This window comes from Sciurus vulgaris, assembly GCF_902686455.1.
Source record: "Sciurus vulgaris genome assembly, chromosome: 7".
Lineage (NCBI taxonomy): Eukaryota > Metazoa > Chordata > Mammalia > Rodentia > Sciuridae > Sciurus > Sciurus vulgaris.
The window spans coordinates 30,528,341-30,600,429 of record NC_136467.1 but is presented as its reverse complement, the minus strand read 5'-3'; the positions used below and the strand labels follow the sequence as shown (position 1 = coordinate 30,600,429).

The window sequence follows — 72,089 nt, the reverse complement described above, 5'->3', positions numbered from 1 at the left end:
AGGGGTTCTGTAGATGTTTCTACGTCATAAATAAGTCTACTATTCTCAGGGAGTAGTGCCTGCCCCCTTTCCCACCTCTTAGGAGAGTCATGGGCTGCTTTGTTACATCCCCCATCCTAGACTACTGGACTCATTATACCAGAAGGGATCAGACCCAAGCAGTTATCCAGGCTTCGTTAGCAGTATCATTAACCACTTACCAAAATTCAGTTCTGTGCTGAGCACTATTTAGGCACTAAGCCTTCCAGGGGATCAGAGATGGCCATGATAGTTACTCTTGAGAATTAGGGAAGCAGCAAATACAGGAAGGGAGTAGGATGCATTTGTCTTGGGTATAAAATTTAAGGGGGTGCCCTGAAACTCAGTAATCCAGGGAAATAATATTGGACACAGTACTTTTAAAATTTTAAGTTAATGTAAAAACATCATGATAAACAAAATATAAAAATTTTAAAATATAGATAATATCAGTACCAGCGCCCTATAAGCCACATTAGAGTCTGAGGGACAAAGAATGACCTATAATGGGCTGGAGTTATAGCTCAAAAATATCATGCTTGCATGTGTAAAGCCCTAGGTAATACTTATCTTCTTCCTCATCCTGCCCTATTAGAAAGAATAAATATTTCCAAGGTATATATGTCCATTTCCTTGACCTTTAGGGCCAGAATAAAATCAAGACTCTTTTAACAACATCTGTAAATAGACCTATCGAGCAAAGCATCTGGATGCTTTAAAGTGGGTTAATGTGAACAACTGCAATCCACTCCCAGCCTGTACTTCCCCATAACCATCCTAGAGACATAAAACACTATTATTCAGAATTAAAATTATCTTTAATTATCCTGGTTTTGAAAATTTAACACTATTTTATTAATGATTTTTTTAAAAATTTAGAGTCAAAAAAGAAGTATAATTACAGGTGACTAAAAATGTCAATATTTGGTAATATTCAGCACATGAGAAAATGGAAAACAGAATACCACAGGCACTAGTTTATCATCTTTACATTTTTATTCTATTCTATTTAAATGAAGTGTAACATGAGTTAATAATATGCAGTAATTTAAACCTTAAGATTACAAATTAAAATTTGTCAAACTATAGATTTTTTAAAACATTTTGTTTAGTTGTCAATGAACCTTTATTTTATTTATTTATATTTAGTGCTAAGGATCAAACCCAAGGCCATACACAGGCCAGACAAGTGCTCTACCACTAAGCCACAACCCCAAACTATAGATTTTTGATTTAAAAAACTGGACTAGGGATATAACTGAGTGGTAGAGGCGCTGGGTTCCCTAGCACCACAAAAATTAATAAATACATTAAATTAAATTACAAACGTAATTGCCTTTATAGAAACAAACTTTGAGATAATCAGATGAGAAAATACTCTTTTGTACCTATGAAGAAATACCTCCTGAGTTGAGGAAGAAGCTTCTTTGAATGATAAAGTTCTGCCTGAATTGTTGCACTGTTCTCAAATATATCACAACCCTTCTGTTTAGGCAGGGATTCTGCCAAAGCAGGCAGAGCAGAGCAAAGGCTGATAAGCAGGCTGCTGCTCAGAGCTGGGGTGAGGGTGAGCAAGGAGTAAGGCAGGGAAATTCCCACCTCTGGAGGCGGGAGAGGGAATATCCACAAAAATCAGTGAAAAGTTGGCATGGGTCTAACTTCCTCTTCCTAACTTGCTGAATCGCTTCTTAAAACTCAAAATAAAATAGAGCAACAACAACAAAACCCTTCTTTCTTTACAGCTGAACAACAATGATAATTGTGAGACTGCTGAACTGTACTTTCCCAGCAGGTCAGGCTGTAACTTGATTTAACAGGGACAAAATGAGAGAAGGCGACTCTCCTTCCCCAGACCATTTGCATTCTTCTGTTATATGCCAATTTTTTTTTTAATATAAATATGCCACATTGTTGGTACTTTCTTATTATTCCTGTAGCCTACAGTCATTTTGGAAGTTCTTTGGGTTTTCTTAACCCCTTTATTTATATGGCATGTAGTTGATAGGAGCCTTGGGTGTACCAAAAAGATAAACTCTTTTCTCATATTTCATAACGGTTAGAAAGAATGTACTCTTTAATGAATATTTAAAATTAACTGAGCAGCACAACTTCTGTTATTGGGCTCCTCTGTGCAATTATAAAGCTTTTCTACTTAAAAAAATGGAGCAAAAAAAATAAATAAAAGCAAATAAGTGTCTTTAATTATTTTACCTTTGATTAGGAGTTTGATCAGTGTAACTATTTCCTTAGGTCATAACCAGTGTGCTCACACCTAAATGCATGCACACACACCCACACACATTTTTCAGGGGTAAAGAAAACCTCTAAATTTCAATTCAGAGTAACATTCTGAAATTCTACCTAACATTCTTTGTCTAGAAAAAGAGACTGGAAATTTCACAATCATTAATTTATCTGTGAATTTTCTGATTTTTCTCCCATTCCTATCACATGCATATCCTCCTAGAAAACACTTCAGAGGAAAACATTTAATGTGTTCCTATACTTTCCATGTCCTGGAACACAACATTGTAAAACACATCATAAATAATCTTCACACTTTCATGAGGATGTATTTACAAGCCTACTGTAGACATATAGTAAAATCTCTCTTTGTTCATGCCTCTGGTTTAGATACAGAAGTCAAACTTCCACTTACGGTGATATGTGTTCAATTCACATGTTTAAGCTCCATGAAGATTCTGCTCTATTAAAATGTCTCAAATGTATAATTTTACAAACCCTAAAAACTCGAATACCTATATAGTAAGTAATCTTCTAAATATTTCAAGCCAGAGAGTCTAAACAAACATCTGTCTTTGAATATTTACCACCACTTTGTTCCTAATTTGCCAAAACTTGGAAGCCACCAAATTGTCCTTTAGTAGGTGAGTGGATAAGCAAACTGTAGTAAATCCAGATAATGGAGAGTTATTCAGTGAGAGACAGAAAGAGAGAGAGAGAGAGAAAGGAAGAAGAAGGAGGAGGAAGAGGAGGAATCAAACCTTGAAAATATAGAGAGGAAAATTCAATGCACATTATTAGTAAAAGAAGCTAGTCTTGAAGGGCTATGTACTGTATGATTCCAAATATATGACATTCTGGAAGAGGCAAAACTATAGAGACAGTAAAAACCTCAATGGTGGCCAGGGGTTAGAGGAGGGAGGAAGGGTGGATATGCAGGGCTGAGAAGTTTCAGGACAGGAAAGTGAAAATACTATAGATGGTTTTGTAATGATTGGAACATGTTATACCTTTGTCCAAATCCATAGCATGTACAGCATCGTGGGATGTGAACTAAAGATTCTATCATCTACCTGAAAGAAATACAATGGTTTGGCTTTGAACACTGTCATTAGCCTTTTTCTCACCAAGAGAAATAGATTTTTGTAGTCTTTTTTTTCTTTCTTTCATGTTCTAAGAACAACAATTGTTTTAATTGGTGTCATTTCATAATCTTTAAATTTCATATATCCAGATGTAGGACTGAAGGTGTAACAGAAGCAATGGATGAGAAGGAAAAGGAAAAAAAAATAGGGCAGTCCCCTACACACACATAAAAACGGATGATATACAAGACATTGGAACACAGACATCTTAGCTATAAGTAGGGACATTGTTTGGACTCCTAAATTAAATAATCTCTGAAAATTTTTGTATATGTGGTCAATAAACATTTCTCTCTTTTATTTCCATTCTCATTTGTTTGGAGAGATAAGAGGACCTACTATAAACTGGAGGACCACACACTCACTAAATAAAGTAAATTAAGTTCAGGGGTTCAGATGATTCATAGAAAATATTGTGTAAAATGCTAACTCTACAGTTATATTTGTATTTATTAACTTTGGCTTATTTTATTTCTTATTTTATTTTATTTTATTTTATGCTTGACAGTTATATCTCTATGGGAGAAGGGAGAACGACATCTTTGTACAATCCAGAATTCAGATGATGTCTCAATCTAGATTGGTCGCCATCACAAATCGTTTCTCTGAAAATCTCGGGTACTTCCTGGGAGAAAATTCTTCGTTTAAAAAAAATAAAAATAAAAACTGATTTGGACAGGCGTAACATAGTGATTATCCTGATTTTTGTTTGTTTTAGATAATGTTTGTGGTCAGAGAAGAGGGATTTCTGGGAACACCACAGTGCATGCCCTTCAGGATTCTCCCGGGATCCCGTCCCTCAGGGCTGTGCTGGTCTTGGGGCTGTAGTACTCAACGCTTTATGGCGTCGGGACCCAGGAAGAAGAGCCATGGGGAAGGTATGACCCGTGGGAGGGAAGGGAGTGCCCACGTCACGTGGCTGTTGTTCTGCAAACACTCCCAGAGAACTCGGACTCCATGGCTCCACAGGGAACCTCAGAGGCGCCACAGTGGTGACCGTGCCTCTTGACAGCAACTCTGCCTGGAGGGAATGACTTATGGGTGTCACCAGCAGGGAAGAGCTGGAAATGAAGAAGTGACAAGGCCATATAGTGGCTAGTAGGATTTGCTAAGGAGCACAGGTCAGATTTCTGCTAGGGCCTCCCAGGAATTACGACTGTACCTGTGTGAGTCACATAATGATGGGTGAAAGCAAGAACGAAAGACATGGGGGACTTGGGCATCTATTCACTGTGCTGCAGTCATATCAGTTCTACAGTAAATACAATCATGGGCACATTTTGAAATGAATGTAGATAACAAGGAAGACTTGGTGACCCCCTTCCACACTTGTATTTGGGAAGTTCAACAAAATGGTCATGGACTTCACCCTCTGGGACAGTAATGTGTTGTCAAGACTTTCATCAGGTGCCTTCACTTGAACATTCTTTATTTCATCTAATTTAGCAGTCCTGAGTGGCACACACTTCTAACGTAGGTCTGTTTTAAAGAAGAACCAAGGACTTATCCAATATCACACAGTTAGTAAGCAGCAGGAGGGGGCAAATTCAGATACCACCCCCAAAGAATGTTATGCTCCTCCCATAGCCCTGCCTGACCTGCTAGCCACCACGTGCTCCTTGGTAATTCTGAGAACAGCATACAAAATCTTCGGGCTAACCATTGAGAGGCCCCACAAGGAATTCTCCTGGCTTTTGTTCAGCTTCTCTTTGACCTTGGGAAAGTCACTTAACTTTCTATTTTATTTCCCCATCTGTGAAATGGGTTGGGTAATAATAACATCAGCCCCACCCAACCTTACATGAATGTTACAAGGAAGAATTAGATAATGTCTGCACTAGATTTTTCTCTCCTTAGAAGAAAGCCTCTATAAAACACAAGACAGAAATTCAGCTGACTTTATGAGCACCGATGAGATCAAAGCCTGCGGCCACAGACTGGGGCAACTTTCCACCGCACAGAGCATTTACTGCTCCATGCCCTAATAACATTCCTCCCTCTAGATTCTAAAATGATTTTCAGACAGTCATTAAGTAAATCTTGCTGCCCTTAAGCAAGGTGCAATTTGCACCATAACAGCCTAGAGCTTTGTGAAAATGAAATTGTAGGAAGGGCACAGGCAGTACCTAAACAAAATAATCCAGGAACTATGATTCTTAGTCCTATTTTCTAATCATCTACTCTTATATACACAAATTATAATTTATATTTAATTCCTTAGTTTTCCATTCATAGCAACTGAATAACACCATTATAAGCAGATCTCCTACAGGGAGACCCTATTACATAAAAGAATGCAAACAGTTACTAAATATCAGTAACTTTAGAAAGATTTGGACAACTCTAAAACCCTAGTTGCCTCCGTAGTTGAAATTTTGCAGGTCCTTTCTTTCAGAAAGTGGATAGGTCATTAAACCAAAAGGGAACCCCCTACTCATCTTTAAGCAACTCATCTTCCCCAAGTGCAAGGATCTATTAACCAGGTCTTGAGACGTTTGCATAATATTGCCCAACCTCATTTTCTGCTGTCTCAACTTGACTGCACTTCATTTTAATTTATTAAACTATACTGGCAACGTCTCAGAGTAAAATGCTATGCTATCTTATTTTTGAATCTACATTTTAATCATGTCTAATTGGCTTTCATTTCCATCTGCATGGATTGCTAGCCCTCATTTCTGGGATTAGCAGATCAAATTTCCAAATCTAGTCCCAGTCATGACCTCATGATGTTCATTTGACTTGGTCTTGATATTCTATCAGAGCCTTAAAATTTAAATTAATACTGTGAGCAAGGACCAGGTGATAAAATGACATGTTTCAACTTTTATAATATTTCTTGTTTGAATTAGATCTATTGAAAGGCAAGGGTTAAAAGCTCTGGAAACCCCTTATTCCTTTATTCTCAGGAAAGATAGATGTAAGCTATAAGCAGGATTTGGGTGTTTCCCCCCCCCACACACACACACACTTTTTAGACTCGCTCTAGGGTTTATTGAGATGAACATTAGGGACATTGGTGATGAGTGATACACATTGTATAAGAGATCGTCTAGAAGCCACTAACTCCTTTCTAGTCAACTTCTCCAATAGGTTCTGCCTTCTCCATCTAAAAAGGGAGGACTGACTCTTTAAAAAAAATTTTTTTTGTATATTTAGAGAATACAATGTATCATTATTAACGACAGTCACCATGTGAGGACTGACATTATATATCAGTGCTAGATTAATTATGACAGGGACCTCTCCATTCAGAAGAAATAAGCTTTCTCTTTCTGCTTAGATTTAGTCTCCAGAAAGAACCCTTCAAGTGGGGGAAATAATTCTCAAGATGTCAGGAAAGTGCCTTTTTGCAAAATAATTTTCTCCATGGGTTAACAGTGTGTTTCCCTTAGCTAAGTTCTTTTCCCCTTCCAAAATGCAAATCCAGAAGCAATAATCTATGAAGTCATCAGTCATTTATACCTTAGTGTGAAAGAACTGAAGAGATTCTGTGCCAGTGGGGAATGGACTAGAAAGCAAAGCCTATGGAAGTCTGAGGCACTAAGGAAAACTTCTGCTAACTTTGACCTGACCAGATATTTACTCAATTACAGTTCGGTCTTCATTCTATTCCGCTGAGCAACTTCTTTGTAAAGGCTGAAATTGCACGTAGGACCTTTTCTCCAACATCTGCTCAGGAATTCTGTGTTAGGATAGGAACATGAAGAGGTGGAGGCAGGCTCTGAGACTCAGTCTTCCTGTGCCCAGGAGCACATGCTGTTAACAGTGCAGTCAGCTATGCTGGCCAGGGAACCTGCCACTGCATGCCGGCGTCCAGGCTTCCAGACCAGGGAGGGGAGGAGTGCCGAGCATTTCCTTCTAATTATGCCAAGGAGTCTGAACTGAAAAAATGAAATAAAATCTCAACACCACATACGTTGAAGTTCAAAATGAAAGGGAACATATGGTGTTTCCAACTCTCGGGCTGTAACAAACTTGTGGTTGTGAAAGGAAATTATGTTTCTGGAAAATGACAGAATAAATACTCAAGTCCCAAATCCTTGATTGGTGGAGAAATGAACTCTACTTTAAAGTATGATCTTGCCCAAAACTAAGGAAAATTATAATTTCTAATGTCTTCAATTCTTCCCCTTCTTTTCTCTTTTCTTTTCCACTTTTTCTACTTTTACAAATAAACAGCTCAAACATTCATACCAAATACTGTGGGAAGCTTAGCATTCTCCTGAGATCCCCAATAGATACATGCCTTCTTCCTCATGGCCAGTTCTTACCTTGAGCTCCTACTGGGTTCTCAGCATGCACTCTTCTTCCGGATGCTCTTCTTGCTCATCTGTCACACTGTTTCACCTTCACCAGGTCACATTATATGACAATCACCCATCTTCTTTTATTTCCAAAAAGCACACCAAGCATAGAAAAGAAACCATCATGAACTTCAAGATTAGACCTCACTACCCTAAGCTCCTGCCTTGTTGGGGGAGATGGTCTCTCCTCCTAAGCCTCCCAAAGCCCTAGTGTCCACTCTTCCCACTCTGGCTTCTGAACAATATTTGGGGAGGAGAGTGGAGACGAGAAAAGAGGAGAGGAGACAAGTGAAGAGGAGAGGAGAGGGGAGGGGAGGGGAGGGGAGGGGAGGAGAGGAGAGGAGAGGAGAGGAGAGGAGAGGAGAGGAGAGGAGAGGAGAGGAGAGGAGAGGAGAGAAGAGGAGAGGAGAGGAGAACAGGGCAAAGTCATAATCCCAGATGACATTCTTCATGCCTAATTAGTTTGCTCAGACTGCATATAGTGTGATAGTCATAGTCTCTCTTTCCCAAGACAAGTCTCTTCTCTGCTTGAAATCTCAGGTCCAGACCATCTGAAATGGATGGATTCTGAATACAGACATAGCTCCTCTCAGTTCAATTCAGTGGAGTGCTGGTTAACTGGCTCTGGAGGATGGAATTGGCCAATATTTATGGTGTAAATACACCCACCTTGGCCAATTTCAAGCTACAACAGTGTTGCTGAATGTCAAGTTAAAAAGACACACGTGTGGACTGGCTTATAGGCGGGGGTTTGAGCAGTTCCAGCACCCGCACTGGCTCAGTCCATACAAGAGTCATTCATTACACTGTCACAGGACTAGCCACCTGGCCTTCTTTCAATTCCCTTTACTGGCTCTGCTTCCTCCTGCAACAGGGTCTTCGTACTTTCTGTTCCTTCTGTCTAGGATGCTCCCTCCTTCCTTTTCACCTAATCAATGACTACTCATCCATCTGTTTTCAACACAACTGTGACATTTTAGGCAGGCCCTTTCTGATCTCTGTAGCTAAGTCAAGAACCTTAATTCTAGACTCTCATGTGCCTTGCACTTTTCCTTTCTAGAATGTGTCACAGGTATAACTTTACATTTGTTCAACTGATCATTTAATTAATGCCTTTCTCTTCTCCTGGATGGTCATCTCTGAGAGATCAGGCCATATTGGCTCTTGTTCATATTGCATTCCCAACCGTCAGCCTGGCAAAGAGCAGGTATGTGATGACAACTGATTGAAACAAATGAGCATTATAGACATCCCCCAATCCTGGTACATCATCAGCTGTCACTTTTCATTGAAAGGTAGAACATGTGAAGCACAGTGTTCATTGTATCTCTCTTCTCCAACAACGTCATACCTGGAGGTGCTTTGGGTCAAGAGGAAAGCCTTGATCCAGACTCACTTAATGCGAGTCTATAGCAGCTTCTTTATATCTATGGAGTCACATCCACAGTAAATCAACAGAGGCTTAGAAATCACTTTGTATAATCCTGAGATACAATGTCTTGTGTGGTTGCCTGATAGCATCTTCTTTAAACGAATGTATTTTTTTCATTCTTTTCTATCTACATATATGTGCTTGACTTGGATATATTCAATTAAAATTAATCTAGAACATAAGAAGAGAAATTGGAACTTAAAAGATAAATGCAATTTTCAGTCCTCAGATATTAATGTTTCATCAGTGAAAAGTTGCATCAGTCTTTAAATAATGAAAATGTTTATATTATGTAGAAAGTTGAAAGAGCTTACAAAAAACGGTTAAATAATAGCTTAATTATGGAGTACCTATGTTCTAAATCCTCGTAACTCTATGAAGCACAGAGAAGTTAAGCTGAGGGCTCAGGGTCATACAGCCGGAAGTAGAGGAGACTTGGGAGGCATGGATTCGGACACTGGTGTCCACGCTTGTAATTACAAAGCTCTGCAGCCTAAGGGGAAAAGATCAAATGCAAAATAGATACAGTGATCCCCCACTTAGAAAGGAAAACAAGGATAAAGACAAGCAAATAGAATTGGAAGAAGGCAAGAAGAAATTTAATCAACTGTGCTAGTTTAAGAGGACAGGATAATCGATGGGTTTTTTTGTTGTTGCTATTACTTCTAAATTTTCTTTTAAGTCTGTTAGAAAACAATTTTTAAAGAAAAAAATCCCAACTTGCATCATAGCTTGACCTGTGAAGCATACCCACACACCCTTATTAGCACCTTGCTAAGGATTCTAAGAGGAAAAGTAGACCAGTTTATTCCTCTCTCATCATGTGAACTGTGCCCTAGTCTAGTCATAGTAGAAGAGCATATTTTGGCAGTAAAATCTTAGTTAAATTTAGTTAAGCTGTTTAGTTACACATCAAAAATCAGGAGTTGACTATGTGAAGTTTAATATAATTTTCCATAAAGAATTCATTAGGGACTACAGCCAGGTTTAAATAAAAAATTAGAGACTAATTAAGTGTCATTTATCATAGTCACTGAGCAGTACAGTTCCATTTACCAAAACAATCCTAACTTTCACCCAGAACTTCCTGTGTGCCCACTGCTAGGCTAAAAGCTGGGGTAAGATGGACATAAATTATTTTTAATTCTTACAAACTCCTGTGATCTACTGATTGTTACTCTCCTCATTTTAGAGTTGAGAGGTAAAGCAACTAGCTCAAAACGACACAAAGAAAGGAAAGCAGAATTTCGAATGAAATTATTCTTATCTGATTCACCCTACACATTTGCCTGGAGAATACAAAAAGTGGAGAAGGGATTTTTCAGCTCTGACTCGTCATCAGTGGTAGTTGATGATTTGGCTGTGTTGATTCATGACAATTTCATTCTGGAAAGTCCTTTAAAAATGTGTTCCACGAGGAAACTTCTACTTTGTAAGAAACCTTACAAAGCAGGCTCTTCGTTTACTGGAAAAAAATAATTCTAATTAGAAATAAGCAGCAGCAAAACCATAGCAGTGGTTTTCATCTCTATGTACTTAAAGTTTGGGCTCCATTCCAGACCAGTTAAAGTTGAGTGTCTTAAGGGTCCGGCCTGAACCTTACTGATCTCTAAGGGCCCTCCTCCACTGGCTGGAACATGTTCATCAGAGCACCCAACACAAGAGCTCTCACCTGTCCTCTACCCGCAACCCTGTCCGGTAAAAATAACGTTCCTTCTGCAACAAAAATGATAACAAAAACTTAATGTTTAAAAAAGGGTGTTTTTTTGTTTTGTTTTGTTTTTACTAATAGGCTTAATTTGCTTGTAATTATTGTTTATTTTATAAACTTATCTAGGCTCCACCAACTGAACTTTCTATTTCCAAAGCCATACCAAAAGGCAACAGTAGATGGCCCACCTCTCTCAAAAAGGAAGACCCAACATTGTGCATGAAATGGAAGAACCAAAGGTTTCCTTGTAAATTGATGTGGGGGGTGGGGGTGAGTGAGAAGATCAAAACATGTTGTGGAAAATAAGAAGTCATAGTCTTCATAGAATAATAGGAGAGAGAGTTAAAAGAATCACTTTTTTAAAAACTCGAAGAATAGAAATGAGCAAACATGATTCCAGGGTATATAGTGTTTGATACTGATAATGAAAGTAGTGAAAGTTAGAACAGGGAAGTTGGCAAACCAAAAAAATTGAGTCCAAAGTTCCCCCTAATTATGGATATCTTTTTTCCTCTTTTTGGGTGAAAGTGGGAATGGAAGATTTGGGTTTATGTGGACAACATCTGTGAGGAAACCTGCTCATTTCTTTCTCAGACCACCAATGTGCACCTATAGAAGGGCCAGAAAGCCCAGGAATTTTCCATTGCATCATCTATATTTAAAATTGTTTTCATTTTCACTTTTACCATTTGTAGTATACTTCAGAGACATCAAGCAAACATACCACTCCTTAGAAATTAATGAAAGTAAAAGTCTAATTAAAGGCTAGCTGCTATATGGTTAGCCTTCTAATACAAAGAATTTGTTATAATTGAAACAGAGTTTAAGAGGATTGTCTTTTCTTTTTTTACAAGGTTAATTATTTTTAGCCAATAAAAATAATAATAGGTACTATCAATATCTTTCTTCCTGCAGATTTCAATACACACTGAATGGTTCTCATCTCCATCCAGTAGGATAGTGCAGTCATTTCCACTTTACAACTGGGCTAACTGAGAGATGCAGGAAGGTGCTTCGACTGGGATTTTCATGGGAAGCTCATCTCATCACCCCAATCCAGAGCTCATCTTCTAAAAGACTTCCTGCTTCATTTCCTCTGGACTGGTAGAAGTATGAGGTGACATGTTCACTGCTAAGATGACTGAGGTCCTAGTTCTAAGACCTATCATGACTAAAAGCTCAGAGTCCAGTTTTAGTCATTAGTTTCTACTTTTGATGCCACATTCAGTCTGGACCTACGTAAAGTCAGAGACCCTGCTCAAAGCTGCAGCAGGGGTCAGAGGACAGGAAACAACCTTTTTACAAAGTCTGTGTGCTGATTCAACTTTATGCCAGGAACTAATTTTAAACATCACTACAAAGTCATATTCCTCCATGAGCAAGACTGTAGGTCATCAAACTTCCATTTTAGTATGCTTAAAAATGTGTTGTGTTTTCACCGAGGCCCACAGTTGAGCAACAAGTGCAGCCAGGACGATGCACTGACCCAGTCCTGAAGCTCTGGTGGAAAAGAACAGTTTTTTCTTTAAGCCCACTCATCACCAAGCCTCAGTGAGTAAGGGAGAAGAGAGTATTGGGGGTAGCCTAGAGTAGGCAGCTGCCCTTAAAGCAATGCCAGTAACCATGACTGACAGCAGATAAGTATTGGGTTACAGCTTAATCATCTGGAATGAGCCCACCCCAACTCTGGCCAAGCTCTGTATACAAACAGGTAAAAGTCTAAGGAGGCACCCTGAGGTATTCATGCTCCCTGTGCCTGTCAAGTTTTATTTTCGTGGTCCTGTGTTCCCTCAGGACCTTGTGCATGCTAGATAAGAGTTTTACCCCTGAGCTACACCTCTCGTCCTTCAACGTTTTTGTTTGTTTGTTAAGGCTAATTTCTATTTAATGTTTAGAATGGGAGGTTGCTGCCAAGTCTTTTTAAGTATACAATTTACACAAACGCATCTGCAAACACAGGTGATTGTAGTGGTAAGAGAGCTGTGCTATGGATCATTTAATTCCTAAGTACTGGTTTAATATCAATTTTAACTACAAAGAAGTACTGGGGCTACTCCTATGCATACTGCCTCTGTGAAAAAAGCATTTAAATCTATATTCAGGAATATTTTTAAGTAAAAAAGTTTAATAACTATGAATATTTTTAGGAAGTTATAATAAACCCAATTTTACCATCCCTCAGAACACAGCCCCTGATCTCACTATTCAGCACCAATCACTTCCAGAACATGAACCAAGAGGGCTAGCTGGAAGTCTGTGGGCCTGTCCATCCTACACTCTTATTTTATTTGGGTCTTAGAGTATTTAAAAAGATTTCCATTTGGGCATTTTACAGGACTTCTATCTTCTTGGAAAATGGAAGATGTGCCAACACTGAGCAAAAATTCACCTACGGCAGCAACCAGCAGCAGCGACACAGTGGCCTCAGATGAGACACACACTGTAGTTCTCCCCATCCCCACCCCTTTCCATTCATCATTTCTAGGCTGGCCACTCACGATCTGTATCTAACTTGTCCCTGGAGAGATGTTTTACACTTCCATACTGTTCCCTCAAGCTAGTTCCTCTTTGGAAAATGCTGTTTCTTTCTGGTGGACTTCTGCATCTCTTCTCTGTGAGATCCTTCAATTGTCTCCTTCATCCATAGTCTCTTATACACATTGTTATCATAGGACTTATCACAGAGTTTATTATAAGCATGAGTTCCCCAGATACTGTCTCCTCAGGCACGAGGTTTGGGTACTATTTATCTCAGCAAAGCCAGAATTCAGCACAGATGCTGAGCTGATGAATGAATAATCGTTCAAGAGAATCACAAGAAGAGATAGAGAAAAGTGAACTAATTCCCATAACATTGAAGGGAAGAGTGATTCTTTTTTCTGAGTCAGGCATCAGTTGCTGTCAACAGTGGTTAAAAGTGGGGCAAAAAAGTAGGGTAGCATGAAAGTTCAGAACACATGCAGGATCCTTGCTGAAGAACAAATTCAGAAATTAGGACACAAAATGGTACATACTTTTCAAATCCAGATACGTAAAGAGGAAAGAGGAGGAGGGGGAGATAAAGAAAAAGGAGATTATGACAACATGGGCAAAACTGTGAAGGAAATGTATAAGTTTTGTCTCTATATTCTCTATCTGAAAACATTTTCAAGTGGAGTCATAGTATTCTTAACCATTAAGGAAGAACAATTTCAGAAATTGTCTGTAGACTGATTCCTACACATTACAAGGTAAGAGGTTCAAACTACCCAATGTAGGTAATGGAAGAAAATATAAAAACAAAGAAAAAGTAACTCGTTTTTGAACATTTACTGCAGAATGAAGTAGGAGGGGGGAAATATTGATTTGACTGCTAGGTAGACCAGAGGTCAACTTGTGTTTTTCCAAAGTAACCCTTCCAATTATATAGTTTAAAAAATCTCTTATGCTGGTATCATAAATGAATTCTAGAAAACAATAAGATAGGGAAAAATGACTGAACAGTTGTTGACTGAGGTGTATGAAAAGTAGAAATTATTGGCAAATAATATCAGAAATTATTAGCACATATCCTGTGCTAGTGACAATGATGTGGCTTATTACTCTAAGGTGTACCCCACAGTGGTGCACACCTGTAATTCCAGTGGCTTGGGAGGCTGAGGCAGAAGGATTCCAAGTTCAAAGTCAGTCTTCACAACTTAATGAGGCTCTAAGCAACTTAGCGAGATGCTGTCTCTAAATAAAATATTTTTTTTAAAGGGCTGGGGATGTGGCTCAGTCGTTAAGTACCCCCTGGGTTCAATCCCTGGTACCAAAAAAAAAAAAAAATTGTACCCATACCCTTTTTTGTAACTCTAAGGGCTACTCCAGCTTCTACCTGAACTACAGACCAAATTCAAATGTATTCTTTCTGCCATCTCCTATTCATTTACTCCTATTTCTTTTCCATTAGGTGCTTAGAAAGGAAAAAGAAAGATGCAGAAACTAAAGGACAAGTGGCCATTTTTTTTTTTTTTTTTTTAATGAAAGAAAGGGAGTGCAGTGCCTGTAAAGGAGCAAGTTTCTGCTGGAGGGTTATTTTGAATGACTTCAAGGAACCCCACATTTGTCTTGTCTACCATCAAGTTGGTGGTGCTCTTGAGTTCTTAAAAAAGTTTTCCCTCTCTTACAAAATCCTTTTGAAGAAATAAAACATACACATATATGTATAAGATACTAATTTCCTCAAGTATCTTCTACAGAGTTACAAAACTCATGATGAAATAACAGCCTCTTTAAACACTGTGTTCAATATCTCGGGCTTCAGTTTGTGCCGTTAGGAGGTCCCCAGCTTCAGAACATTTGCTCTCCATCCCATGCCTCCAGGCCTCAGCTCTATGAGCAAATAAGAGGTAGAAATGCTGAGAGGAAGAACTGAAATGGCTTCTTCTGGGAGGAAGAAAGTGTGTCTCCATGTTATCATTCTAAAAATCTATTATCATGGTCAAATCCTTTCCTGTTACCAGCTTTTCAAGTTAAATGCTTTATTTTACTTAAATGAACAGCAAAACATGTAGTCTTTACAGCTTACTACTATGCACAAAAACATGGTTTCTTGAATCTGTTGTCTTGATCTTGGGAATTAAATTGCTTCTTTAGGAAAAATGGCTAAAAATTCACCAGGATAATTAAGATGAAGTAACAATAACAATATTCTTATTTTCTTCTATTTCTGTCCTTTGCCATTACAGAAATTGACCTTTGACTTTTAAGAATTAGAAGTTCATTATCTCTTTTTCAACAAATTAGTCAGCATGAGCTCTTGCCTATCATTTTCCATTTAAAGGAACCACCTCCAAGTACAACAGTGCCTTCTATAACTTGACTTACCTAACTGAGCTTGTGTTTTTAATAGGATGTTTTGTTTTGGTTTTATGGCTTTATTCTGTATCAGGGCTTATTACAGTCCCTGTTAACCACTTGTGCCCAAACCATTTGCAAGTGACCTCATCTTCATATGTGGATATATATCTAACATAGAGCTTAGACTCTAGCAGAGGAGGAAACAATCACAAGATAAATAAATCCATATATGTTGTACATGAGAAAGTGGTTGAGTGCCACAGAGAGAACCTGAGCCAGGAAGGAGCATTGGGAACATGGAGGTGGGAAACTGAAGTGTCAGAGTGCACAGGAAGGTCTCTCTGAGAAGGGGAATTTGGATGAGACCTAAGGAAGGGAGGAAGCAAGTCCTGTGGATGGAGGGAAGAACAGCCAGACAGGACAAGCAAGTGCAAAAGTCCTGAGCAGGAGTGAGACTAGCATGTTCCACGATCAGCTAAGTGAACACAATGAAAGGCATGCCCTGAACAAGACAACAGGAGATAAAAGGGATAAAATTGTTATGGGGTTCAGAAAACACTTAAGACAGACAGTCAGAAGAATGATATTGAGGTGGAGATAGCAGAGGCTAGGAACAAAGTGGTAGCCATTGAGGTGGTGGTAAGGTGAAGTCATGGTAAGAATATTTTTAAAGGCAGAGCCAACAAGATTTCTTGATGAATTATGAAGACAGAAATCAAAGATGACCCCTGAGTTTTATAATTGGAAGAATAAAGTTGCCCATGCCAAGAAAGAAAGGCTTGGGAGGAGCAAAATTAGAGAGAAGTCTAGGGAATATTTAGCTCTGTTGAATTTGGAGGTCAAAAGACAGATCCAGGCTAGAGATGAATTTCAGAATCATAAATTTGTAGAAAGCATTTAGAGCCACTAGTAAGAAACTTGAAAGTGATAATGGAGTAAACTCTTAACACTGACCTGAGGGAGTAGGGCATAGGACAGCAGAGGGGAAAGTACATAGCAAGGGAAGGCAATGGGTAAGGACGGTTCACTACAAGGGCTTTGGCATAAGGGTGCCAGGCATGGCCCTCTGTGGCAGGAAACTGGCCACCAGAGCAGAGCTGAGGGCTCATGTGCAGTTGTGCCTCCTCCATGCATGCCCCCTGCCCCCACCGGCCCTCATAACCTCAGCCAACCTCCACATTCCAGGGACACCTGTTTTGCTTAATGTTTCATTAACAAATTATAGTAACTTGCTAAAGGGCATGCTATATTAAAATGTTTTCAGAAGTTTAGAAAGAAAATGTTTAGTTGCATATTTCATATGCAAAGAAAATGTCATGCTTCGATTGCCATTTGTTGGTGCTTGTTAGGAATCATTCCCAGGGATTTATTACAGTGGGATCTTTGAATGAACCATCTGTTATCATAACTCAGGGCCTGTGGACCCTGGCATTCCGGGGGCTTTTCTACCCACATTCTGTTCTTTGCTAGTTTTTTTTGTCTCACTCAGGAGCTCTTTTCTTGGTCCCTTCCCCTTTTCATCCTGCAAACTCTAACTTGGGAGCTCAAACATCCACATAACCACCATTGTATCTGTCGACACTCCTCATTTTTTAATTGCTCAGTACAGTTCCATTTCATGAAATCAACGCGTCACCTGGCACCTTCCATTACTTATAGGCATCTCAAAAGTCACATGTCCCATGCCAGGTTTGGTGGCCCTCACCTGTAATCCCAGCAACTCAGGAAGCTGAGGCAGGAAGATCATGAGTTCAGGGCTAGCCTCTACAACTTAGCAAGACCCTAAGCAATTTATTGAGATCTTGTTTCAAAAATAAAAAATCAAAGGGGCTGGGAATGTGGCTCAGTGGTAAGGTATCCTTGGGTTAAATTCCTGATAATAAATAAATAAATAAATAAATAAATAAATAAATAAATAAATCACATGCTCCAAAACAGCATTTTTTTCTCCAACTTTCTCCTTATCCAGAATTCCTTCTCCCACAGGACATATCACCATTTATGAAGACTTTAGAGTCAGGAACCTTCATCTTCTCTCTTCAACCCAACATACAGTTAGTCTTGCTAATTCTACAACTTAATTATTATCTTCTCCTCTATACTACTTCTGTAATTCCTGCGTCCTTTCATCATCACATACATCACACGATTTAGCAATTATTCACTTATATGCCTGTGTCCCCCATTAGACTGGGAGTTCCTTGAAAGAGGTAACTGGAACTTATCGTGGAGGTACATTGACTAATTTCAGATTTTAGCAAGATGAGAGCAATCAGTAAGGATGAGGATATAGATATCAGTGACTGCAGTGAGGAACTGGAGAAGAAAGGGGTTGATATCATGTAACAACAGAGTCTTGCAAAATTGGCATTGGATGGTGCCCCCTACAGTTGTGCATACTCAGCCTACACAGCCACAAGCAGGTCCTGATTAGATACACTTGAATCGATGAATGACAATTTACTGAATGACTGATAGCAAACCAAAACCATGATAGGCACCGTTGGGTTATAAAAATATAGACACATTCACCCCACCCACAGGGAGCCTTCCATGGAGCTGGAGAGAAGAGGAAGGTGCATAATACCTGACAGTATAAAACTGATGAATGTATAGGATTTAGACCATGTTCTGGAAGACAAAAATCAATGAGACTGGTAATGAAAGTCTTTATGCAAAAGGTGAACTTTAGAAGGGCCTTAAAGGGGATAAAAATTCAGTAGCAAGGAAGATTAAACAAAGGAAATGACCACATAGGTTTTTAGGAATGTGTTCATGGGATAATCAAGTCTAGATTGACTGAAGAAGAGCCTTCTTCATGCTGTGAGATGCTGGGAAATTAGTTAGGGCAGGCGAAAGGCTAAAAACTAGGCAGAGGATGAATGTACAAGCCTACAAGAGTCTAATGACTCTTGAGCAAACTGTAATTAAAATTTGATCCTATACTCTCCCTGAGGTTGGTATTTCTTTTGGCTCAGTTGAATTTCCTTAGGTCTTCTTACACAAGAAGTACAATGACATGGGTCCAGTTGTTGGCAAAGGCAAAGGAAGGGAGAGGGCGTGCCCAGTGTCAATCAATGGAGACAGACCAGCTGATGAAGGAGGAGCATTATTTCACTTTAAACAGAGGCTCTTGCTTCCTCCTGGGAGCTAAAAGGCCGATCACTTCAAGGGGAAAGGCAACATCAAAAGGACTTTAACAGTGGGCAACCAGTGTTAGAACTCCAGGGTAGAACACCAATTACAGAGTCTACATATGCATTAACTACAGAAAGAAAGAGAGACTGGCCCAAAGAAACATCTTTGTGCATAAGTGTGATGGAAACAGAAGATATCAGTTAAAGACAAGACAAGAAAGGAAATGAAAGAGAGGTGTGAGGTTTGTCAACCTTTTCCCTAAGCACCCTCTCCAATTCTCAGCGAATGCAATATCACTACCCAACATGACACAAAAACTCATCATGAAACTCAAGCCAGTGGCGAGGCAGAATGAGCAATTTCATAGAACAACAACTGACATGAGGTCTGCAGCAGAACTACAAAAGGAAGAAAAGTTAACTGTTAAAACCTCCGACAGTTATGTTCTGCCTTGTTCAGAAACAACAAAATTTTGAGGCCAGATAGTCTGAAATTGAAGCCCCAAATGTAAATGCTTTCCTTTTATAAGCTTGCTTAGGAACTGAACACACCAGACTATAGATTTTTTTTCTGTAATTTGTTGTGCATTATCAGCTATTTACATAATTACTCTAATTAAGCCAGTTACAGCAGTTCCTGTAAATATGTGAAAGATCACTGAAACATGTAATTATGTCCTTATATCATTAATTAAACTCTATCAGCTGGGAAAATTACTGTAAATACGTCTGGAGGTGTCATTAGTCTGTGTAATGGAGACATAGAGTTCTTTATTGAACAACAATAAAGTGCTCTGCATCAATAATCCATTTACAACGCCACTTGTGATTTTTTAAAGTTCAAGATCTTAGCATAAAGAAAATCTTTCATCTCACAATGGTTTGAAAAACTGATATAAGTTGTGGGCTTCCTTTATTACCAAATTATGGGGAAAGCAAAAGGGCTAGCAGACCCAATCCCCCAGTGGTCATTCTTGGGATTGCAGCAGGAGTGGGCAGCCCTTGAGACCTTTGTCTTGCAAACCAAGGTCAATGCAGAAGAAAACTCAAGACTTCTCTGCCACCCATGCAGGTGCCACTCCAGCTGTTCTCTCCTGGGTTCTCTCATGCAGGTGCACCAGCCAACCTTTGTCCTCAGCGTTTATGTGTAAATCAATGTCCCAATGCCCGAGCCAAAATATTTGATTACTAATAATGGGATTCCCATGTAAGACTGCTTTTGAAAGGACACAAACATTAGAAGTGTGGAAGATCTCAAAGTAACACACTTCTAAAGACAGAATTTCAGACACCATGAGCATCGGAAGTGCAGAACCCAGTTCTTCGTCACTTCAAATCAGACAGGTTCTGCCTCCACCTGAGGTGTGCCTGCAGTCAGCACTTGGAGCAATCTCAATCCCCAACACCAAGAAACAGTACCCTGAGTCAGTCGAGAAAAAAAGCAGGTCGCTGTGCCAGGGATGGCAAACAGTGGCTTCAGAAGCTCTTATTGGTTCAAAGAATGCTCACTATGAAGAAAAAGGTGCCTAGGACTGAAAAGATGAGGGGATCCCCAGAGCTTCAGAAAGACACACAGGAAACCCCCTCCTTCAGAAAATAACAAACACAGAAAGCTTTCAGTTCTTCAAGTGCAAAAAATAAAAGCTTATGACTAGAATTCTGATTCTGTTTAGTTGAATATATATTTCTGGGGAGAGTAAAAGGTTAACTTTGTTCTTATACCAAAATCTTACAAAAGTTTTCATCTTTTTTGGAAACCAACATCTACACTTTAAAAGTAAATTCTTGAAGTAGACATTTCTAAGTTTTGGAGGAAAAAAACATGATTTTATTTTTAATGATTACCCAATATAATACTTCCACTTATCTCTAATGTATATTGCAAATGATATATTTGACTATGGTTCCATTACATTCACATTTATGGATAAATAGGTATTTAAAAATAGATTTGGATTAAAATTTCTGCTTTCTTTCAGCTTTGTTCCATGAGGCAGAATTAAACTCATTTTACAAAATGACACATAATAATATACCAGCAACTCTGTGCTTTTTGGATCCACCAATGACTTCATGAATCTAATGACTACTGTGGAAATTCTCTCCCTTAAACGATGAAAACTTACATGAATTTATTTGTATTTTGCACACAATTTTAAGTGTCCCCTGAAGTCTACTCATACAGCTTGGTTACCCCTGAAATAGACTGAATTTTTAATTTTTATTGAATTGTGAGTGTTCTCTTTAAGGAGCTCTGGAGTAAAGTGAAAAATCAATCAAAAACATTTAATAAAATTATGGTTGATAATTATATACAATATTAAATTCTGTCAATATTTTAGTGTATACACTAGTCAGGAAATTAGACCAACTTTTAGGATGCAAACACTACAAGTGTTGCTAGTTCTACTTCCTTATCCTTCCTTTCTTCAATTTATTTTCATATGGTTTCAGAGTCTTAGACATACACACACTTTTCCCACATATTCCTGAAGTGATCTTGTCTGATTCTGCAAGTGTTGTCATATCTGGCTCCCAAAAGTGAGCCCCCCCCCAAGCAGATCATCAGCAGTCTCCACGTGGTCAGCTTCTGTCCTGATGTCAGGATTCACTGAACTTCAGGAACATTCTGATCTTCTCAAGGTGAAAAATCATTCATAAGGCAATTTCCTTTCCAAACAAAAAAATAAAACAAACAAACAAACAAACAAACAAAAACACTGTAATAAAAGCAGAAGAGACTGTGAAAAGAAAAAGAAATCAGGAGAGATCTTATTCTATGAGTCTAGAAAAAGATCAGCCCCAGGTTTTAACTCACCAACCAGGGCATCTCAGCAGGAGACACACTGCAGCCAGCCTCAGAGAAGGGGTCTCAGTCTCCCAGAAATATTTGTTGCTTCCTTTTCACTTGATGATAGCCAAGTCATGACCTCATCTGAAAGCCCTCAGTGAAGCTGTGTGATGCTCCCTTCAAAATCAAGTTTCTCTTAGGTCTCTATTGAGGTGAATACACAACAGGAACACTGCCTGTTGCATATTGACCTGGCAAACAATTGTCAAAAGAAATCTCTTGGTCAGTAAATAAGCCTTTGGGGTCACATACCTGGCCACAGAATTCATCCTATGAGATTGTACTACAAATGGAGTCCAATTTAGGTGGGGAGGTGGGTAGTTTCTCTCAGACAGTAGTTCAAGGAGTTTCAGCAAGATCGTAAGAATCCAGCATTGTAATTTAAAGACATCAGTGATACTCAAAAGAACATATGTCTTTGAAAAATTTTTGTTAGAAAAAACAAACATTTTATAAAATTTAGAGTACAATGACCCTTATGGGTACTATACTTACTATGATCAAGTAAAAGTGAAAAAGTCAGGTTAATCCTAGGCTTCCTCCCAAATTCGGCAAATGGGATTCGCTCTCTGAGATTTATTCCCTACTGAATGAGTTTCTTCACTCCAGTGTCTAATTTGGGCCTCTCTTCAACTGAACTCCTAACTCAAAACTGAGTGCAAACTAAGAAGTAATAGTTATCCAGGCCGGTGGTGCATGCCTGTAATCCCAGAGGCTTGGGAGGCTGAGGCAGGAGGATCGCTAGTTCAAAGTCAGCCTCAGCAACCGCAAGGTGCTAAGCAACTCAGTGAGACCCTGTCTCTAAATAAAATACAAAACAGGGCTCAGTGGTTGAGTTCCCCTGAGTTTAATTCCCCCCAAAAAGTTATCAACAGATCAATATGGTCATTTAATTCAAAGCAGTAGTTGTAACAGGAGTCTGATATCCTGTTAGGATCAGTAAGTGTCAGGTGCCCAGGGCAAGTGTCTTTGTTTAGGCCAGTCTAGTGAAACACAGTAGACAGGGTTATTCAGGATAAATCTTCACCGAAGTCTTACCTGGTAGTTTTAGAATTAAAGATAGCATGAGCTTTCTCCCACACTGTGTGTTTATCACTACAGTTGGTGTTCCCCACTGGACACCTTCAGTTGCAGAGATTTATACACTCATCTTTTACTTGCCACCTCCTGGCAGTTGCCCACATGGTAAGCCCTGAATGAATGACTGTTTGTTAGCCTCTGAAGAAGTGATTGAGTACTCTGTTTATGTGAATATGAACTGGATCCAGAAAATTATTTTCAAAACTCTGGAAGAAAAACTAAAAGACAAATAATTTTCTTTCTTTCTGCAATGAGACAACATAAGTTTTCTAAAGTCACACAGCTAGAGCTGTCTTACATCCTTTTTGGTACAAACAAGGCCTACAGAAGATATATAAATATGCAAATATAATAACACCATACCTATTAATTTTGGGCAAGCTGACTTCAGCATTGGCCACCTCAAATCATTTGAGTATTTGTTGTTGACTTCCTTTATTTTCCAAACATCAAGTTGTGTACTCCATAAAATAAAAGCTTTTATTTTCATGAAGCCTGATCATAATATTACTAAAGCCTGGTTGTTTTCTTTGAGAATTGATGCCTAGTCATTGCTAACTAACTCCTATGACTTCTGGCATGAGTTAAAGTCAGAAAATTCGTATTAAAAAACTGTGGAGTTACCCTTCGTTCTATTTGTTACAATAAGTTAGCCTCCTTAAAAGTCTGGAATTCTATAATCCCTCTCAAAAATCAGTTAAATTACCGGTTTGCTCCTTGTTTAAAATCATCATAAACTTCTAGGCATGGTGACACATGCCTGGAGTCCCAGCAGCTCAGGAGGCTGAGGCAGGAAGATGTCTAGTTCAAAGCCAGCCTCAGCAAAAGCAAGGCACTAAGCAACTCAATGAGACCCTGTCTCTAAAATACAAAATAGGGCTGGGGGACTGGAGTTGTGACTCAGTGGTAGAGCGCTTGCCTAGCATATATGAGTCACTGGGTTCAATTCTCAGCACCACATATAAATAAATAAATAAATAAATAAATAAAATAAATAAATAAATAAATAAATAAATAAAGGTCCATTGACAACTAAAAAAAAATAATAAAAAAAATAGGGCTGGGGATGTGGCTGCTCAGTGGTTGAGTGCCCCTGAGTTTAACCCCTGGTACCCACCTCCCCAACAAAACATAAATCAATTATTTTATTCTATGACTGAAAAGAAATCTAAGAATCTCACTTTTGTTTGTTTTTTTTTTTTTTTTTTTTTTCTTTTGGTAAAACTTCTAGGGAAACCCAAAGACTTTGGTATTAAAAAGGCCTAGGTTCAAATTCTGCAAACTTCAAAGACTATAAATTTGCACATGTACTTAAACTCTCAACTGTTCTATTTCCTTCTCAAATAGAGTCAGTTTACCTACCTGGCAAGGATACTTTGAGGATTAGCTTTAGTCCAGAAAGGCTGGCATATAGCAAATACTTAATAAATGGAAACTATTAATCTAGTGTTTTAATCTATGAGTTTTAAACCATATTTGTGTTCTTGTAGTAACTCATTTACAGTTTACAAAACCAAGAAGTAATAGTTATCAACAAATCAATATGATCATTTATTGACCATATTGACTTAAGTTATCCATTTGACCTTCACTTTGATTTTGTATTGTCACGCAAAGAATAGGCATTTTCTTCATTATATAGATGAAGATAATACACCCAAACACAAAGCATTTGGCCCAAAATTATGCAATGCATTCAGAAGTGTTTGGGCTCCAAATCAGATACAGGTTTTCTGCCCTCATGCTGTGTTCTCTTCTGTCACTGACCAGTCAGTCCATTCATTCATTTAAGGGAAAATATTAAATTAACTGTTTGAGTCAAATTCTAACATCAAATAATTTCATCCTATTGGGAAAAATTCCCTTATTTTAAACATTCAGAAATTCTATAAAATTATGAAAATTATGGGGGTGCGTATGAATGGCTTGAAGACAGCGTGTTAATAAGTATGGGACATTGAACAATTCCAGGTTCTAGAAACTACATTGTCTAATATGGTAGATCATGTTGAGTCATATGATCAATTGAGTTGTAATATGATCACTGAGAAACTGAATTTAAAATTTATTTTCACTAATCCAATAGTAATTTAATCATTAATTATTAACTTTGTAATTAATTATTGGTTTATTTAGACAATTTAATATTAAATCTAAGATCTGACACTTGCTTCGTTTACTGGAAAACTGTTAAGTATGTTTCAAATAACTTGGTTATATGAACCTACTTTTCAAACAGTATATTTTATTAATGAAAATCAAGTATCTCTCATGAAATTAGCATCTGAATTTAGATGTGCGTTAAGTATAATATACACACTAGATTTCAAAGACTTGGTACCAAAGAAAAAATGGAAAATATTTTCTTAAAAATTTTTGTTATTGATTAAACATTAAAATGATAACATTTTTGAGTTATTAGTTTAAACAAAATAAAGTGTATTTTTACAACCAGAGTTGTCTGTTTCTTTTTATTCTTTAAAAGTGTGACCACAATAAATTTGTGTAATAGGTATATGGCTCATATTAAATTTACTGGCATCACCATCATATAGGGAAACCCAATTATCTGTGTAACTGGAAAAAAAATTACAGATAATATTGCTTTTCATTTTATTAGCTAATTTTCATTTTTTGATTGGCCTGACTCTCAGATTCTTCATTACTCAGGTCTTCCAGAGGTGCTATTTTTTTCTGAGCTAGCCAGAGAGAAGGGGGAAATGTAAGGGTTTTTTTGATGGGGTAGGAGTGGGTAGACAGGCAAAGACCTAAAAAATTCTGAAATTGACATACCTCTTGAAATAAAAGCTATATTCAGTTTAACTCATTGCCTTCAATATTTATGGAACATCTGCAACATGCAAGTGACTTGTCATACAAAGGTTACTGGAACCCCAAATTCTGAGGTGCTTATATTCAAGTGCAGTAGTTCTCAAGGTGTGGTCCATAAACCATCACATCATTATCATCTGATTTTGCTTAGAAATAAGGTTAGATCAATGCTAGATCCTAGCTAGCATAGAATTAGGCTTCTGGACATCAGAAATCCGATGTTAAGTGGTAATTCTTACACCACTAAAATATGACCCTCTCTTCCACAAGGTGAAAGGGGGAGAGTAAGCGTGAAAGAAAAGAGAGAGAGAGAGAGAAAGAGAGAGAGAGAGAGAGAGAGAGAGAGAGAGAGAGAGAGAGAGCGGTGTGTGTGGCCATTGTGTAAGTACTTTGCTGGAGATAGGAAACATTTACAGTGTGCCATGGAAGAATTTTTGAGTAGCAGGCCTCTAAACTGAGTCTAAAATGACAGCAGGAGTTAGTCACTAAAGAAGGAAGTGAATAGAATAACAAGCAGAGGGTCAGAATGAGCAAGATACCTGGGCACTAATTCTTATGGTGCCTATGGTGAAATGATTCATTAATTAGAACTTTAATGTGAGGATATTGGTGTACCTGACATCTTTCAAACATACTTACCAGTACAAGTCTGATATGAGGCTATGAAGAATCTTAGATGCAATGTAAACTATTTAAGGATCTTTAAGGCAGACAGATTTTTGAAGCGAAAGGGAATTAAGTTTGAAAAAGTTCAGTTACACCCAAGTTCTCATATAAAATGAAAAGCAATTGGTGGAGGTTATAGGTCTTCATATGTGTAGTTTGAGAAGTTTCCAAATTACCCTGACATGCTGGTCAAGAGCCACTGCTATAAGCAGGCTCTTAAGTCAGAGGAGTATTATGACCAGAACTGTGTTTAGGAATTTTTCTGTTAGCAACTGTAAAGAGAATGCCTTTGAGAGGGCTGGCCCAGCATCAGGGAGTTGATGTGCCTAATTTGAAGAGGGATTAAAAAGAGAGAAAGATAGCATCTTTCAGATAAAGTTTAAAGAAGTGAACTTAGCAGGACTTTGTGCTTGACTAAATGCTGGGTGGGGAGTTCAGGGTGACTCCAAGCTCCTGGATTGACCATGACTGAAAGGGTGGCAATACCATTCACTACAAGAGAATGTCAGCAACCCAGCCTGCTGTAATTTCAAAACTTTACAGCATGTTCTTTTGAGTGAGTCATTCTACACAAAACCTGTTGACCGTCTTCAAAAGGAACCAATGAAGTTATAACAAGGCACAAGACTGCTCACACTGTGCAGGGACTGCATTCGTTTTGCATTTATGAAATCCGTTTCCATGCTATAGTGGGTTTTATTTGTTTGATACCAGGGATTGAACCCAGGGGTGCTCAATCACTGAGCCACATCCTCACCCCTTTTTATGTTTTATTTTGAGACAGGGTCTCACTGAGTTGCTTAGGACCTCCCTATGTTGCTAAGGCTGGCTTTGAACTTGCCATCTTCCTGACTCAGCCTCCAGAGCCACTGGGGTTACAGGCATGCACCACCACACCACACCACACCATGTTATTTTTTTTTTTAAGAGCTGGTTACTATAAATACTCTTGGGACTCAATGTATCATGATGAAAATTTTGATATTTACATAAGAAAGGTACCTTTAAGTGCATTACAATAAGGATTGCTTTTGTAATTTTAACATGCATAACATCTACTTCATATATTCACCTACATTCATACAACTATATGTGATAGATATAATGTTATATATCTAACACGATAATATATATTACATATATATGTATATATAGTGTGTGTGAAGGTAAATTTTATCTTCTTTCTAAAGTATTCTGTATAAGCATTGTTCTTTAATGTTTCATAAGGACATCATTAATTCATCTTTATTTAAAAGAAAGCAAAACTTATCAAAGGGTTTTTGGGAAAGAAAACTGTAATCTAGACTAAAACACAAATTAGAACTTCTATACATAAAATCAAGACATCACATTGTATCCCCTAAGTATATATAATCAGTATTTGTCAAGAATTAATTAATTAATTAGAATTTTATATGAGAACTTGGGTGTAACTGACTTTTTCAAACTCAATTTGCCTTTGATGGTGAAAGTGTCAAATGGGACCAGACGGGACTTCCTGAGCTCCCAACAGCTAATGCTTCAAGAACTCTGTCAATTTTTAACAGAAAGGATCATAAACATATCAATACAGTTTCTTTATAAGCAATTTTCTTTACAAAAGTAAACTATGCCTAGCACAAATATTTAAGTCAAAAGAAGATAATTCTGGAAACCAACATTTTTTATAAGCTATTTTTATGTATTTCCTTCCTGTGATTACCTTTACTGAAAAGTAAATCAGAATAAGGAGTCTCCATAGGTGTCACAACTTTGCAGATTGGTTTTGTACATTCCACAGATATATTTATTATATTTCTATCAATAAAATTAAATGAAAAGAATGAGGGGAAAATGTACTTTAGCCTAACACTGTTCACATTCGAAATTGTGTAATCCACCTGATTTGAAGGGTCAAAGAAAACAATAACTACCTTCAAGCTAGTCCCCTCTTCTTGTTCTGCTTTGATTAAAAACTATTTTTCTTAGACTTGGGGGTCAGTTTTGCTTTTCCTTTTTGTTTTTAAAGAAGAATTAGGACAGACAGACATATTAGGGATTATTTTCACAAACACTAAGAAATCTTTTCACAGGTACTGGAATTAAGCACTTATTCATTCACTGATTTTAGGACGAGTTTATAAATGGATGGTTCCCTGAGGTAAAAGAATTTACCTGAAGGTAAATTCAATATTATATAAAGAGTTGTTAAGGTAAATAAATGGAGATAAATATGCAATGATAGAAAATATGATTCAGGAAAACAATACATGAAAGAGCTTAAAATAAAACAAACAAACAAAACCCAAAGTCACATTGCCAAATGGATAGCAATCTATACAAATCTTAGAAATAAAGCCCTATTACTAAGATCAAAATTATGATGCTGCTACAATTTGTAAGCTTATCAGCCTTTACCTGAGGACAGAACTGAATCCATGTGAGGGACCCATAATTTGAGAACAATTATAAGAACGCAGAAGCTTAGGAATTAAAGGTTGCCACAGAGCAGTGAAAACATTTGGATGTGGACTAACAAATCGGAGTTTACATTCTAACTTTGCTATTTATTGGCTGTGTGACCTGGGAAAATCACTTCACTACTCTCAACCTCAATCACCCCACCTGAAAATGGAGGAAATAATACAGGAGGGACACAGCAAGGAACAGAGGCAGAAAGGCAGAAACTGCCATGAGCATTAAATGAAGTGATACACGCAAAGCCTGCTACACACTCTAAAACCCAGATGTCGGGCATTATAAAGTGTGCTTCAAACAAACAGCTCCAACTAGTTTCTCCTCCACTGTCAATGATGTGCATAGTTGTGCTCAAAACCCTGTTCCAGGAACCAAGTATGCAGAAAAGTAAAAGATATGATCCCTCTCGCTTATAATCAAGACTCCAGATGAGATAAGACACAGTTTTTTAAAAAAATAGATAGTAGACAGACAGGCAGACAAACAGCAAAGGAAGGTAACTGGCCCATGTCCAAGAAGGGGCAAGGAAGGTAGGCAATGACAGGATAGCCAAGGTGGGAGAGATGACTGGTTTCAGGAAGTTGAGAAAGGCTTCCGAAGGCAGCCGGGGCTTCAGCAGGCTGAAGGATGAAGGCTTTGCAGAAGCCCAGAGGAAGAAGGCAAGCATCGCAAGCTGGAGCATGGTGCAAGCAAAGGCCTGAGATTGCCAGTGGTGGTTTTTTTGGGAGGAAAAAGAGTGAAGAGAGAGTGGTAGGAGTTAAAGTTGGAAGGTAGATTTGTTGTGAGGCAAAATGGCACTCAGCCAGTGTCCCCAGTGGAGCTTCGCAGTTGTCTACAGCAAACCCTTTCCTGATTGGTTGTTGTATGAGCCATCCTAGCTATTAAATACTATCACCCCTGGGGGTAAGGTCGTGTAGGCAGAGGCCAGAGCAAGCTCCAGGCAGGGAATGCCAAGTTAAAGAGTTCAGATCTTATCTCGTCAACATTAGGGAGCCAGTTATAGGTCTTTACACAGATGACTAAACTGCCAAAAGTGGTTATAATGAGATTCGTGGAGCAGTGGGATGTAGAATGGACGGGGGAGAAAGAGGCCATAGGGTGGAAAATTAATTAGGGGGCTGTTATGGTAGTTCAGGGTGAAATAATGATAACCTAGAAGAAAGTGGTAACAATAGGATGGAAAAGAGGCCCCATGCATGCAAGAATTATCTAGCAAAATGACCAATTCTTTCTTTCTGTGGGCCCAGGCCTAGTGCAGAGCTTCACATCAAGTGAAACTCTGCATGTGTTTGTTTATTGCAGTACTGGCAATTGAACCTGGAGGTGCTCTACAACTGGACTACATCCCCAGTTCTCTTTATTTTTTAAATTTAGAAACAGGGTCTTGCTAAGTTGCCAAGACTAGCCTCAAACTTGTGATCCTCATGCCTCTGTATTCCAAGTACCTGGGATTACAGGTGTGTACCATTGTGTTTTTCAATGACAAGGAACTATGGAAACATTGTCAGGTACACAAAAGTAAAATGGGGACCTATGCATTTTGGGGAAAGTGGAATATTAAAGAATAGAAACACCCTTCAAAATCTCAACTGTGTCCTCCCCAGCTTGAAGGACTGGAATATGAAGCTCAGAAAAATTGTGTTCTGCCTACTCATTTGATGAACCTGACTTAGACATTTTGTTGTTTTGTTATTCCAATAAATTCCTAAATGTTATGCATCTTCTGTTGTTGTTGTATCTATTTGTATTTCTATTAATAAAGGCTTGCATTTTGTTGGCAGACTTTGAAAGCTGCTATGTGACATTTATCACACACACGGGGGAAGCACAGAGAAGGAGGAGAAATAGACCAGAAGAGAAAAGGAAGAGAAATTACTTCTAATTGCTTTTTTTCCTTTTTTCTTCTTTCTTTTCTTTTAATTGGTTTTGATGACTTCACCCCCAAAGCTTTGAAAAGATAGTGCTGCCACTTGGAGAAAAGTTAGTGATTCTATAAAGCAGATTTTAGAAAGGAGAAACAGGTCCTTTATCTCTGCAGCAATGTTTTTCAAACTGTGGTTCACCACCTATAAATAGGGCACAAAAACAAATTAGAGCTCCTGACCAGAAGAGTACAGTAGAGTAGAATAGAATAGAATAGAATAGAATAGAATAGAATAGAATAATATAGACAGAACAGAACACATCAGATTGCATGGTTAGTAGTGAGGGATAAGCATTGTTCTGGAAACTTCTTTTAAAAAGATGTGTGTTTTGAGGTGGGTTATACGATTTGCTTCTTATTTTGAACCTCAGTAAAAAATGTTTGAAAGTCACTTCCCAGTATGTATTTATTCTCAAAGTAAGTGAAAGTTTTCCAATACCAGTTGAAAAATACAGAATTCTATTAAATGAAGAAATGAAAAAATAGTTTTTGAACTCTCTTTACTCACCAACGGCTCTCTCCATCTACCCTCTACCTCTCAGTCCCAACCCCGTCTTTGAACCTCTTGTTCTCCATGGCTTTCCCTTGTCGTCTTTCAGCAGAGAATCGAACCCACGTTCTCATATACTGAGCGACATCTCCATCACCTTCTTTTTATTCCTTATTTTTTATTTTGAGACACAGTCTCCCTAAGTTGACCAGGATGACCTTTAACTTGTGATCCTCCTGCTTCAGCCTCTGGAGTAGATCAAATCACAGATGTGAGCCCCATATTTGGTCAACTATTAATTGAATATTAGCATATCTAGGACATGATACAATTATTATCTTAATGCACATAAACTCCCAAATAAAGCATTTATTGAGTATGATGCTAAATATTTACCAACTAGTTTTCCATGGTAAACAGCCCTTGTTTGTAGAATTTGCCACTTTCTATAGTGTAAATATTCCAGCCACAGTAAATTTCAAGCTACTAATATTAATTCACTAAATGTAAAATCAAAAATAAATGCACCACAACATGTATTATACAGTGTTTCCACCGCAGAGATATAACAACAACCTCAAGTACATAGATAACAAGAATATGTAGTAAAATAGAAAGGGATGAGTTTTGAATATTTATTATCATTTAAACTGTATTTAATTGTGAGTTTGCACAGTTTACTTTTTTAAATGATTGTGTCTAACAACTGGCTCACAGCACAAGCACACTACCATTCTGGCTTAACCTCTCCAGAGGGCTCTCATCCCGCACTACCACCTGCTCATCAACTCAGTGCAGCCCTCTTCCATAAGAAACCACAAACTTAACATTCTGAAGTCTAAAACACTTTCCTCTTTGAATCTCCTGGTACACACTTCTCTTCCCTTCTTGACTTCCCTATTTCTATTAATGGTGCTTCCAATGCTCATCCAATCAGTTGCTAAGTCTTGAAGGCTCTGTCTGTGCAATGATCTTCTGATCTGCCTCCTCCCTTCCATGTCATTTAGGGTTACTGCCCAGGTCCAGACCAACTAACTAGCCTGTTCCCTTTCAGTCTTTTCTCACTCCAATCTATCTGAAAATATTGTTAATCTTTCACATGCACAGCTCTGACAATATAGCTCTTCTGTTCAACACACACACACACACACACACACACACACACACACACACACACACAAGAATCTGACCTCCAAAGCTTTCCTTGTTCCAGGTAATTTGGACAGCTCCATGTCCCCTGTGCTTGGAACAAGTCCCGTGGTTTCTGATTGTGTGCATTTGCTCACATTTTTCCCTTCCTCTGGAATGTTATTTCCTCTTCTCGGAAAGACTGATACCTTTTATTTAAGACTCAGTTCAAATAGCAATGAAAAAATGTGGGTCTGTTGTCCTAGGAATATACAAGTGGATGAAGATTTGGAGAGCAGAAGCAAACAAGAAGTGCCAACTCCAGGAATCATTTGAAGATAAAAAGTTATTAAAATATATTTGGTCACCGTGTCTTACAGAGGCTCTATGGAACATACTGCTCTAAGGTAGGAATTATCCCATTGTTATTACTGAGAGGTTTGCTGGAAGCCAACATGAAATCTATCTCAAACCTATGGATTTCATTTTTACATGCTGCAGCTGTTCTTCATTAACTGAAAGGATCACGAATTGTCTGTACTTTAACCACTTGACATTTACTATAATTGTTCCCCTTTTAATGCCCTAAGCCAAAGTGGGTTGAGGGGGTGGGAAAGGTGGGTGGTAGAGACATAGAGCCCCTGAAGCCTGGGCTGACACCACCACTGAAAATACTTTTATCTTTAGGATGCTGATCAAGGTTGTTAAACATCCACCACATGCCCAGGATTTCTTAGCAGTCAGAAGAGGCTGGAATTCCTATTTTTATACATCTTTCTTCTTTCAGGCCTTCTCCAATGTTCGAAGTAAAATAAAATATTTCAAGTGCTGGCTTTTTCGAGGGGGAGAATTATGACCAGCAAATGATCAAGTGACTCCTTTTCCTTCACACTTCAACTATGAGATTGAAGTTCATGTAAAGGAATGAGGAATGGACGGTGGCAGTCCCACCGTCACAGGCACCAACTTTCCCAGGGAGCTAAATGATTTTGAGTTGTGGAGAGCCTGACTCCTTAGCTCAGGAGAGGTGAGAGGGAAAGGAAGGCAGTACAAAAAAAATTGGCAAAGGTAAAAGTAAATCAAGACAGCTGCAGTTATCAACAAGGGGCCTGGAAGTATTTTTCCATGAGCACCATTTGAATATTTCTTAAAATGAAGATTTTACAGCTCCACGTGAGGCCTACTGAATCAGTTATTAAGGAGACAGCCAAGGACTGCACATTTTTAATGGGTCCACCCAATGATTCAGTTATACACTAAATTTCTTTTATTCTGTGTGTGTGTGTGTGTGTGTGTGTGTGTGTGTGTGTGTCTGTGTGTGTTATTGGGGCCTAAACTGAATCCCCAGGGTCTTGTGCATGCTATGTAAGGGTTTTACCACTGGACTACATCCCCAGCTGGTACACAGTAAAGACTGAGGATCCCTCTTGTGTTGCAAGCCAAGTCTGGCCTGTAGACTGAGTATAACCTTCCAGTTAAAGACGGCTTTTACATTTTTAGAGGGTTGTGAGAAGAGGAAGATGACAATGACAGACAAGAAAAGAAACAGAAGAACATGCAATAGAGCCCACAAAGCCTAAAATATTTACTATCTAGCACTTTACAGAAAAGTTTTCTGATCAGTTCAGTGTGTCACAGATAAAAGCCTATATCTGAATTTAGCCCCACAATGTAGCAGACCTTAAAACAAAATAGAAAGCGATGGAATATATAAAATTGTTGTCTAAAAATGCATTTGCAACAATTTAAAAGTGGGAGGAAATGCATATAGTTACAATGAGCACTCTGTAGTGTCTTTGAAAATATATTTTCATTCACACAAGAATTTTGATGATGCCATTTGATTTTATCCTTCCATATACTTATCAAATGACAATATATTACTAATTAAGCTAAAAATGACTGCATGTATATTTTTATTAGAATGTGCATGCCCTCACAGTGTCATACATATAAGAAAAATGTAAAAGTTTTACTAAGTATCATACATAATAAAATGTCTGAGGAATAACAATATTATGAATTCTCTAAACAACCCATATGAAAATGATTCACAAAGGGAATAAAGACAAATTGAATTTATTATCTTTCTACTTAAATGTAGTTTTTAAATCAGAAAGTAGTTTTACAACTGAAGAAAAGAAAAAAAGCGACAGTTTGTTATAGAATCTAGAAATAAAAATTGTTTTAAATAAATATTGCCTTTTGGAATTATGAACTGAAATATCTCACAATAATTTTTTCTAAGTGTTATTTTTTTTCCTCAGGAAGAAAAAATGTTAAAAACTTAGGAATAACTAACATTTTAAAATAAAGATGTAAACTAGGTAACAAATTTTAAGAACCAAAGCTTCAAACACTTAAGTCTTGAAACCTAGCATGCTTCACCATTTAATAAAATTATGACTCATTTTAGTAAGAACATGCTTTTTTAGTTAGAAAAATGCTTTCTGAGCTAAGTTTGAACTGCTGGGGCACATGGGACACCCACAAACCCAGTCAGCAGAAGTCTCAAACTCCTAAAAGATTAAAGGAAAAATAAATTAGTGTGTGCAGAGAATGAAAAAAAAAAAAAAATCCCCAATGGTACTAATCTATAAACGGAAGTAAAACTAAAACTCCCCTAAAATCCCCCAATCATCAATCCTTATAAACTCAGCACTTCTCTCTTTACTTCTTCAGGAGCCCTTAGTTAAATGAACACAAAAGTCTTTGCCAACTTCTAGCTGGTAAAATTGAGCTCTCAAATTACACTAAGAAAGGACACCGACCTTGGTCATCAAAATGTTTTAACTTTCAAAACCACTCATGCAAGCGTGGGGTTTGCTGAGTTTCGCGAGGGGCGGGCTGGTTGGAACCCAGTGGATTTTTTGCAGGTGTGTGATCTGGGTGATCCAGGGCGCGCGCACAATGCAGGGGGCAGAGGTGCGTGGAGAACGCTGCTAGGCCGGGCGGGGTGGGTGGGGCCGGGCGTGTCCCGGGGTGAGACAGAAGGGCATGTGACAATAGGACGGTGGCGTGTGGGCTGCAGGCTCTGGGAGGGGAGTGAAAGCTGGCGGGGGAGTCCTATGTGTAAGTGGCGACAGCCACAGGCCTACTCGTATTTGTGTGCCTTGTCGCTAACAAATTAAAGATGCTCCATTTTAAAAAAAAATTATAAACACCTAGCCAAACAGTCTTGAAAAAAAATTAAAAGAAAGACTCCCATCTTCTATTCAACTTCCCCTCATTCCCCTATCTCCAGACCGCTGCGGTTTAAATTCAGTCTAAATCCCCAAAGTAAGAGTACCCCCACTCCCCTTTCCACCCTCGCGTCTGAGTCAGAGCGCGGCTGGCTGGGGTTCTGGCTTCCCTGAGCACCCAGAATGGGGCTACCGTGGTGCGGCTGCCCAGGAGGAGGGAAGGCAGCAGCAGCGGGATTTGGCGCGGGTCGGCGCCGCCGCGGCCCGGGAGCGGGGTTTGCCCAGGAAAAGGCGCCGCCGCGGGCCCGGGTCGCCCCTCCCCGGGATCTCGGCCCGCGCGCCGCCCGGGCCTCGCGGCGCGCCAGGCGCAGCTCGGCGGCGCGAGAACCGAATGGGAGCGGCGGCCCCGCTGGCCCGGCAGCCCGCTGGCTGCAGCTAAGGCGACCGCGGAGGCGGCGGGCAGGGCGCGTGCGCACTGCAGGGGCGCCAGATTTGGCGGGAGGGGGAGTGTCCAAAGCTCTTTGTTTGATGGCATCTCTGTTTACAGAGTTTACACTTTAATATCAACCTGTTTCCTCCTCCTCCTTCTCCTCCTCCTTCGTGACCTCCTCCTCCTCCTCTTTCTCCCGAGAAACTTCGCCCCGGCGGTGCGGAGCGCTGCTACGCAGCCGGGGAGGGACGCAGGCAAGGCGGCGGGCAGCGGGAGGCGGTAGCCGGTGCGTCCCCGCGGCTCTTGGCGGAGCCCCGCGCCCGCCGCGCCATGGCCCGGAGACCTCGGCACAGGTAACGGGGAGTCCGGGAGGGCGGCCCAGGGAGAGGACGCGCGGGGCTCCAGGAGCCTAGGAGCAGGTGGGAATTGGTTCCCGGACCTTCTGTGGTGCTGTCAGAACCCAAAAGGACTTGGAACCCCTGCCTCCGCCGCAAAAGCGGCTGGAGAGACTGATGAATGGAAGGAAGAGTCTCTGCGGGAAATGCATCAGGACATTGGGAAGCACGCCCCGCGGCTCGTTTTGCAAGTTGCACGGGGATATGTTTCCCTTTTGGGGGGAAAAAGAAGCACATTCCACCCGGTGGCAGAGCGATGTCCACCAGCCAAGGGGAACCCACCAGGTGTCTGGCTTGATGCCTCGGGTGTCGGCACGGGAATCGAAGCCTAATTGCTGGATGCATTGAGATATGTTTGGATTTGAAAGTGCAGAGCATATGGCAGATATAGAAAAATGCCGGATTGTTTAGTAGCTGCAGGTAGTTTATTTAAATTTCATTCATTCTTTATGGAGGCAAAGAAGAGTGTCAGCTGACAGGCGGCTGAAAAGAAGGTTTTAGGGGACGAAAAGCCTTTGCAAATTGTTCCAAGCCCTGGTTGAAGGTTCGAATCATTATTCTCTGGAAGGCTTTTATTTCTACTGCAAACACTGCACGCGCACCCACACGCGCTCGCGCCGCACATGTCACTGCACTTGGGACGGCTGCCCAGGATGATGGGTGAAATCCCCTTACATTTTGACCCTACAGATGAGGAGAGGGAGAGGAGGAGGGGACTACTCCTAGGAACTGTCACTTGCTGGCGGTCCAGCCTCTACCGGCCCCGGGATTTTCCGGACTCAACACGCCCCGGCTCCCTGCGAGAACAGGTTGCGGGGGCTGGCTCAGTGGCCGAAGTGGTCGCCATTCGGCCGAAAGGGACAGAGACCCGAAGCACCCAGGGCCGCTGCTGCGCAACCGGGACGCTATCCCTGTGGGCTTTCCTCCAGGGCAAGAGCCCGACGCAGCGCGCACACGTGGACGCGACTGAGGTCGCTGCTCCTGCCCGCGCCCTGCTCCAGCTTCCTTGAGTCTCTCGGCCTCTGGAAGGGCGACCAAATCGACCTTCGCGAAGGGGTTCTGGAAAAAAGCTCGTGAAGGCAAAGCAAACCCGCTCGCTTTGCTTCGGGTCGTTTGATTTTCTCATACTTGTTTTATGTACTGGTGGGCATTTGTCCCCTGCAACTCTGGAAGTTGCAAAGAGCGTGGGCGTGAGCCCTGCAGCAGAACCCTGAGGCCGACCCGGGCCTGGAGCTGCGCCTGTGCATGGCTTAGAGTCGGAAGAAAAGAGGGTCGATGTAGGGGGACCTCGGCTCCCTCTCTCCCTCCCTCGCAGGGTCGACAGCGCGGGGCTAGGGTGCCACCCCTTGAGAGTTTTCACCCCTAGAGAGTCTTTTTGGATTTAACAGGAAAGCAACCGAGGTCACCTGTTCCGTTGAGAGCAGAAACTGGCAGCAGGAGGAGGGAGCTGGGAAGGGGAGCTGACCCGAGGCGCTGCGGAGGCTCCGCGCCCCAAGGTCTCGGCAGTTCCAGCGGGGGCGGGGCTGCGCAGGTTCCTTGTGACTCCCAGGTAGCCCGGAGGGGAGGCGCGGGGAGGGGCGGGAGCCTTGAACCCGGCACAGGGGGAAGAGAAACCCGGCTGCGGGTTCCGAGCCGTTTTTTTGCAGGGCGAGCGTCAACTCGGCAGGGATTATTAACCAGGTCAGCGAAACAGTCTGAACCCCTTTTCTAGAATCACAGTAGAGCCACAAGGCACTTCCTCCCGCTCCCCTCCCTCTTCCCAACCCCCAGCGCTTTTCTTTTTCGTTTCTTTGCACGGTTTGTTTCCTTGACAGAACGTAATATTCATAGTTGTACTCTTGTAACCACACCGGGTCTAGCAGGTGGAGGAGTCGAGTGCATCAAGCCTGAAATCAGCCTTTGAAAGTCCTTTGACTGTTGGGTCTGAGATCTTGTCAGAGCGGATAAAGGAAAAGTTATTTCAGGTCCTTAGCAGAAATTAATCATGCTACTGAGGCGGGCAGGACAATTTAGAGCAAGGAAATCAGATGCAAAGGTCAAAGGAGAGCCCCCGCACGAAGCCTGCTGATAGCAGCCCTGGACTGGTCCCGCTGTCCTCATGGCCCCTGCAGAAGGCACATGCCGCGTTTTCCCCAAGACCTTGGTTTTGCACAGCTTTGCCTGTTTGCTTAATTTTAAAGAGGCGCAGAAGACGTAGAGGATCATTTATGCACGCTGGAAAGTACCTTAGAAATACAATCCAAACCCTAATGTATAAGCGAAGAACAGAAGTCGCGAGAGAGAGGAAGTGATTTGTCCAACTCACGCAGCTAGGCGGAGGCAGAACGAGGACTGGCACCTTATCCTCCAGAGAACTCTGGTCCTGTTTGATTCCTACTCTTTCACACCTGAGGTGGACTGCCCCCTGTGGGCGGCTTAATATTTTGCTTGTTACTAGATTAAGTTGTTGCCAAGACAGATGCCCAATTAATGATTTGGGAAATGTTGTCCACGGTTCAGATCTCTAGATCTAGCCAAACCTAAAAAGCTAATTTGAGTTGAACCTGTGGCTCTACTTTCAGATTCCTTTGGTTTTCTTGGTATCCATGATACTTCACAAGGGGCTACTTCATTTGGTGGCTTTCCAAGGAGTTTACTATAAACCTTTCAAAAGATGCAGACTTTTAGCTCTGGGCTTATGATAACTTTTTTTTTCTTTATAATACTGTGTTATGTTAAAGGGAAATTACTGTAATTATTATTGACTTGTCAATATTTTTATTATTGTAATTATTGATTGTTTACTGCCTCCTGTTTACAGTATGAAACAGAATTATACTGTTGTTTCAAATGATAGAAACTAAATGAAAAAATAGACTATAATTATGCTTTAGTGGGATTTGTGTGTGTGTGTGTGTGTGTGTGTGTGTGTATGTGTGGTAGTAGTTGTATTTGAAGTTTAGATCACATTCTGTCACCATGCAACCTGGACCATCAGATTGTTACCCAAAATAATAGTTTTAAAGCATAAGAACCCCAACTCAGAGTTTGTGGAAAGCACTTATGCTTGACTTGTAGGGAGTTGGTAATATATGCTTCTGAGTTAGTATGGGAAGATAAAACCTGTTATGAATATAGATTTCCTTTTTCAAAATAATTTCCATTATGCTATTACTTTTAACATAAAAGCAATTAGTCTCAGTTTGATGGATCTCTCAATATTAAAATGATAAATTTTAATGAAGTTTGTAAGATAATATAACTTTTCATATCTTGTTTTATAAAGAAAATTATAACTAAGTAAGCTGTGAAGTTACTCTCATCTATTCGGTAAATGATAAATAAACTAAGTATAGAATTACATCAAAACTTATCGAAGTTCATAGTTTTAGTCAAATAGGTAAAGGGAAAACTCTTGAAAAACAGAATTTTTTTTTTAACCCATAGATTTCTTCTGGGGGAATCCCTGAGTTTAGAATTGCATACATTTTAAGATATTTTGAACATCATTCAGTCAAAGATAGAAAAAAATAAGAGTAAGTAAGAGTCTGACTGTCAAGTATCCTAATTATTCACTTAGTTACTCTAGAAACTGCGTAATGTAAACATGGCCACAGTTGGGTCCATCAGGCCCAGAATTTTGAACAATTTGGTATTTATGTTAGTAGCAAAACACTTTGATCACTTGATGGAATTATCCTTTCTCAGGTTTAAAAGTCCTTTCCTCTTAGCTTCTCCTAATCTTCTCATCTTTAAGGGATGACTATAATTATGCTATTGGATATACTATTTCTTGAATTTTTTATTGTAATAAAATGTCAGCCCTGTTGGAATAGCATAAGTGATTTTTTTGTTGTGTTTGGGAGATATTATTTAAATGATGTGACGTATGCCAGAGATTTTTTGAGTGTGCACTTATATAAAGGAACTGGGCTCTTGTTCTTTTTCTTGTCTTAACATTAAGTTTTAAATTTAAACCTTCATTGGTTGGTAGGTTGCCAAATGTGTAACTTGTCACTGGCCTAACAGTAAGAGCAGGTCCAAACATGCAGAGCAGTAAGACAGTGCCAGGTCCTTTGCCGTATCTGTGGATACCAATAACAGCAGCACCAGTTTACAATACTAGAGCAACAGAAACTAGAAAACAATCTTGTGCAAATTTCCAAAGTTTTATCTTCATAACCTTTGAAAAACTTGTTGAGGAGTTTTTGTGTAAATTTTGTAATCCAATAGTTTAAATCCTCTTGTTTCAGCCCAAGTCTGCCATTCTTATTTCTGCAGCATATACAGTAGTGACGAGGATGATGAAGACATTGAGATGTGTGACCATGACTATGATGGGCTTCTTCCCAAGTCTGGAAAGCGTCACTTAGGGAAAACTAGGTGGACCAGGGAAGAGGTAAATAATCACATGATCAAAGCATGAAAAAAACAATGATAGTGTGTAATTTATGAACAACAAAATTCCAGCTCAACTCCAGGTGCTGCTGCTCAATAGCAGGCTCTTGGAGAGCTCAGTATTGCCTGCTTACCACCTCCACTCGCCCACACATCCTCTCCTTCTCCCTTTGTGCTTCATCTGTTTCCCTCTGCCTGTCCAGTTCTCACTCTCCAGCCCCACCACTTCCTACCACTTCTTCATTAACTACAAAGACATGGCCTCTCTGTGAAGACAGCCCCGGCTTCCTCCAACAGGGCTGGAGGCATCCTTCTGTTTTTCTGTGCCCTTGGATACAGGTTCTGCCTTCATGTTGATGTGAGAGACTGCAAATCTCTTGAGAGTAGGACTAAATGTCCCTATCTTTGTATTCCCAGAACCCAGGATTATTCACTACAAAGCAGGATATTGATAAATACTCCCTGAATAAGTGAATGAATTGCCATTTCCAAAAACAAAACAAAACACTTACAGAACTTACCCTTTTGTAATCTATTCATTTAATACTCTCGATATTAATATTTCACAGACCCATACATGGGTATGAAGATTTGCTCTAAAACCATCCAATCGTGGGTAGAGACATAACTACTCCCCACATTTCTTTTTCTGATAGTTTATCAAAAACCTGATCCTTGCAGGAATGGAAAAGTCCTTCTAAAGCTAAATTATTATGGTGTGAGGAAAAGTTTCCTTTCCTTAATATTCTCAAAAAAATTAACACAGATCTTAGAGAATTTCATTTACATATAAATGATATTAACTCTTCAGTTTCACTGCACTCTGGGCAGAGTATCTTTGGGCAGGCAAACAGGATTCCCAGGGAGGCACAAGGGAAATGCATATTTTACCTGTTGAAATTGTGCACTTAAGATGATCATTAGGGAAACAGAAGTTCTGTTGTAACCTGGTTCCTATTCCTGTGTCTGTATTGTACCAGGGACCTGCATTGTGAATGAATGCTACCTTTGCAGAAATATAGGAAGCACATTGGGGATGACACTTGTGTAATGGTGGGACAGTGAACAGCACATGAACTGAAAGAATCAATTTTCCGTGAATGTTTAGTGTCTTCTGTGATCTAATATGTTTGGCCTCATTTAAACTCAATATATTGGTAACAAGAACTAAATGATCTTGTTACATTATATATGCCTTCAAGTTTAAGTATGAAAAGTTATCTGCTATTTTTTACATATGAAAGAGATTGAACTAACTGGAAATATTCTATTTCTTATTCAAGGTCTTATCTATTATCATAGTTCAATGGCTACTGAGGCTAACATTGGAATTAATTTCTTTCACCACCAAGTAAAACTCTTTATCAGTTGCCAAGTATTAAACACTGAATAGGTGCAGGCATTATTATAAATGTTTTTCATAATTACCTCATGTAAGCCCCAAATAACCCTATTGATATCAGCATTCCCATTTTATAGATGACAATACTAAGGTCTGAAAAGGTAAAATGATACATGCAGCTGATAGAACTAATCAATAGTCAAGCCAAATTTAAAACTCTACTCTGACTCTAAATAAATATATGCTCTAGATCAGTATATTTTATTTTCTGTATTTGGATACTTCGGGCTTTTTTTTCCCTGAATCCAGGGATTAGTTTCCTTATTCACTGTAACTTGGACTGAGTTATTCAGTAAATGACTGATATCCTAGGATTATCTTTAAATGTCCTAGGATGAAAAACTCAAGAAGCTGGTGGAACAGAATGGAACAGATGACTGGAAAGTTATTGCCAATTATCTCCCGGTAAGTTAGTAATTTTTTCTCTTTGTAAAAGAAAGGTTCCTCCCAAAGATTTAAATAAACATTCTAGGAGAAGCCATTAAGATATTACATATTTGCTTATATATAAGAAGTAGGGGGAGAGATGCCCCTCCCTTAATTTGCATTTTATAACATATATTTGGGGTTTCTAAATAAATTTTAAAACATTTCCACATCTTAAACAATTGCTTCTTGTTTGTCTTTTGATTTCTCAAGATAATATAAATTAACATTCTGACGATTTGTTTAGATGATTAAACTTGATCTTTTCTCCTGCTCAGCTTCTGAATTCCCCATTTTCATAAATAGCCATATTTTTGGTACTCAGGTTTAAAATTCCAGAGTGTTTTTTACTTATCCCTCTCCTCTGTCCCTTATGTCCAAGCAATTATGAAGGAATTTCCTCTTATCCTTTACATTCCATGATTGGGTCACAAGTTAGGTCCCCTGCCTTCTCATCTGGACTACTCCAATGGCTTCCCCACTTGTAGCTTTCCATTTTTCTTTCCATCCCAAACACTGTTGACAGACAGAACTTCCTAAAATGCATCTGTATCTTATCTTCTCAAAAACAACAATAGTAGATGGAGGTGTAGCTCAGTGGCAAAGCACTTACCCAGCACGTGCAAGGCTCCGGGTTTAACCAACACCACAAACAAAACAAAACCAAAACCCACCAAAGGTGACTTACAATCTTACAATCTAAGTAAAGTGCCTTGACCTGGTGCAGAGGCCCCCTACACAGTCCAAATTTAGAGCTGCCATGCTGTTTCCTACTTCCTCTCCATAAGCTGGTTTAGTGGAATTCATTTCTGCTTGCCTCCTTTGGACTTTTGTTCCTGTCAGTCTCACCTCCTAGAATATTCTCCTTTTCCCTCTCCAGTCAAAAGTTCTGACCATCCTCCAAAGTCCATATCCAGAGCTCTTTCGGATTCCTTTCCTTAGAAGGAATTTCTCCTCCTAAGGAAATGCTTTACTGCCCACCTCCATAGCACTTTGCTTTTGTCTCTTCTTGCATATGAATCAAATTCAGCCTTCTGTTATAGTTAATTATATATTGGCCTTTCCCTTCATATAAGATTGCAAGCTGCTATAAAGTAGGACCTATCTTTTATCATCTATGTTCCTTCCACAGTATAATGTAAGCCCCAAATAACCCTACTGATATCAGCATTCCCGTTTTATAGATGTGCTCCTGAATGCACATCTCAGTTTGAATGGGAAACAAACTTTATTATATTCCTTTCTGGTGGGTTTCTATTGAAGTCTGAAAATATGGAATCTCCAAGGAGTCTGCAACCATGTAGGTACTTCACATGCCACGTGTGGTCAAGGTTAAGTTAAATTGACAGGCACAGGAGGCAAGGCTTCTAATTTTATATGCAACTTTGTATAATCTGTACATTCTTTAGCCTGTAAGTAGTGAGGGAAAGGTGGGCTCTCTACACATGCCTTAAAATGTTCTTGAATATTTTCATTACATATTATCTTTGTATGACTCATATTAAACAAAGTCTTCATGTGCATATGATGTCCTATCTTTATGATGGTGCGTACTTTGTCTAGAATCGGACAGATGTGCAGTGCCAACACCGATGGCAGAAAGTGCTAAATCCCGAGCTCATCAAGGGTCCTTGGACCAAAGAAGAAGATCAGAGAGTAAGTTTTGTTTTCATGGATATGTGTATTAAAATTAAGAATATTCCCCAGACATCTTTGTTGGATGTTTCCCCAGCCAAGGAAGCAGGTAAAGTGAGCAAACAGGAAGTAAAGGACTCTGGTCCCATATTTCCAGTGAATGAAAACAGACTTTTAGAAGTGTTCTATAGAACTTGTAACACTCAAGAATTATTACACTGACTCATTACATAACATTAAAACACAGGTTATTTTTGTGTGTTTATCTGAAGGTGATAGAGCTTGTACAGAAATACGGTCCGAAACGTTGGTCTGTTATTGCCAAGCACTTAAAAGGGAGAATTGGAAAACAATGTAGGGAGAGGTGGCATAACCACTTGAATCCAGAAGTTAAGAAAACCTCCTGGACAGAAGAGGAAGACAGAATTATTTACCAGGCACACAAGAGACTGGGGAACAGATGGGCAGAAATCGCAAAGCTACTGCCTGGACGGTAATACTATATCAAACAATATATTGATTGGGAAGAATGAGGGAGTGGGTTTCTAACATCCTGTTTTAAATGTATGAACAAATTACATACCATCAGTCATGTTTTATTTTAGAACCAGAAAAAAATCTTATAGTTTATCTGGTGGAGGACTTTTAGGATCCATCCAGTGGTGAGCCTTGTGCTAAATCTTTTTTTTTTTTTTTTATCCTGTGCTGGGGATTGAACCCAGGGCCTTGTGTTTGACAGGCAAGCACTCTTCAAACTGAGCTATCTCCCCAGTCCCTGGGCTAAATCTTTGAACTTTTCTTAGCTGCAGTTTCCCATTTGCAAAATAAGTAATAATCTATTTCATGGAGCCAATGTTAGGATCAAAGTAAAATGAATGTCAGAGCACTCTGTAAACTGCAGAACTCTAAACACAGAAAGAAACTGAAGGTAGACAGTCTATCAATCAGTTTAGTGACTGGTTACCATTTTGGTAGTTGCTTAGCTTCTCTTCCAAATACCTGCCTTCATTTCATTATGCCATGTGACTAACATTTTTTTTTTTTTTTACTTTGAGTAAAGAGATAATGTATTCCTAGAGTTATCATACTTTTTTCAGGTTTCTAGATAATGTCAATATCATGCTTTCTTTTCAATGATCAAGGCAAGAAAATTACCTCATTATGAAGGATAACTATGGAAGCTCATTTTTGTCCCATATTCCTCACTTAAATACTATATAACTGAATTTTCTTATTTTGGAAAATACTTTTTTACTACAACTTTTAAGGTAGAAAATATTAAAGATATTTTTATTCTTGAGCTTCCTAATGCAAAAATGGAGAAAGGGTAGTTTCAAAGTTGTCTTTTGTTTTTTTTTTTTTTTTTTTTTTTTTTTCCTTTTTTTTTTTTTTTTTTTTTTTTTGTGATGCTCCAAAGCATTTGCTCCCTCAGTGTTTAGTAAAAACTTAGAAAATCCAAGAGATTAGTCAAAAGTGGCCTTTTCTCCCCTATGGAGGATACATTATTGACTCTTCTAAGGGGTGATTGAGTTTCCTCTTACTTTAGCACACATTCTCCCACCTCCTTGGTAATAGGAAAAGGTTGACTTAAAATGGTTTCTCTTTCTTTGAATTGAGAAACTTTCTGAGAATGGAAAGACATTAGTAAAAATGGTTTGCAGTTTGAAAATATCCAGGAGTTATTGTTCTTCCCTTTGGGATCCACTCTCTCACCTCTGTTTGGCTCTAGGAACAATGGGTGCTTTTCAAAAGGTAGGAAGGGTTTTTGACACAAAATTTCTCACTAGTGCTATAAGAGCTAAAGAGTAGACACTGAGGCAGCATGATTATCATTCCCAAACTGTACCAAGTCCCTATTGTGGTGGGTAGGCCCTGCTAAGCCATTCTTAAAGGAGTAATTTTTTTAGGACAGCTAGAATTTTTAGTTTGCATGAGAGTCTTATACCACAAATGGTCCGGATCAACACTGAAGGGTTATTGTGTTGAAAATGCTCCCTTACCTCGGATACAAAATGATGAAAAGATACTAAAGTTTATAGAAAGCTCCATACATTCCAGATTATATAAATAAGAGAAAACAGTGGATTTTAAATTTGGCTACGGGGAAAGCAAGATCTTAGCAGGTGGAAAAGAGCAAAACAATTAAAAAGAGAAAACAACTGTTGGTGGAAACAAAGGAAAGATTTCTGTTAGAAACAGTTTTCTGTCAATTAACTCTAATCTGAATTGAAATTTTTGTAAAATTTTTATGTGATATATTTCTGTGCAGAACTGATAATGCTATCAAGAACCACTGGAATTCTACAATGCGTAGGAAGGTGGAACAGGAAGGTTATCTGCAGGAGTCTTCTAAAGCCAGCCAGCCAACAGTGGCCACAGGCTTCCAGAAGAACAATCACTTGATGGGTTTTGCTCATGCACCACCTTCATCTCAACTCCCTCCAACTGGCCAGCCCTCAGTCAACAGTGACTATTCCTATTACCACATTTCTGAAGCACAAAACGTAAGCCATTCCTGAGAATTTACTTTAGTGAAAGACATGGTCATTTTTGCTGCAGGTAATAATAATACTTTGCAGTCATATTCTTTTCAGAGAGGTTTCCTAAACATAACTATGATCAATCTTCACCTATACCCCTTGAAGTAGATCAGGGTAGATATGGGTATCCCTGAATCATGTGTCTGGAAATGAGGATGGCAAAGTGATTTTCTCCAGGGTTACAGAGTCGTGGTAGTGCCAGGTAGAATTCAAGTTGTTTGATTCCAACTCATTACTTCAAATATAATTTAAAATTAGAGTTTGGATACAAAATTTTCTTAAAGTGCTGCTAAAGAAGAATGGGGGAAGGGAGAGATACATTTTTTCAATATTGTCCTCTTCCAAAATGAAAAGTGAATGTAATGTTACAGTTAAAGAGAAAATAGTTTGACACCAATGGATAGGTTGTTAAGTTAATTCTGGTAGTGATCTAGCCAAAATTTGGTTTTTGTTCCAGTTAATGTTTACCTTTTTACTCTGAGTCAAGAGCAGAGCTTTATGGCATTGATACTCCGATGTCCCCTTTTATCTTCCTTTTGGATTGGTGTGATTCCTTCCTCGCTTCTAGACATTTATAAGTATGGAAAGAAAGAAATTTTAGAAAAAAGAAGAAAGAAGAAAAATCAAGGAATGTTAATCTTAGAACTAACAATAATAAATGATGAAATTTACCCAAGAATACAGAGCTCATATGCAAATGTTAGGCAAAACATATTCGTGAATAGTTTTTACTCTTCTCTCTCTGTTCCCTGAATTTGATTACAGACTTTCCAGAAAGGTCTCAGGTGAATGAATTATCATAAGTGGTTCTGTGCTTTTTATCAAAAATAATAATTATTCTAAGAAAAATATTCTGTTACAAGCAGCTAGTACTATCCCTTTTTCCCCATGAAAACTTTTCATCCGTTCACAAATGTATTTTAGGTTATATTTTCCATTGTGTTTTTTTCTCTAATGAATGCTTCCTGCTGGGATGGATGAACATGTTAAATTTCTTTCATTATATTGCTTTAGCTGTTCAACCATTTAAAAAAGACCTGGCTAAACTTCAAATTAAAGGAGGTTTTTTTGTTGTTATTTAATTGTTTAGTGAATTTTATCAGTAGAGTACTTTCCCCCTTCTGTCCCAGAATAAAACCTCAGGAAGCCAAATCCCCTGAAGCATATGTAACCATGAATGACTCGGCCTTTGTTTTCCCTTTTTGATCTAGGTCTCCAGTCATGTTCCATATCCTGTAGCTTTACATGTAAATATAGTTAATGTTCCTCAGCCAGCTGCTGCAGCCATTCAGGTAAGATTCTCTTAGAAAGAAACTCATTATCTGGGCAAGGCACTGCTTTTAAGAAATGCTTTATTTCTTTTATTTAGACACTTATTTTCACCTGACCAACTGAAGTTAAAAAGAAAAGGTAATAGTAGAGAGGAGGGTGGAATTCAGGCTAGCAGTCTCCCAATCGTGGCTTCTGGAGAATTTGCTCTAGAATTTTCTGATGTTCATTGTTCTAAGTTGAAACAATTCATTAGTCAGCATCCACTCTAGCCTCAGATTTCCCATTGCTGCCTTAAGTCTGAAATCACATTCAGAAAGATTTCTGTAGTGGTGATATCTGACTGGTCTTGGTTTCACCCTGAGGCTTCTTGGGCTATGTGTGGTACCTTAAAACTCCAGGCTACAACCACATAATTTGCAGCTTCCAATCAGACCTTTGCTTCCCCCTCCCCTCAACTTCTAATTTCAGAGACACTATAATGATGAAGACCCTGAGAAAGAAAAACGAATAAAGGAATTAGAGTTGCTCCTAATGTCGACTGAGAATGAGCTCAAAGGACAGCAGGAATTACCAGTAAGAATGTCACTGTGTACTTGGGGGGTTGGTTTGCAGTTTTACCCCAATACTCTTCTGTATCCTTTGTCTTCTCTTCTAAATACTACACCAGCCAAGACTCTATCTATCAATTAACAATGTTGAAACAGAAGAAGGTGATAGTAAAACAAAAAAATACTGTTGGTATCAGAATGTATATTAACTAAATTGGAAGTAGTCTTTTTGTATTCCAGTAGAAACAAATTTCATTTGTGCTTTTTATTACCCTTTTTTCCCCCCTCCTGGACTGTGATCAGTTCAAAGATTAGCAAGGATAAAATAAAAGGAGCATTGCAATTTTTTTTTACAAAGCTTTGTACTATATGCTATTCGTTTCATTTTTTTTCTTTTTCTCTCATTTTCTTAATCTGATTTCCATGTTTTCTAATTGCAAACATGATTCAATGCATATTTAGTATTACATATAAAAGAATTTTAATATATTTTATATATATCATTAAATGTATATATTATATACTTTATTTTATATACATATTTATATGTGTATAAAAAACACTGATGCATAAATGACACTCTTTGTGTGCATGCATGAAAGCTATGTGGTTCATTACTGAATTCTGACATCTTTTTTAGTAACTGGGCAGCAAACTGGGAAAGCAGCTTGTACTTTTTAACAAATGTAGTTAGCCAACAAAATGAATAAAAGAGAAGTGATACCCAGTAGGTATTCTTAGGGGTAAATTTCTTTTTTGTTAAATAATAAAATGATGATGTGCACATGCTAGTTTGACCACTCAACCACTTTTTAACTTTAATGTTTTGCAATTTCTCCTGTTGCGTGGTCATGCTGAAAGGAGACTTCTGTTAATTTGCTCTTCTGCTTTCCTAACCACGCTGATTCGGCAGCCCTTCACTGCTTCAGTGCAGTCTGTATCTTTAGAAAGGGATAGAAGCAACAAGAACATGTGCACATAAAAGCAGCTCTAACTCTTGAATTCTCTAGCCTTTTAGTAGGCTGGAATGCAAATAAGACAATTCTTAACTCAAAGCAAACACTGATGAACCTTTTGCGAATTGTATTCAAGTTGATTTCCTAAGACATTCAGAATGAGAACTTTGTACTTTGTAGCACAGTCCCATGATTTGAAGTTTTAACAAAAAGATAACAATGAAGGTAATCGTGTAGGTACAAACTAGAGCACTGTTAAAAAGCAGGGGCTTGCATTGACAAAAAGGAAACATCTTGACAACTGTTTCATAGGCATAAGTTTTGGATGATGCAACTACTTTTATCTTTCCTCCAACAGCATCAGATACCTTGTGCAACATCATTGCTCTAAGTTCCTTCTTCCTTTCTTCTCCCCGACTCTTTCTTTATTTCTACACACCCCCCCTTCCTCAGACACAGAACCACACATGCAGCTACCCGGTGTGGCACAGCACCTCCATTGCAGACCACACCAGACCTCATGGGGACAGTGCACCTGTTTCCTGTTTGGGAGAACACCACTCCACTCCGTCTCTGCCAGTGGATCCCAGCTCCCTACCTGAAGAAAGCGCCTCACCTGCAAGGTGCATGATCGTCCACCAGGGCACCATTCTGGATAATGTTAAGAACTTCTTAGAGTTTGCAGAAACACTCCAATTTATAGATTCTGTAAGTAGAATTTGATAAGCCACGTTAATGTTTCTGGAAGGAGCTTAGAAAATTCCTTTCATAACTCTTTGCCATTTTCTATAGTAAATGTTATTGGTCTAAATTCATGTAAAGGTAAAATGAATTTAGTCTTAGTGAATATGTTTTTTCAGAGATCTAATTTCATAGGCTACCAAGACAAAAGAGCTGTTTACACTTTTCCTTCAAAAGGCATACTTTAAAAAAAAAATAACAAAGTTGATGATTTATAAAGCAGGACTACAGCTTTCCTTCAAGAGGAGTATTTACAAAAATAAATAAATAAATAAACAACAAAGTCGATGGCTTATAAAGCAGAGCTTTAGCTATGGGACTGGTGTTTGAGTGACTTTTAACTGATCTTTTATTTTGCTTCCTTCTTTGTGCTGCTCTAGAATATTGCTTTGCTTTTGGATAGCACATTAAGAATTATGTTTACTGAGAGCTTAAAGCAAAGTGTATTTGAAATAAATGATTAGTTCTTTGGTAGATATGGCTTTCTCTGTAAAATACTGAACATTTACTATCTGTCCCATTGGCTTACCAAGATAAATCATTCTTAGTGAAACAAACTGGAGTTCAGCCTCCACTCAGCAGATACTCCCTTCATTTCCTGGGGTTCCTAGTTGGTTAAAAAAAAAAAAAAAAACATTTATTGTGTACTTGCTGGACAGGACATGAATATTGCTGCTGTGTGCCTTCTAGAAAGGTTTGCTGTTTGTTTTGGATTGCATGTGGATGACAGGATGCCAGGAGCTCCCCGTAGCACATGTACAGGACCAGCCTCAAGCAGCTCCTGGACCCCTCTAATGCACGGTGACAAACCCCTGTTACCTTTGCTCCTGGAAGAAGTTCAGCATATGGGCCCCAGGTTTTCTGTGCGCTTAGCATGTCTTTCTCAGTGCTGTTTCAGGTGACGATGGCACACATCTTGCACACACTGTCTCAGAGCTCTGTGCCTCCCACATTGTTTCAGGATTCTTCATCATGGTGTGATCTCAGCAGTTTTGAATTCTCTGAAGAAGCAGCTTTTTCACCTAGCCAGCATCCTGCAGGCAAAGGCCTCCAGCTTCAGCAAAGAGAGGGCAATGGAAATAGTCCTGCAGGAGAGCCTAACCCGAGGGTGAACAACCCTCCCAGGGCCTTACCTCCTGCAAGGCACAGCACAATTCCACTGGTCATCCTTCGAAAAAAGCGGGGCCAGGCCAGCCCCTTAGCCACTGGAGACTCTAGCTCCTTCCTATTTGCTGACGTCAGCAGTGCAAGTCCCAAGCGTTCCCCTGTCAAAAGCCTGCCCTTCTCTCCCTCGCAGGTAGAGCACAATTTCTGCACAGCTGTTACTAATTTGCAACAGACATCTGAGCCTTAATAATCTAGAAACTAATCCTTTGGAACAAATGACTACTGCTGCCCTTGCTGATTTCATTCTGGCACTGAATCTTGCTGTGGCTGAGACCTGTTGCCTCCCAGAGTTTAGGCTGGCTGCAGACTAGCTGATGGTTTTGTCCTAATTCTTACTTTTACTTTATTTGGAAGATAGTTGCATGGGATGTGCTATTTCCTTTCACACTAGAGTGTAGCGTTTCTGTCCCTTCCTGTAGTCCTATGTGATCCATTGATTTTAAAATATTAACATGTTTCTGCCTCTTTGTTCATTTATCATTATGTGATTCACTGACCCCAGGAAGGAGGAAACCAAATTATGATTATATAACATTTGGGTTGCAACTGGAAATTGAAATTTCAGTCCATCTTTGAGTGGGAATGTGGAGGGAGAGAATGAAGAAACAATGCTTAAGGAAAATGATTTAAAATTTTCAACATCGACTCTTTTCATTGTGCCATATTTTATTAGTGAAGTTTTGGCCAAAGACTATTCTCATTTCATACAGTTTTTTTTGAGGCATAGTAATTATAATATTTATCAGACACTTGTATTCCTAAATTATTAAAATAATTGAAATTAATAGATAATCTGGCACTTTCCAATTTTGTCTGTTGAGTTTGTTTGAAGAACAGCTTCACCAAAATATGATGCCCCACCAAAATATATATATATACACACATGTACATATATGTACATATATATATATATATCTTGTTTTTGTACTTTACAAGCTGTGTTCTGCAGAATATTAGTTCTGCAAGATTTTAATAGATGATGTTCCAGAAAAAAAAAAAAAACCCTAAGTATATAGGTATGTACATTTGATAAACATTGATTCAAAGTTAGAAAAAGTTTCCTTACAGAAGTACCCTAAATTAGTTAGTTGTCACCGTTTTTTTGTTTTGTTTTGTATTTTGGTTTTGAGACAGGGTCTTGTAAGTTGCCCAAGCTCCTATACTCAAGTGATCCTATCTCAGCCTCCTATTTAAAAAAAAAAAAAAAATATTTTATAACCTTTTTGATGTGAGTAAAGAGCGTGTCTCATTTTCTTTAACAGCAAGTGTCTTTTATTGATAATGTTTTGTAGGATTTTGCAAGTTTTTCAGTATTGACCCTGGATTTATTTTAGGTGCTCAATTGAAGTAAACAAATCCCTCTCCAACACCATATGATTGTTAATATCTCTATTAATTTGCAAAGTGGGTCAGTAAACCATACTTGCTTATTATCTAGGTGTGATTTTAAGTTGGGCTTAATAGAGAATCACTGATTAATCTAAGTAGTTCTTTTCTCTCTCCCTATGTTTAGTTCTTAAACACTTCCAGTAACCATGAAAGCTTAGACTTGGGAACACCTTCTTTAACTTCCACCCCTCTCAATGGTCACAAATTGACTGTTACAACACCGTTTCATAGAGACCAGACTGTGAAAACTCAAAAGGAAAACACCATGTAAGTTCTTGGGTCAAGAAAAAGTATTTATTTATCTTGGTTATATCTAATTAATGGAATATAACCCCCAAGTATCTGATATACTTGTGTGTAAATGTTACTAGTGTATTTGTAAAATACTGCATATTCCCAGACAGACTATGTCTGTCCTAGGAATGTTACAGCTCACTAGAGGTAGAAGGTGAGAAAATAAACTAAATTGCCTTTTATAGTTCTCTCCAGTTCCCTACATATGCAGAGGCAGTTTTCATATAATGTTTCCATCTAGTTTGTTTGTTCATTCGGTAGGAATTTTTCTCTCACTAAAAAGATTTCTAACCTTCTTTCTTCTCTGATTATAAACTTCAAAATAAGATTGATCATGGTTCTTTACATAGTTCATATTTTTAATCTTAATTTTCTCTGACATCTTCAGGAATATTTTATGATTACAAGCCAAGGTGTGATTAAACAATCATTTTTATTTGATGAAGGCTTAACCTATTCAAAGAAATGGCAGAGAAAATCAGTATGATTTATAAGAAAACTCTGAAGGAAATCTATTCTTATTATTTCCAAGTACAAAAAAAAAATTTAAAGGTTAACATGTTTTCTAGTATGAATCTCCTTTTAATGAATAGATAAATTGATTTGTGAATGACATCAGATATTGTAAGGCTTATTATAGTCATTATACAGTCTGAGGGGCATTTACCAATATCCTCAGAACCATTCAGGAAAGATGAAAAATAGTTTAGCACTTTAATATTAAGGGTATATAATATTTTGAAATATTTGAAGATATGTGATCTACATATTATCTTTTCCCTAGTGACTATATGATTAATAAACATATCCAATTCCATAATGGTAGCAGACTTTACTGTGTTTATTGGAAAAAAAATAAATTTGATGAATACAGCAATGTGAGCAACACATATCTTTTATATTAAGCCTCTGCTTGTTCTCTCTTTAAAGGTTTAGAACTCCAGCTATCAAAAGGTCAATCCTAGAAAGCTCGCCAAGAACACCCACACCTTTCAAACATGCACTTGCAGCTCAAGAAATTAAATATGGTCCCCTGAAAATGCTAGTAAGTTTTGGGAAAGTCCTTGGGTATAGTTGACTTATTAGCATAGATAGAAATTTTCCTCTGATGCAAAAATATCCACTCTTTCCTACAGCCTCAGACACCAACTCATCTAGTGGATGATCTACAGGATGTAATCAAACAGGAATCGGATGAATCTGGGATTGTTGCTGAATTTCAAGAGAATGGCCCACCTTTGCTGAAGAAAATCAAACAGGAGGTAAACACAAGACCCTATGGAAGGAACAAGCTGTGAATCCTGCTGTCTTTGTTCTTTTGTGCAATTTGATGTATCTGGTCTTGGTGCTATGTGACAGCACTGTTTCTCTTGTAAGATTTTCATACAAGATGCATTCAAAAGGTACTGCCAGACTGTAGGCACCAACCTTTCATTTGGGAAGCCAAGCCACTTATATCAACTTTGTACTGGAACAGAAAAGATGCTAGGATAAAGGAAAAAGAGGACAGAAACTTTCTATTGTACTTTAAAAAAATCACTGGTTATAGATAGATGATAAATATTCCATTTTCTTTCTCCCTTTTTAAAAGAATAAAAAATAGTTTATTCTGAGCCAAATATGAATGACTGTCACTGGGAACACAAATTCAAGTTATCCTGAATGACATGTTCCCGCATTTTCTGATACCATAGAGAATTGGAATTCACATTAAAATGGTAGTATTTTAAATTCATAGTATAGGAAAAAGAAGATCTAACCTGCAAGGATCAAAGTTATAGCTTGTTGGAAAGAGGTGTCTCTAACAGTTTGGATAATTTGCTCATGAAATTATTTTCATGCAAGGTTGAATGTTTGAGAGACTGGCCAGAAAATTACTGCTGAGAATAAATATTTCATGCAAGTAGTAGTTCTAGAAATGACAAGCACTTGCTGTTTGCTTTTAGGTAGAATCCCCAACTGATAAAGCAGGAAACTTCTTCTGCTCAAGTCACTGGGAAGGGGACAGTCTGAATGCTCAACTGTTCACACAGGCATCACCTGTGGCAGAGGCACCAGTAAGTACCTGTGCACCAGTGACCAAGTTGCCCTGCTGTACTGGTAACTCAAAATCCTGGGTGTGGTATGTGGGGTCACTGTGGTTTCAGTACTCACTCTTCAATGCATCTGGTTTCAAAACAGTTTCTCCTACATTTTTTTAAAAAAATGATTATTAATGTAGAATATAAAGTTGAGATTTTTATTTATGTATTCAAGACAGATTCTGTTCCACTGCATATTTTTTCATTGTTTTCTTGTGGTTTTAGAATCCTTACCACTTAAAAAATCTGCTACATGGACATTTCCATGAAAACAACGTTAATTTTCACATTTTCCTTGAATTTATTTGTCTTCTAGATGCAGTATTTCCTTCTCATTATGCTGTCTCTTGTTTAAAATTATGTAGTATCTAGCATGGTGCTAAGCATATTGTCTGTAGTAGATAGACAGCATTGTACCAGTATAGGAATCCTTTGATATCCACAGATGATTAGCTCCAAAACTTCCCTCATATCCAGAACTGCAAAAGCTGAAGTGTCTTATACAAAATGGTTCAGCATTTGCACCTTACCTATGTACATCCTTTCTGTGCTTCAGATCATCTCCAGATTACTTCTAATACCTGATACAATATAAATGCTATCTTTAAATAGTTGTTAGACTACATTGTTTAGGGGATAAAGACCAGAATAAAGTCAGTACATAGGTGACTTTTCTTCCCAAAGTTTTGGTTCCTGAATACATGGATGTATAGGGCCAACTGTATTGCCTTGCCTTGGTTACCCACCATCTTTACAATTACAATTTACAGTTTACAATTAGTGAATAGTTGCCTTTATAGCTTATGGAGAATCCAAGCAAACAATAATTGCTAGTATTTATTCAATATGTATTAAGTGATGAGTACTAATCTAAGACTTTAGATGAATTAATTCGTGTAATCCTCACAGTAACCCCATAAGGTTATAACATTATTACTTCCATTACAGCAACTAGAAAATTGGGTAGTTTAGTCATTTGCTCAAGATTATATATACACCTCATGGGGCTGGTTCTGGATTATAACTCTGAAAGTGTGGCTCTAAATTCTAAAAATCCATATTATTGTGACTTTATGCCATTAATACAACTGTAAAATATTTCTGTCCCAGTATATGAAATAAAGAATCCACATCCCAGAGCTTAGAATATCCTTTATTTTTAAAAGCATGGACTTATGTATTCATTTAGAAGATGGATTTTGAGTGCATACCCCATTCTTAGAACAAGATGGAACCCTAAAGCTTTTGGGGTTCTGGTAATGTTTGCCACAGTGGTGTGAGGGTTAGTATATCCTTCTTAGCCCACAGGGAAGAAACTTCCTGGCAGATGCCTGCATTTCTTCATGCTAATGAGTATCATTTCATAGTAATCTCCTCTCAACGGTGTTAGGATTGTTGGCTCTCATATTATCCAAGCTCATTTAAATTTCAAATGATTCTCTTTCCCTTTAGAATATTCTCACAAGCTCCGTTTTAATGACACCAGTATCAGAAGATGAAGACAATGTCCTCAAAGCATTCACAGTACCTAAAAACAGGTCCCTCGTGAGTCCCTTGCAGGTAATTACTATTCCAACATGGGTGTCTTAAAATTCATTCACTGAAGGTTGTTATTGTTGTTTTTAACATACTAGATGTAAAGGAGTTGTGTTTTAAAGTGACATCTTAATGTCTAGAAAACCTCTTACAATTTTTGGTACTACTCATATGAGACATGCTGGAAATTTTCATAAGAACAGGTCCTCCAAGCATGAAGGTAAACATTTTTTACTGTGACTAAGATCACGGATTACCCTGGAGTCAGTATCTCCTTCAGCTTGAACACATTTTTTTTAAAGTGTCTACATAGTTTACTTTTTGTTTCAAAATTCTTGTTTTCTATGCTCTATCACTAAACAATCAAAGCTCTGAGATTGGTTAAATTTTAAATGAAGTTATCGAGACAAAATAATTGCAGTGTATTTGACCATCAGAATAAAAAAGGCAACTGTCAATGCTTGTGGCTAATCCATGATGGACCATCTGCTATCAGGTTTTAATATCAAAGGAGATTTTCCTTATAGTTGTGTGTTGAGAATATACAACAAATTCCCAAACTAATCCTGAGCCAAATGTAAATAAGAATGCAAATTTCCTCCTCCAAATTATTTAAAGCAGTTCCCAACATTAAAGGGCCTAGTAGTACCCAGCCAGCTGTAGGGCCCTCCCCTCTGTCCTCTTGTGCTACTTAGAGGGAAACCCCCTCACCCCCCCTGCAGGTGGAGAGCCTAGATTCAGAAGGGGAATGTCCTGTTTGATGCTGGAGGTTACAAGCACTGCACCCAGAGTGGCCTGGTCCCTTATAGGGCTTTCCTGTCATAGTGCTGGGCCTTCATACTCCAACTTGTGAGCCTCTTAAAACTCCCTTCTAAAGTATTTGTGACACTTAGAATTATTCTTAAAGATATGCAAATACAGCTGGAAAGGTCCTAGACACATTCATTTATTAATTCAGAGAGATCACTTTCCTGTGGCCTCTCTCAGACACCATGTGCTTTGGTAAGAGATGTCTGGGAGCTGGAGTATGGAGCAGGGAGTGTCAGAACTTGTGGGCAATCAGAAGTTCTAAGTCAGTGAGGCTTGGGCAGGCCCCCTGGAGAGGACTCAGTATATCACAAAGAATTGGGAGGTGAGCAAACAAACACCATTGGGATGTCGGAGGACAACAGAAAAGGGAGTAGAAGCTCAGGGCAAAGTGGTAGCCATTTCAGAGTTTTACCTAGACCTGATCCTAGGTCTAGAAGAGAAACACTTTCTTTGTTTTTCTTTGATCCTTGGTATCTAGAGCATAGAATTTGACTGATGCTATTAGTATTTTAGTTAGATTAAGTTAAGAGATTAACTTAATTTAATAGATTAAGTTTTATGAGTATTTTGTAACCTAGCCTGGGGCACAACCTGTATTTGTAGTAGTATAGAAAAAATGTATTTTGAGCTGAGTATGGCTGTACACACCTGTAATCTCCCAGCTATTCCTAAAGCCAATGCAGGAAGATTGCAAATTCAAGACCAGCTTCAGCAACATAGTGAGACTATCTCAAAAACAAAACAAAACAAAAAGCTGGGAATGTAACTCAGTGGCAAAGCACCCTGGGTTCAAGTCCCAATACCACAAAAACAAAAAGGCAAAGAGAAAATGCATTCTAAGTGTGTCAGAGAGCAAGCATGTAAATATATTTGGGAACAGTAATCATTATCTAAAATGAAAATCCCTGATTTTTCTAACATAGAATCCTAATAGCTTTTGGCCTATCCAAACATTGTTTGGGCAAAACCATTCAGAATTGAATATAGTGCTGATAAAAAATATATATTATATAAAAGACAGCAATAATGTCAGTATTTATGAAAATAGTTTGATTTATTTTTTTGCCACAGAACTTTTAATGTTATTCAAGTTTTTAAAAAATTTAATATGGAAATATGTTAATATTTACATTTTATTTCATGGAAATATTGGTTAGCTTTGAACCTCAAATTTAAGTAGCAGCTGTTGTATTAACCTGTGTTTTCTAGTACACAGTGGATCCTATTTGGCACTTTACACATTCCAGTATCTGAATGCTAAGACTAAGTCCTGTGTGCACATTGCGTGGTAAGGTGATATTTGTCACTTCCACCAACTGAATAATTGAGACATAACAGTTAACTTAGAGTCAGCGCTTCTATATATACTATATGGCTTACTGATTTACACTGATCAAATATTTTGAATAATCTGCTATAACAGATAACTCATCTTGTTTTATGTCATGGAACCTAGCTTCTGGTACTGCAGAAATGTGTGATTTCTAAAAATGTTTCAAACTTTTGTGCTAAACACTGGAAAATGTATTAAGCAATTCTAACTATTGAAACACCAATATTTCATATAATTTTGATTCAAAATATTATATAATAATCCCCTCTATCCAAGGAATATGTTTTTCCAAGACCCCTGGGGGTGTCTGAATCTACGCATAGTGACAAACCCTGTATAAACCCTGATTTTTCTGTATACACACACACACACACACACACACACACACACACAGATGATAAAGTATAATTTATAAATTAGGCACAGTAAGAGATTAATAACAACAATAAAATAGAATAAGTATAACAATATACTGTAATAAAAGTTTTTTAAAACTCAAGAATTGATTTTTTTCTGTTTAATAATTTCAGATTATGGTTGACCTTGTCTAACTGGAATTATAGAAAGCAAAACCAAGGATGTGGGGGGAACCACTCTTTGTTTTTATGCATTTTGGTAATTTTGCTTGTTTAAAACATAATGCCATTTCATATATTTCTATTGATAATTCAATTAGACCTAATCATGCACAGTTCTCACACATGGTACTTGGAAGACATTATGCATTTATTAAATGATCTGGCTGTTGACTTAAGAGTACTTTATACAATCTATACTTTTGTAATGTGTACTTACATCAAATACTAACTGGAATTTTAGACAAACCATTGAGATACTTTTGTCATAGCAGTGCTTTTAATTGAAACCAAGTGTGATTCCCCAAATATTTTAAAATGTAAATACTTCTAAAATGTAAAATATTTACCACTTATATAGAACACTAGGTTTTACATCTAATTTTCCAAATAACTTTGCCTAGGCACAGAATCAGTTATTTAAGACTATAGTAATTGTAATTCTGTACTCTGTCATTCGAGTCTTAATCATCCCTACCTGATTATGGCAATAAGGTTTTAGACAGAGCAATTACTATAGTTTTTAAGACCCATATACTGAGTCTTGATGGTTTTGCTTCTAATATAGATAAGAATACACATGTTTATAAATAGGTATAAATTACATTTGATATTTTAAAATTAGAAATGCAAGAAGGTTGACTGGAGATATAGCTCAATGGTGGAGCACTTACCTAACATGTGTGGGTTCAATCCCCAGCACCACTTAAAAAAAAAAAAAAAAAAAAGAAAAGAAAGAGAAACAATGCAAGAAGCTGTGAGTTTTGTTACAATATACTGTGTTCTTAGCAATTACTAACATTTGCCATATTTATCTCCCTTTAATGAAGTATTTTAAATTCCAGATAATATAATATTCTATTCTTATGTACTTGCAGAGTATATCTAACAATAGACAAATTCATAAACAACCTAATACTGTTATCACATGTCATTAACAGTAATTTCTTTATATTCTAATTCCCAGGGCATATTTAAATTTTCTAATCAATCAAATAATATATTATTTGCTGTTTGATCAAAATTGAAACAACTTCACACATTGCATTTGGTTTATAGGTCTTTTAAATGTCTTCTAATTGCTAGATCAGTGCTGTCCAGTAGAACCTCTTCAATGATGGAAATGTCTAATATGCTACTGTCCAGTTCGATAGCCACTAGTCATATGTGACTTGAGTATAATGTGACTTGTATCACTGGAGACCAGAATTTTCAACTTTATTTACTTTAAGTGACTTTAATAACCACATTTCCTCATTCTCTTCTTGGAATCAGCCATTTCCCCAAGGTGCTCTGAGTCATTTCAGTGGGAAATTGTATGCAGAGATCAAAATCAGGGCGCTAAGTATGCCCATGGTTATGTGGATTGTCATTGATACACAATGAATAATAACTCAGAACTTTCCATATATCCCCTGATGTATAATCTGTATGTAGATTAAATTTATTTAACTTAAATAAGTAGAGGCTTAAATAGAGGTTATTATGCACAATCTTGTTATATTTGTTTCTTAAGTTGATATTTAATCTTTTTCTAAAGAATTTGTGGTAGCTGCATAATCCTAATTGTATTTCTCTCTTTTTAAAGCTGTCTTCATTTTAAACTATAAAAGAAAACATAGTGGACTGGGGATGTAGGTTAGAACACTTGCCTAACATACTTGAGGTCCTTGGTTTGATTCTCAGCTTTGAAGGAAAAAAAAATATATAACAATATTCTTAAACTAAGATGTTCTGAGACATTTTTAATATTTCTTTTTCTCACATGGATCATTATATTTGAGATTTTCACGTTGTACCATTGCCAGTACTCAGCCTTTCTCCTAAATTTTGTAGGGTAGAGATGGAGTCGAGAAGCTTATAAAATGATCACAAATGTGAGGTGGTAGCAAAAATATTCAGCTTAGAAACCTTGCTGTTTGGAGCAAGAAAGACAAATTCACTGTGAAATACCACAGAATTCTAGAAATTACCTTGAGAGATACTGAGGCAGACATGCACAGAGAGCTCTCCTGAACAAGGAGAAAAGATTTCCTTTTTCCTCAGTATGCTTTTAATTTGCTGTACATGTCAGAATAAATACATTGTGCTAATAAACATTTCTTAAGGTAGACACTTTTATTGGTAGTTCCAAAATTGTACAAGTTATAAGCCATCTGAACTTCTGTATTTTTCTCTTAAACTATAATTTCCTTTTATTCCTATTTAAAACTTAAGCATAAAAGATATGTTCATATGCTTTTTACTCACTCACTTTCCTCTTTTTTGTAACCACAGAATGACAGCCTTAAATTTTAATTTCCTGACTTGGCTTGTCATGCCCTCACTTTTTTAAAACAGTGAATTTAATTTAAGTAAATTTCCCAAGTCATTATTATTAAACACATTCATACAACGTCAAAGAATTTTAAGATATTCTTACTAGAAATTGCAGCTCCCTTGGATTTTTCTGTGTGTTTTGGATTGCTCCCATCTCTATATGATTTATTTGTGATTTATATATCTCACAAATATATATGTATATATGTATTTTTGAAAGCTGTAAATATGTGTATACATATATACATATTCACATATACAAATATGTATATATCTTTCAAAAAATAAGGCAGATCCTTTTTATGTGACAAGTGTTGCTGAGAAGTATAATAAAACTCATATGTGAGCAACAGACCCTGGGTTCTGGTCTGGACTTCACCATTTCCTATTTGAATGGCTTTAATTCATTAAATTAATTAAATTGTTTTTCTCTATAAACTGGGGACCGTGACATCCTCCACTCACCACATAGTTACTATGAATATCAAATGTATATAATATTGCTTTCAAGATGGCGGTACACTGGCCATTGCACACAGTTTCTGCCCTTAAAAAGGCAGGTAAGGAAGCCTCACCAATGGCCAGGTCTTCTTTTCAACTACGGTGTACTATTTCCCTTAGCATAGTAGTCCCTGTTCCATTCTTACAGAACAATGTCAGTGGATCACAAAAGAGATAGCCAACTTAACTAGTTCTCTGAAATAAAGGCCCTCAGACCTCTCAGTACTATGGAGACAAAATCACTGATTTACAGGTGTTCTCTGGCTTTCTGCTGCTTGCACTGGCATGGAAACAGTCTGTGTGTGATAGAGATCTTTCTTGAGTGTTGACTTAGCATGCCTTATTGACCTGCTCCCCTGGATGTCTCCACAGTCATTTGGTTCTTTTGGTAGCGTTTCTCCTCTTACCCCAGCAAAAATTCATGTAGCTGTCAGTAGTATTTTCAGTAACTTGCCTTTTAATAAATGTTATAAATTAAGCAAGTTTTCTGTGTGAAGCTTTGGGGTTGAACTGAGAAAGGCTAAATGAAAGGAGAAGCTCCATGAAGCTCAGAGTCAGAGTACCCTGCTCCAGACATTATAAGACATGACTTTTTTATTTGCTTTGGTAACATTGAGAATAAACACTCTGAGATAGAATCTTCTTTCAGGAGGCCAGCAAAGATAGAATTGCTTTACAGCAATTTGGAATTTGTCTTAATTTTAATAGTCTGGAACTTATGTTCTTTCAGACATTTGTGACACCCTGGGCTATGTGATATAAACTGTTGGGAAGTCTATAAACCTGAGATGAAGATACCTGTAGAGACATCCAGCACAAACTTCATAACTGGGGAGGGTCCATCTTCATTAGCTATTATTTATTTAGGCTTGGGGAGTGGAGGCCTTGGTGAATGGAGCAGCTTCCATCTAGGCATTTAATCCCCTAAGTTTTAAGTTTTAAGTTTCTTTTCTGTGAAAAATCAGCAACCCTGAAGTTGGAAGCATTTAATTGATTTGTTCTGGCATAGGGAAATATGTTGTTTAAGGCACTCTGTGGCTCCTTATATTTTTTATTTGTTCTTCTTAGGTATACATGACTGTAGAGTATTTTTTGACATATTATACATATATGTAGCATAACTTATTCTAATTAGGATCCCATTCTTGTGGTTGTACTTGATGTGGAATTATACTGGTTGTGTATTCAGATATAAACATAGGAAAGTAACTTTCATTCTACCATCTTTCCTATTCCCATCCTCCCTCCCTTCCCTTCATTCCCCCTCGTCCAATTTAATGGACTTCTATTCTTCCCCTCCCTACCTTCCCTTGTTGTGGATTAGCATCCACATATCAGAGAGAACATTCGGTCTTTGACTTTTTGGGCACTGGATTATTTCACGTAGCATGATATTCTCCAGTTCTATCCATTTACCAGCAAATGACATAGGGAAATAGACCAGAAGAAAGTTTAAAATCCATTGACCTTATCTTAGCGACACTTCTGCTCAAGTTTAAAGTAAGTGATCTAACTTTAAGATATAACCAAAGGTTTTTATATTATCTCTTAGAACTGATGCATTTTAAAAAGATGTCCCTCTGGGTAGGAATTCTGACCTTTGGAATTTTTGTCCAGGATAAGTGCTTTCTTCAGACAGGTTAAATAGTATAATCAAAGAATTCTTATTTCCTATTCTTTTGGACACCATTCATACTGACTTATTATTATAAAACAAAACAAAATAAAAACATAATACCATCTCAGAAGTTTGGTTTTTCAGAATATTTCTAGGTCTATAAGAATTTCTAATTAAGTCTTCAAATTATAAAACACAGGTTCTTGACATCACTAGATGTTATGTAAAGCTACTATCTGAATATGATCATAATAGCAGGTGTTGTTCAGTGAGATAAAAAAATACTTCAGATTCTAAATGAAAATGTGAAGATAATCTAATTCTGACAGAAAATCACCTGTGGACATGGTCCTGTCTCCTTTCACTTCTTCTGTTTTCTAGGAAGGATCTCGGTATTTATTCAAAGTGCTTCAACAGGATATCCCAGTTAAAGCTTTGACAGACTGTTTATAGTTCACTTCTGCCCAGGGGCAATGAAAGGCACATTGCAGGATAAGCAAGGTGACTCCTCAGCAATGGGAGGAGGATGTGTGGGTAGGATCATTAATGTTGAAATGAATTAGGATGTTGTGACATGTCTGAAATGGCACCACAGGTTAGTAATGAAACAAGAATTCAGAGGCAGAAAAATCCATAATACTTATCAGTTCCTTCATGGAAATGAAACTAAAATTTAGGGAGAGGGAATAAGGAGGATGCACAAAGATATATATGACAGTATTAAAAAATATTCTTCCAGCACAAGGTCATTGAACCTCCCTTGTCAAAACTGTTCTGTTTGAAAGTTGGCATTGGGTCCCGGGTTCAAGGTAGGAAGGGAGAGAGGGACCCCTTCTTTTTTACCTGAGTGCTCAACCTTCTAATCTTTGTATTAACACCCTCAGTATGTGTCTCTTCTGACCAGTGTGTCATGTTCGTTATTGAAGGCTGTTCTTGCTTTGTGCTTTCAGTGCAGAAAGGAGGATTCCTGGCTTACCTTACTGCCCTTTTCGTTACTGTACTCGGGACCCTGCATCCCAGTATTTGTCTATCCTGGGAGAAGCAGGTGTTCCTGGCCACCTTGTCCACTTCAGGCTCTTAGCCTCAGGTTATATGCCAAGGAATTCAAATATTTCAGTTATTTTCATTAGTTTCTTAGTACATTCTCTTTTATCTTAGGAGAAGCTGATGATTCAAAAGTTCTCTTCAAATACTAATTAAAAATATATGGCACCTTCTTTATATCAGTGTCATTTTAAATATCTGATCCTGGAGGAAGAACCAAATATGAATCAAGTGATGAGCCATGGGGGTACTCTGTCAAAATCACAATCCTATTTCAAGTTGGAAGTATATTAAGTTGGAAATTCTTCGTGTTGAATTCTCCTGAACAGACTAGGAATTCTGAGTCAACCTGAATACTGTGTCACAAAGGATCAGGAATTGACTTTTACCAGGAGTAAAAGTTTGTAGGAAAAGCAAACAAGATTATTTTAAGATACTTCATTTAGCGAGACATGGTTTTGAATGCCTGTATTCCCAACAGTTTGGGAAGCTGAGACAGGAGAATTGCAAGTTCAAAGCCAGCCTCAGCAACTTAGCAAGGTGCTAAGTCACTCAGTGAGACCCTGTCTCTAAATAAAATATTAAAAAGGACTGAGGATGTTGCTCAGAGGTGAAGTGCCCCTGGGTTCAATCCCTGGTACCAAAAAAAAAAAAAAAAAAAAAAAAAATACACATTTAGAAAATGCATTTTATATTAATTGAAGCCCTGCTAAGTAGAAATATTTTTAATCACAGAAAAACAGAAATAACCCTCTCGTTTGCTGTTAAATTCTATATCCATTCTCACTTTCCTTCTCCTTTCCCCTTCATTTGCTCTAATATATGTATTTTCTTGCATGTATTTCAATGGAAATTTTAAATCTACATACAAGATATTAGTATATGAAGATATTCCATTCTGCTTCCTTATTTGTCACTTGCTTTAAGAGCTGTGCTCTTGCTGGGTGTGGTGGGGCACACCTGTAATCCCAGCAACTGTGGAAGCTGAAACAGGAGGATAGCAAGTTTGAGGCCCTAAGCAACTTAGTGAGACCCTCTCTCAAAATTAAAAAAAAAAAAAGAAAAGAAAAGAAAAGAAAAAGTGCTGGGGATGTGGCTCAGTGGTTAACTACCCCTGAGTTCAAGCCCCAGTACCCCTTGTCCCCTAAAAAATCCGTGGTCTTTGCTGTGTGCATCTAAGCATTGCTTCTAAGCACAGCCCTAAATATTTGGGGGTAGATAAACCACACTGAACTGTGACCTCTCAAGTAGCACTTGTATGTCCCATTTTGCTATGATGACTGCCCATGCATGTTAGCTCAATAATTAAAAATATAACATTACATTTTATTTTTAAAATGAACTGTGTGTGTCAACTTAGTGTTTCAGTGCTGTACTAGAAAATTTTACCAATAACATGTAAGCGATCAATAAAACTGAAATGTGGAATTCAAATGGATTGATACATATACACCAGAGAGACATGTATATTTAATCCACATGCTCAAGTCTAGGGAAACATCATTTATTCAGAACTGTTTCAAAGAATGCTGTAACTACCTTGGTGATTTTGTTCAGGAAAATAGTAGATTTGACTCAGTGTGAGAGGTCATCCCAGAATACCTACCTATCATCTTTGTCTTGTCATTTTTTTTTTTTTTTTGTGATCCACAGTTCCTGGGAAAATATTAGGATAATCCATTTTGCTATGTAGTATTTCAAGTTACATATTGAGCCTCAGCTTTCAAAGTAAACATATGTACTCAACTGTGTCATTTACATTGGTGGGGAGATGGCACAGCTGAGAAACTCAGGAAGTTTCCTAGTCCTTCAGAAGGATGTGACACTGCAAACTGTATGCCACCGGAACTTTGTTCACCATTGGTCACCACCAAACCGGTACAGTGTTCATTCAGGATTATCAGACCTCTTTGCTGAAAAGTCTGATGACCCTCACGCCCCATCTTGATGCTTCTTCCTGGATCTCAAGGCCCTGGTGACTGAGCCTGCTCCAAACTGTCCATCAGGTGGCTTGATTCTTCCTGACAAGAGCTCTGCTGGAAGCAGCATCTCGAACTTAGGGGTATGAGCTCCCAAATCCCACCCAAGTTCAAATCCTTGCTCCATGGTTTCTCAGCCATGTGACCTCAAGATGTTGCCTCAGTTATCTCTTCCTTTTAAATTGCCTGGTCTGTGAAGTAAGCACAGAGCCACAGGTGGACTTTTTGTGGGTTTTTTTTTGTTTTTTGTGAGAGTTAAATGAGATGAGACTTATGAAACTCTAAGACTCGTAGGCAGCACAGAGTAAGGACTTGTCAGATTGCCAATATCAACCACTGTATCCCTCTCTCCCCACCCCCATGCTCCCCGCCAACAGTGCACAGATTGCAGGTTCCTGTCTCCTTGCTGCTCCCTCTCCACAAGATTATACTCCTGCTTTTCCACCTCTCTCTCCACCCTGCCTGTTCTTGCCCTTTCCCTACAGCAGTGCCTGGCCCTCCCCCCACTTCCCATGCCCTGTTCACCTGACCAATCCCCACTCCCCAGCCGGTTCTTATTCTACTGTTGAGAAACACCTTTGCATTTGATCTCTTAAGGGACACTTTAGGCTCTGGAGAGCAAAGGCTTTTCTTATTCTTCTTTTGTCCCTTGGAAGATAATTCCTTTCAGATGTAAATGCCTCAGCCACTGGCCCCTTTTGACCTTAGGGCACCAAATCTCACATCTGCTTGTGTTTGACTGCTAGAAAGCTCAGGTTAAGCTGGCAGGCTACATCTATCTGGGGCACTGCACTTCTTGACATTTTATGTACAAATCTTGCCCTGTTTTCATATTATTTATTTTACCCATATTGATTCCCTGTGATCTTGCTTTCTGCACTTTTTTAACCCTGTTGTATTTATTTTGTAATTGTATTAAATCCTTTTGGGAACTAAGTAGGACATAAATACTAAATTGGTTACTAAATACTAAAGACTTCACTTTGAGGCAACATGGAGCGTGTCTAAAAAATTAAGCTGTATGAGGATTGAGGGTGTAACTCAGTGGTAGAATACTTGCTTAGCATGTGAGTGAGGCCCTGGGTTTGATCCCCAACACTGAAAAAAATAAAAATAGCAAAAATAAGCTCTACTGAGAAATAGATATTTCTAAATTAATTATAAGAAATATGTACTGTGCTTAGCAGATGTTGACCAGTTCCTTCACCTACCTGAGCTTCTTGGCACAAGCACTCACCAGTGAGTAAATGCCCAAGCAAGCTTATGGTAGGCCTCTGGAGAATTGTGTTCATTCATGTCTGCAACCTCATAAAATCGCTGAAATCAAAGGCATTCCACTATGAAGCCATGGCCCCATCTCAAGAAACCAATTGGAGTGGGGTTTCCCTCAGTCAACAGTTCTGATCATTAAGGACACTTAAGGATGCTGGGTTTCTGGGTGTCGGAGGAGTTGAAGTCTGTCCACAATGGCTTCCTGGTGTCAACTACTTGCCATCTGGCATTCAAAATGTGGCAGCTGGCAGTGCCAGGCTTGGGAATCCCTTTTAGACTCCGGTGAGTGCTTCCTGGTCTGACCTTACTGTCACCCTCTTTCCCCCTTAGCCTTGTAGCAGCGCCTGGGAACCGGCCTCCTGTGGAAAGACGGAGGATCAGATGACGGCTTCCAGTCAGGCTCGCAAATACGTGAACGCGTTCTCAGCCCGGACTCTGGTCATGTGAGACGTTTCCAGAAAAGCATTATGGTTTTCAGAACACTTCAAGTTGACTTGGGATATGTCATTCCTCGACATGAAACTTTTCATGATTGGGAGAAGAACCTATTTTTGTTGTGGTACAACAGTTGAGAGCAGCACCAAGTGCATACGTGCATTTAGTTGGATGAAATCTTATTAGATTTCACTCAACTAAAAGGATTTTTAAAAATAAATAAATAACGGTCTTACCTAAATTATTAGGTAATGAATTATAACCACTTGTTATTATGCAGATTTTTTTAAAAAACATAAAATGATTTATCTGTATTTTAGAGAATCCAACAGATCAGTATTTTTGCCTATGATGAGTTTTTTGAAATTTTATACAAAAAGAGGTACTCCAGTATTTCACTTTTCTCAATCACTAAAACATATGCATAGATTTTTAAAAATCAGTAAAAGCATTACTATAAATGTTGATAAATGCCATGGGACAATAAAGATTATTAATGCTCATTTATGGTTAATAACATGGGAGGTACATTTATTGTACTAAACCATTTTATGAGGTTTTTTTTAGCTTGCTTTAAAAATTATTACTGTATGAAATAGTTTTATAAAAATTTATATTTTTATTCAGTAATTTAATTTTGTAAATGCCAAATGAAAAATGTGTTTTGCTGCTATGGTCTTAGCCTGTAGACATGCTGCTAGTATCAGAGGGGCAGTAGAGCTTGGTTGGAAAGAAAAAAAACTTGGTGTTAGGTAATTGACTATGCACTAGTATTTCAGACCTGTTTTTTTTTTTTTTTTTTTTTTATGTATACATTTTTTTTTCCTTTTGTAATACATTGGAAAACTTGTTTGGGAGATTTTTGCATTTGTTGTTCTGTGTGTTTTTTGTTTTTTGGTTTTTTTTTTTTGTTTTGTTTTGTTTTTGGTAATTGTTGGTTTATAAAAGCATGCATTGCACTTCTTTTTTGGGAGATCTGTGTTGTCAATGTCTTATGTTTTGTTTTGATTTCAACCCCTGACTGTTCTTTAATTCAGGGATTCTGAGTTCCATCAACATCCCCCATGGTTTCTATGTGTATGGTTTTGGAACTGCCTCACAGATCCTATGTTTGCAGCTGGGGGAGACAAAGACTGAGGTCAATAGCCAGTTTCTGCCTTAAGAACATTCGGTGCAAGATGGCCAGCACTGAACTTTTGATATGACAGTGTACTTACTGCCTTGTAGCAAAATAAAGCTGTGCCCTTATTTTACTTACTTTTGACTTCTCTCTTACTTGTGATTGTGAATGTGTTATAATTGTTTTTCAATGAAGTGAATTCAGCGCCTTTTCCTCTCTTAAAAATTTGCATACCATCAGAGCTTCATTTGAAGAAGCCAAGAATCATTACTATGGAGAAAGAACAAGTAAACCAAGTTAAATCATTCATTAAATAGTTGTAGTGACTATTGGAAAGAATCTTTCAAAATGTATCAGTAAGGGTTCTAGCAGTTTTTCACTTGGGATGATGCAAAAAGAGTTCATTTACACAAGTACTCATGTTGCCAGAAACAGATTGGTCCAGAAGCAGCAAGCAGCACTCAGAGAAGAGAACTTTATTTTACACCGGCAGGCCCAAAGGAAAACAAAAACTCCAAATTCTGAGCCCTGATCCACAGTTTCTCACAATATTTATAGGTTATTTGACATCATCTTAGACCCATCCTATCGTTGGGAATTTTTCCTTTTTAATTCTTAATCTGTGTGACTGAAGGCCTTGTGCAGGGTCTCTAACATAAAGCATGCTCACAGAACAGGTAAGAAGAAAGCTCTTTTCACAGACATCTATTACATTTCAGGAGGGAGTAGTCAGACTCTTAGGGCAGTTATTGACAATGCAAAAGTTGGGGGCCCATGGTTAATTAGGCTTCCTGGGGAACTCACCCCTTCCCCAAGGCATTGGACTCTTACCATAATGTTTTTATAATTTTATTTCACAATCAGGTCTGATTCTGCCACCACACTCATATTCCAAATATTGACAGGGCATAGGAGGGCCAATAGCGGACTTAAACTTAGGAGTCACTTTATAATTATTAACATAAATTAATGGCAAGAATGAACTCAATATTATACAAAATCGAAGTACGCATTTCCTTTCTCAACAAGTATGTAACTCAAAAACTAGAATCTTAAAAATCTAAACGCTTTGATGGAATAGCTAGTTAATATAATAACTAGTCAATAAATAGATTTTATATGCAAATGCTAACACTCATAGTCATCGCTAAAACATGTTTCTCTCTTCATCTATAAAAGCATGTGAAATGTGAAGGTGATTTATGGTAAAATAACCGTGGGACAAGTTTTCAACAATCTGAGGGTTTTTATAATAAGGAATACTCTTGACTGGGGATAAATTTTAAGTCACAACTACAGGAAAGTTGGCTTCCATCAAATTCATCAGGTAGCCAGCAGTAAGGTCATATACTGAGAATCGCAAACGATTTAACTCAAATAATTTGCTTCTAGATCATCCTGGTGTGTCAAGTAAGTTATTAGAGATGATAGATGTGGGAGCAAAGGACTAAATATTCTTTCAGGGGACCTGGCAGGTAGCAGTTGCTTAGTGGTAGAGGGAGAGCTAACCATGCATGAGGCTCTGGGTTCAATCCCAGCACCATAAAAACAAATAAAACTTCTGTGAATGTTTATCTATATTTGAAACATAATCACATGAAAGGTGAAGTGAAAGATTGTTCAAATTCTAGTGGCTTCAGAAGGCAGTGATCAGAGGCTTCTAATTTATTGCCCAAGTTCTTTGTTTTTTAGTTCTAGGAGCTAGAAAGTCTGAGACCAGGGCTCTGGTCAAATCAGGGTCTGGTGAGGGCCCACTTCCGGGATCATAGATGGCACCTTTTTGCTGTGCTTTCACATGGCAGAAGGCCCTTATTATTACTTTTAATGATTTTTCTCTCTACAGCACAAATTCAAGTAGTATAATAAATAGAAATAGAATTTTTACTACTGAAATGAGTTACTATGTGTGAAGCTAGCAGCTACACATTATATCCAGAGAACAGGAAAGAAACTGAGATGAGTGATTCGTTCTAAGCCTCTAGATGGGATGGATAGATAGATGTCCAGGAAAGAACTTCCTTGTTTCTTTAGAAATTATATAACATTAGAACTGCAAGGGACCTTAGATACCTAAGGAGCTCATTACATTGCTTTATCAAAAGAAAATCAGTTTTGTAGCCTGAACAATCTTGGGTTTAATTCAAACTTTGTCCTTTCTTTACCAGCTCTATGACTTTTTATGAGCTTGATTTCCTCTAACTTCATTTTACTTATATTTTACTAACATTGAAGATAAAAATACTCCTTAAGGTTGTTTGACATCATGAAGATTACATGAGACAGTCAATGCCTTCTTAAATCTCTGTATTTGGTGCAGGACCTGTCAATTAGCTAAGTTACCATGATCAAAGCAAAAAAAAAGTCTGTTACCCAGCAGTGGAGAAGAGAAGGCTTCTGAGGCCCATGTCCCCGATTGTGTGTTAGATCTACTTTCTGTCTTAAAATTAAGTCATATATAAATGAATCCTA

At 38.2% G+C, this 72,089-nt stretch overlaps 1 protein-coding gene across 2 annotated transcripts; it reads left to right on the top strand.

Moving 5' to 3' along the window:
- Window positions 1-35,979: 35,979 nt before the first annotated feature.
- On the top strand, window positions 35,980-69,748 carry MYB (MYB proto-oncogene, transcription factor). 2 transcript variants are annotated; one of them, XM_079146583.1, is made up of 16 exons: window positions 35,980-36,208; window positions 40,511-40,628; window positions 42,363-42,434; window positions 44,019-44,111; window positions 44,363-44,583; window positions 46,360-46,594; window positions 47,842-47,922; window positions 48,371-48,475; window positions 49,860-50,114; window positions 51,109-51,444; window positions 52,828-52,970; window positions 53,928-54,042; window positions 54,134-54,259; window positions 54,944-55,054; window positions 56,531-56,638; window positions 68,396-69,748. In XM_079146583.1, exons 1-16 carry the CDS (start codon window positions 36,186-36,188, stop codon window positions 68,510-68,512), a joined length of 2,259 nt encoding a protein of 752 aa, XP_079002709.1. In that variant the 5' UTR covers window positions 35,980-36,185; the 3' UTR covers window positions 68,513-69,748. The 2 variants fall into 2 exon arrangements, with proteins under 2 accessions (XP_079002709.1, XP_079002710.1); XM_079146584.1 differs by lacking the exon at window positions 51,109-51,444.
- Window positions 69,749-72,089: the final 2,341 nt, after the last annotated feature.

Excerpts from the sequence above, each read along its gene's own strand:
- MYB (XM_079146583.1), top strand. The coding sequence starts at position 36,186 with ATGGCCCGGAGACCTCGGCACAG. Across the intron at positions 47,923-48,370 it reads CAGCTGCTGCAGCCATTCAG|AGACACTATAATGATGAAGA; the intron begins GTAAGATTCTCT and ends TTCTAATTTCAG. Across the intron at positions 54,260-54,943 it reads TGAAGAAAATCAAACAGGAG|GTAGAATCCCCAACTGATAA; the intron begins GTAAACACAAGA and ends GTTTGCTTTTAG.